Source organism: Cibotium barometz, chromosome 32 (assembly GCF_041138505.1).
Source record: "Cibotium barometz isolate CiBa-2024 chromosome 32, ASM4113850v1, whole genome shotgun sequence".
Classification (NCBI taxonomy): domain Eukaryota; kingdom Viridiplantae; phylum Streptophyta; class Polypodiopsida; order Cyatheales; family Cibotiaceae; genus Cibotium; species Cibotium barometz.
In genome coordinates, this window is record NC_141077.1 from 39,419,651 (window position 1) to 39,491,739 (window position 72,089).

The window sequence follows — 72,089 nt, forward strand, 5'->3', positions numbered from 1 at the left end:
TGTCGAGCACTGGGCTTATTGATCCTACATCAATGCTGTAATGTTAGTACAATCTCACACACACACACACACACACACACACACACACACACACACACACACACACATAAATAAGATCAACATTCTATTTCTCTCTCTCTCTCCCCATGTTTTTGAACATTTAGCATGCTCATTTTCTAGATTTACTATTTTAATTATTGATCTATTATTTTATATGTGAAATGTGGCAATATGATATCATTTTTCAATGCCCCTTACGTATACTCTTTTCTTTCCAATAAACATCTAAAAATTGAGCATGTGCATGTAGAAGATTAGCTATATGGATAATGTGTATATGAGTTCTTAGTCTTTTATCTTAGTCAAAAACCATGAGCTTAGTAAAAATAGACAAAATGATTACGTCTCCTTTTTACCATGGTTCCTCAACTTGGAAGTGTGTTTTTGTCGTCTTACCACATTTGCTTGTCAACATCTCCAACCTTAATTCCATGTTTGCTTTTGTCAACATCTCCAACCTTAACTCCATGTTTACTTTATTTAAGAAGTGTTGTTTGAATGTGTTTATCATGCTTTCAAAGGCTAAGGAAAAAAAGTATGGCTTGAATGTTATTACACTTCCAAAGATAAAGACAAAAGGGTGTTTCTTGAATGTAACTATTATGCTTTCAAAGGTAAAGACAAAGCATGCATCATTTAGTGGTAGAAAAAACTACCATTTAATGCATTTTTCCTATTTGAAAATTCCTATTAAAATTTGAGAAATCCTAGTTAAAATAAATCCTTGTCTCTATTTTTTAGCAAGGATAGTTTTTTACATAATTCAGTTACCATCTCGACATACATTAGCTTTTTCGTTGTTTTTTCATAGTAAAAATTGGAAACTTTTAAGAATACTTGGTTTGCATCACTAAAGAGTGTTTTTTCATCTAAATTTCCTATTTTGCCATTATATCATGTGTGGAGGTGGAATACCTTTTGCTACTAATGAAAATGTGATTTTTTCCTATATCTATCCACCTACCGATGCATAGGTCCAAGCTTCAAACGTAGGAAAGAATGTTCAATGAGGAGCCATTAAAAAAATTTACATGAGGAAAAATAATAAGAGAAGGGTTCCCATAACACATTGAACATTTTAAAATTTGATGTCACAAATAAGAAATTTTTATGGTGAAAAAGAGAGAACTTGTTTGTTTAGCTCCAACTTATAAATAGGTACCCAAACTCTTTATTTTTTGCATTTGATTAAGTAAAAACATTCCATGGGCTCCAAAAAACTATGCTTCATAGCCTTTTTCAAAGCTGCATATTTGTAATTCGAAAGTACTTAAAGAATTTTTGGGAAAGGATAAGAATGAGATTGAAGAGGATAAGAATAAGATAGCACCCATGCCTTTCTAATTTTAAAGTGGGGAAATTTTTTTAAAGAAGGAAGAGCTTAGCTTCTTCCTTGTGGTGCTCAAGCTATGCTCAATGCTCGTTGGACTGCATCAGTGCTCTCTCCCCCAAGTTGCGCCCGCTCGTCTAGACATGGTCCCTCACGCGCACTCAACGGCATATCTCTCTCTCTCTCTCTCTCTCTCTCTCTCTCTCTCTCTCTCTCTCTCTCTCTCTCTCTCTCTCTCTCTCTCTTGTTTACCATGGCTGCCCGTATCCCTCTCGCCCCCTCTCTCTCTCTATCACTCTCTATGTTACAGAAAAAATAAATAAAATCTTTATTTCTCTATCAGCTCTCGCTTTTTACTTTTTTCCTAGTATGCTGAAAATTCATTTTTTAATCATGTAAATGTTTTTATTTTCAATCTGATGAAGTTTTCGAAATGTTTAGTTTGCTGTTACGTTTAAAAATTTCAGTTCGTTGTAAGATTTATAATTCCTCGTTTTGCTGTAAGTATAATAAATTTTTTAAGTTTGCTGTCAATTTTCTCGTGTTTTGGGTTTGGTGCAAATTTTTAAATTTCGAGCGTGCTACAATTTTTAAAATTTTATGTTTCAGGTTTTTTTTGGCTTCAAGTTTGTTATATGTATTTCTGGGTTTTTAGTATGTTCAATTTTTTAAAAAATAAAAGTTTCCTATGTGTATTTTTTTATGTCTTGCTGTTGGTTGTTTTTTTTTTGAGCGAGAAGGATTAAAATTCAAAGTTTTGTTTAGGAGATTTAAGACTAAAAAAAATAAAGTCAATAAAATTTTTTAAAAATAAAGTCAATAAAAAATATTAAACCGACGCTTACACATTAGTGTTAGAGAAAAATTATTTTACTTTAGCGATACACTAAGGTTACAAACCTTGGAAAACCTAAGCTTTGAAAAAATTTAATTAAAACACACCCGAAAAAAATTAATTAATGTTGAAGAGTGAATAGAGGCCTACAATGAGTAAAAAATCAAAATCAATTAATTAATCAATGAGTATTGCTTTGACAATAGGGGCGTCTACCTTTGATAAAATGAAACGTTGTCTAAATGCACATTGGCAAATCGATGGACACGCTTGCAATCTGAATCTCATCGCTCTTCAATCATGCACCGGATTGCAAGAAACATCAAACAAGTGTTTGCTGTGTAAGCATCACACAAGTGTTCATCACACACAAGCGTTGTTTTCTTGCTGCACTACATCGCCTACAAGAGAAGACCCAAGACAATGGCGCAAGTGAAGGCTTCTCGACCCCTTTCTGATAATTCAGTTTTGGTCGGTAGAGGCTCCTCCAGGAAACTCTTCCTTAGGAACTTCTCGTTCCCCTCTTCATGCGCTTACATGGCCCAGTGGTTTATAGACATTGAAGTGAATGCCCTCACGAGACAAGAGCAGTCTTGTTCTGGACGATACGACCAACAAGAAATAAGGAGAGATTTACTAAGGGAAATGGAATTTTGGCTCCACACAAATTTTCTTGGTGAATTTAAAAAATTATTTGTGGAGAAATTTCGCTTGTAAATGCACTGAGTCCAAAGCTCTTATTTTTCTCTCTCGTAGAGGCATTAGGTGATTAATGTTGAAGAGTGAATATTATATTATATACACCCGAAAAAAAATAAAAAAATTGTCAAATTTTGATATTACAAAGGAAAATTCAATATTAGAGGCGAAAATTAAAAGAGGAATATTTCAGTCACGCACACGTATACGACAGATAGACGCACACGTGTGAGGGGCACCTGCGATAGACGCACACGTGTGACGAGTACCTACAGCTGTCAGCGCTGAGGTTGAGATTGGTGGAGAGAGAGAGAGAGAGAGAGAGAGGGAGAGGGAGAGACCTCACGCAAGAACAATAGCCATTTTACAGCTAACTGTTTCATCGATTGTCAAATACATTTATTGTTATAACGTAGTGTGTTGATTAAGGTAGTGCGTTAATCGTGATCAACTTGGCTTCGAATTGCAAAGGAGAACCATCACGTCAATTTGAATTAAAAATGTGAGGGACCCTTTGGATACGTATGGGACTTTAGGACAGAAACCATTCACTATCAATCACCAGTGCACATAAGCGACCTTGATGTCACATGCAAAGAGGTTTTTTTTTTTTTTTTGGGTATGGGTGTGATATATGTTGTTGGTATGACTTTCAATAGCAAAGAGGACTTTTACTCTATTCTTTATTTTTTAACTTGCTAGGTTTGTTTTGGTGAGACATGGGGAGAGAGTTAAGCTTGACCACCGGAGCATAGTTGAGTCGATAAGGTGTTCGAATGCTCTATCCAAGGTATTGGTTCGTAGTTGAGTCGATAAGGTGTTCGAATGCTCTATCCAAGGTATTGGTTCGTAGTTGAGTAGTTGATAAGGTGTTCAAATGCTCTATCCAAGGTATTGGGTTTATACTGTGTCGATAACGTGTTCGAATACTCTATCCAAGGTATTGGGTTCCATACCATTCAGTGCGCTACTATGGAGGTATCACCTTATAAGGCCGTAGGGGGAGGACTTGTGCACATGCGTGAGTGTAGATTAAGAACTGTTTGTAAAGGTTTTCTTTTTATTAATATTATATATATTTAATTCCAGAAAGAAAAAAAGAATTATGGCTCTTAAAAATGAAGGGAATTGTCCATGTTCTTCAATTAATTAGTCATCTTCATTGCTTTGCTACCTTGTGACATGGCTTTCCCATGGCCTAGTTAACTAGGTCGTGTGACTTAACATATGAATGAAAGCTCATCCTTCTCGAGTATTATACATGGGAAGGGATGCATAGTGTAGTCCATGTGAAAGCCTGTTAACGTCAGCCATTGGTATGTCACATGTGATGCCGTAGATGCACTTACCTCAGCTTCAGAAGCACGTTTGAATCAAGACCTTTCAAGAGCACATGAATGTGACAAAAGGTAGAAATTTACGCACGAATTATCTCAGAAGCGGTACTCTGTAAGAACATCTCATCCTGATTGTGTCATAAGCGTAGGACGGTTGAAAGCTTGATGTATGGAAGCATGACAGGTGCATAGCCAAGTCTTACATGACCTATGAAGGTTAGAGAATGTCTCTCTCACAGAGCCGCCAACAGAGCTCTCTCTTATTAATGTCTCTCTCACAGAGATAACTCGAGTGTGTGTGAGAGAGAGAGAGAGAGAGAGGGGGGGGCGTCAACTCCAAAATAATAATACTAGAAGAGGAAAGAGGGGTTCCCTCGGTGTAGCTCCAAAGACAGGCTTCCACTTTACTTAAACAAAAGTCCACCCACACATCAACATTCGACACCAAGTCTGTCCCCCATACCCCACACCCACAAGCCTTCACACCTCCTCCTCCTCCCCACAAATGGACTTCCATACACATCATCTCCAATGTCCACAACTGGACTTCCATACACATCATCTCCAATGTCCACACCTTTTCCATGAGTTCTGCCCCCCCCCCCCACCCCCCCCAAAAAAAAAAGGCCTACATCAACAATGCAATTCAACTCTTGTGTCTATCATACCTACCCTTCTTCTCACCAGAAAAATATTGCAAACACCTACTGTTTCTTTCAACCCAATCCCATGGAAAATTCAGCCTTTGAGCAAAAAAGCTTAACTTTTGTCACATTAATCATATTTTGTGCACAACTTTCCTTATTTACACATTAAGATAAGAAGTTTCTATTGTATGATCCCTCCTGGATGCATGTAGAAACATGTTCTAGACTAGTGCAAACAAAGACACATTAATCGTATTTTGTGCATAACTTTCCTTACTTAAGATAAGAAGTTTCTATTGCATGATCCCTCCTAGATGCATGTAGAAACATGTTCTAGACTAGTCCAAACAAAGACACCAATTTTCACAATGAGCTAGTGTAAAGTGGTGCTACAAACCGATAAAGTAATCTACTTTAAGTTAAAGTTCTCGTTAAATATTTTAACTCAAATTATTTTTAAAAAAAATACCCAAATCTAGAATAATACCAAACCTAAACATGATACTTATCAATTCACACAAGTGCTGATTTATATTAATCATGTCAAATGACATGAATGGTGCTCTAATAATCATAAAATTAAAGTAAAATGACATGAATAGTGCTCTAATTATCATAAAATTAAGTAGATTTTGGGCATTCATCCAATGTTTGGTTTGTGAAAGAAGAAAGACTTCATTTGTACAGAGTGCATATGAAGTTTAGAGGACCAAAATTTGAGAGAGAGAGAGAGAGAGAGAGAGAGAGAGAGAGAGAGAGAGAGAGAGAGAGAGAGAGAGAGAGAGATTTCACCACTAAAGGAAAACCAAGATATGAATCGAGAGAGAGAGAGAGAGAGAGAGAGAGAGAGAGAGAGAGAGAGAGAGAGAGAGAGAGAGAGAGAGAGAGAGAGAGAGTTTCACCACTAAAGGAAAACCAAGATATGAATCATGTTGAAAACCAATGTGCTAGAGGCTGCAACAATTGTATAGCAAGGGGGGAGCATGCACCTTACTCATTTGATAAAGTTGTTTTCCTAGGTTAAAATGGCATGTAAAAAGGTAGCAAGTAAGTGTAAAAAGCCTCTAGATTTTACCAGAAAAACTCACCTACTTCAAGTGGGCAAGAAGGCATCTAAAAAGTTCTGTAATCAACATTGATGACCCCTAAAATCAAACGAGATGGGGGATAGATTCTATGGATATGATTTGGGAGCTAATTAAAAAGATTAAAGATAAGCCATGAGCTTAATCATGTACTCTCACCCTATTTAAAGAGGCCCAAGCTAATGCAATAGTGTGTGCTTTTGATTCATACCCTCATTGTGCCATTTTGTTAATCTTTCACTAGTCTTCATTACGACTTAGATTATGTCAAAACCATGATTTTGGATGTGTTTGATCCACCTTGAGCTTCCAAATCCATGAATTTTATCTCATGGAACCAACATAAGCCTAATAATAAAAAACCTCTTGTTGGTGTCTCCCCCATTTTCTCGCATGCAGTGTCATGTCAGAGGCACTTACTCTAGCATAGCACATATACAAAGTAAGCATAAATGAGTCAAAATCCTAATAAATATCAGTCAACTTCTTACATAAAAGTGCATATGTATTAGTTAAATCACAATAACTTTAATCCTAATAAATATATGCAGACTCTTTACATAAATGTATGTAGACTCTTTTCACAATCATGTTAATCCTAATATGTAGGCTTTTTACACAATCACTTTAATCCTAATAAATATCTTGCCTAATTTTTAAATGCACATACCTTCTCTTATTCTATCCATTTTACATTTTCTATGTTATTATAAGGTCCTCTTATGTACACACCTTCTCTTATTCTATCCGTTTTACATTTTCTATGTTATTATAAGGTCATGTATACACCTTGGTTTTCTTCATATAAAATATTTTGTCCCTTCACATCCCTTTTTGTCATCTTAAAGGTGATGGCTATTTGATAAAGTTACGTTGAACCATCAACCAAGTAGCCCTCAAACTTCTCTTTTCGAAGGCCTTTTTATTCATGCTTTTTATCTTTGATTTTAGCATGCTTATCTTGTGGCTCCACTTACATTTTATTTAACATTGTGCTTTGTTATATTTTTTTAATGAAAGAGAGAGAGAGAGCTTCAATAAAAAAACAAAAAGCCAAAAAATACCATAATCAGAGGGCACTTATTCGCATTAGACATAATCCAAGTAGCATGCTCATAATCCATAATAACCCCCAAGAATTGATAGACATGGAATTCCACATTTCCTAAAAAAACTATGACTTGCATCAATCAGGGACATAAATTTGCAAAGAGAAAAAAGACACCACACACATGTTCCAAATTTTCACAAGGACAAAGCATGGAAAACACAAAGCCAAATGCACATGTAGTTTACCAAAACATCCAAGGATAAGACATGATGTTCACATTGAGGTTATGTAGCGTTGACATTTAAAGAAAGGCTTTACTTCAAAAAAAATGTGTGCAAATGCCTAAGTATGTAAAGTTGTATAGAATCTTTCTCCCTCTTCACCATTGAAGGCATGCCACGAAGTATTAGACTCCACACTTTTTTGAACAAAGTTATTATTATATTTTTTATGGATTAAGAGCCAAGTTTGTTTGTAAAATTTTGTGGGTGAGATGATAAGATATGGTGCTAGAGCCCAAAAAAAAGTGTCTAGTTTGCTAAAGCATGTGGTGTAAAATGCAAATGTTAGATGATCCTAACAACATGAAGCAATGTATGAAATTTTTATAGATGCATATATGAGAGTACTTGTAATATACAATCACTCCCCTTAGAATACTTGTAAGCTCCCTACCCTCTTCTCCTTACTCTCTTTATTGTGTTTTATTAAATATTTGCATAGCTAGATGGAGGCATGCTTGAGTAGTAATGTTTGTAGGATCTCCCTCTCATGAGCATCCCCCCTCTATCCACCTCTTGATCCATAAGGTATAAATCTTCTTCTTGCCTCCATCTAGGTAAATCAAGCTCTTACTCCACATGGCTATGGAGGCAAAGCTTGATTTACGTCCATCTAGGTAAATCCAGCTCTCCCTACACACCTCATGGTTGTGGAGCTCCCTCTTATGAGAATCCCCCTTGCTATCCACCTCTTGGGAGATTGATCCATAAGGTAGGAATCTTCTTCTTACCTCCATCTATGTAAATCAATCTCTTCCTCCACACCCCATGGTTGTGGAGCTCTTTGGTGCAAAACCAAAGTGAGGATCTTGATGATGGGTTAGCACACCCACAGCCAATAGAAGTTTTATTTCATGGCTTTAGGGTAAATCTCCCAATCACATTTTTTAGCAAGGTTAGGTAAGAGTTTAACTTGAATATGAACCCTCAATTATACCTAACACACCCGATATGGTATGGTGCATGATGTGCCACAAAACCACACCAATACAAACTGCCCACAATCAAAACCAAGGCTTCAATCCCTTATTATGTGCTTACTACTAACACTATGGGAACCATGAAACTTTACCCCTTTGGCCAGAGGAACCATGAAAATTCCCCTAGCATTTTAAGCTAGAGGAACCCCTAGTGCTTCTCAGTAGCTAGTGTTAAATTAGGGTTAGCTCTAGATGGCTATCTCCATTGAGATAAACCTTAGCATTAATTACACCCCCCACCATGCCATATCAAACACCTAAAACTATCTAAATGTTCTCAAAACTCATTATCGAGAGAGGCATGTATGAACCTAAAAATATGCCTATACCACCTCTGATGTTGCCATCCAAACCAACTCCACCCGAGATTGCACTAATGTAGTAGCATTTGATGCTATAACCATTAAAGACTTAAACCATAAAGTTTGTGTGCTATGACTCCTATGAGCACCAAGATAAATACAAATATCTAGATTAATGAGAGTCTATACACTATAACTAGCCTTGTTTAAAGTAATGGTCCAACAAAGAGTTCAAGATGTGAACAACTTATTGTGAAGGTTGGCGCTTCAAAAAAACAATTGTAAGAACAGAGTTGATGAATGTCCACATAAACCTCGAGTTAGAGCGCACTAAAGTGCATGTCATATCCAAATATAGTCCCCATGGTGGATCATGGTATTAGTATGAATAGGCCTACAAGGACTTCTACAACAAAGTGACTAAGCAATAGCCAAAGAAGTAGAAAAAGCTTATTGACCTTGAAGCAACCCAAACAAAGACGTGTGTAATACTTGAGTTCAGACACCAAAGGCCTATGAAGCACTTGAGTAAGGTAAAATTATTAGAGCTCAATACCTCCAATAGAAAATAAAAACCTTAAAAAGTGTATGAAAAAGCAGTATGCAACAAGTCTCATAAAAAAGAGATTCGTTTTTTCAAAGGAGAGTCTATTGAGGAAGTCCCCTAAGTTGCTAAGGCCTTGAATAGAGAGTATCCCAACCTAGTGTGGAGAAGCCCCATGAGTGAAACAATCTCAAGAGCTTATCAAGAAAGTCCAAAGATAAATTAGAGCCAATCCTTGAGCAAGTGGTTGAATACAAACCACTGACACCATATCCCAAACCTGAATCCAAAAATAGTCAAGGAAAGTTGAAGCAAAACCAACAAAGTCATGATAGATCCAGTGATTGGAAAATCTAATAAAAGGGTGGATCTCAGAAGTAAAGGCTTAGCCATGCAAACTTGATTGAGGATTACTTGTCTAAGAGATACTTCATTTTGTCCCCCCACTAGAGGCATAACCTCTAAGGGAGAAACCTTAGATACTATTGCAAGTCTCAATATGCTAAGAGTGAACTTGGGTATCATTTAAGGGCTTAAAGAACATCATGAGCCTAATATCCTTTCTATCTTCTTAAGGGGCAAGAATGATAAGTTCTCTATTGTAATAAGCATCACAATTGTGGAGAGACGTGTTTGAGTGGATGAATGAGTCTATTAGAGTTTAGTGAGATGCTACAATCTACATCTTTCAAATAAATTTTTGAGACAATCTTTTGCACTTAGAATAGACTTATAGGTTACCCATTTCAAGATGGGGGCATTTAAATGGAATAAAGTAATAAGAATAAACTCCCCATTCTATATCAAATATCTTGAGGGTTCTCTATAGAAGGTCCTTGAAGGTTGTGCATTCTAGATTGGGGCATTTAAATGGCATAAAATAATAAGCATTAAACACCCATTCTATACCAAATATTGTATTGTGTTGATCAGCTTAATCAATCAATTGTGACTTAATTACAGCTAGAGAAGTCATCTAGGAACCTATAAGCTTTTTTCCTTGCAACTCTCTGCACAACACATGCTCTATGTGTGGTAAAGGAGAGTGATCATAAACTTTAGCAGCATTAGCCTTTTGAGGTTAACACATAAATATGCTCGCCACCCCACTCAGCTTATCCCATCTGGGGGAGTCTCTCATGAAGCAAGTGAGTGGCCACACTATACATTCACTCATGAAGAATAACCATAAGGTAGAGAACAAGCTCCTCTACTTTACAGGGCCATGTTATAGGGTAGTGGCAGCAGACCTTGCAGTAATCACATGTCTAGAGTAGCTGGGGCTTGGAGGATTGCTAACAATGGAGCCATGGGGGTCGGATTTATATAACTCCCTCTATTTCACAGAAACATATGATGCTAACCTGCACACAGGTAAAGTGCTTAACAATGAGGGACTGTAAGATTCCTCCCTCCAGCTTTTGAGATGTAAAGATATAAGAATCTCCCCTTCATCTCTTGTAATCATTCCCCCCTTTTCTTGTTCTTTTGTGGGGAATGATCATAATTGGTGATACCTATTTGGTATGCTCGATTTTGTAAATAATCTCACACATTGATGAACCTTTGAGCTTGTCTTTGATTATTTGACAATACTTGGGATTTATTGACAAATAAGTTCCTTGTCTATCTTTGCATGATAAGGATGGTATTACTAGATATAAATGCTCCACCCTCATATTGTACTGTCTAGGTACCGAGGCTATGTCATTTGTGTATGGCCCCCACTATGAGGAGAAGCCATGGTTACGTATCCCGAGTGCCTATCGTCATCCCCATATTCACACAAGAAGGTGACTTAGGAGGCCAGATGGTTTAGAGATAGCTTGGATTTGATTTGGCACACTGCGCCGAAATAGGCTATATGCTACACTAAACCATTATCTCATAATGGTCCACATATGGAGTAGGTAGACTTTACTCTTGGGCACCATGTCTTAAAATTGAGGGGCTCAAATGGGGCCCAAGGTGATTGTGGGAGGATTCGTGATTGTGTAGCAATTTTAAGCTCATCTTTATGGGCCAATTCTACACCACGGATAGTGGCACCGACTATAAATGCGTACCTATAAAGTTATGTCATGGATGCCCCACATATATAGGCTTATATAGATACACGATCAGTCCCTTCTTCCCATAGTTCATTAGTCATCTATGTGAGTTTACTCCTAGCTTACTAGCATACCCCATTACCATATTTTCAAAATATTGTATACATGTTCCCAAGCAGTAACCCCAACATATTCTAGCATCAAGTGACTAAATGGGAAAAAGAGGAATTTTTAGTATAATTCAATTTATGCAAAAGTGAAAATATGGGTAGAATTGATTTTTGTAAATCCAATGAATTCTTTTATTCAAAAGAGGAATATTGAATATATTTCACAAGAATATGAAAATAGTCGTCTCGAGAAAAAGAACCTTTATCTAGGCCAAGCAATTGGCAGAAATGTAGAAAAAGTCCCATTATCGAAGTAGGAAAAGCTACTAAATGGGAATAAGATGTGAATGGGATGCGATAGAATGTGGATGGAAGTGATAAGATGTAAATGGGATACGATAAGATGTGAATGGGATGCGATAGGATGTAAATGGGATATGATAAGATGTAAATGGGATACGATAAGATGTGAATGGGATGTGATAGGATGTGAATAGATGTAATAAGATGTAAATGGGATGCGATAGGATGTGAATGGATGTGAATAGATGTAATAAGATGTAAATGGGATGCGATAGAATGTGAATGGATGTGAATGGGATGTGATAGGATGTGGTGTGATGAAAATGAATGTGGATGAGATGTGAAGTAAATGGATGTGGATGTGAATGATGAGATGAGAGGATATGTGAAAGGGTGAGATGGGAAGTAAATGGATGTGGATGTGTATGTGAAAGAATGTGATGTAAATGGATGTGGATGTGTATGTGAAAGAATGTAATGTAAAGGGATGTGGATGTGAAAGTGATGTGGGTGTGGATGAGATGTGATGTGTTGAAAAGAGATGTGGATGTGAATGTGATGTGGATGTGGATGAGATGTGATATGATGTAAAGAGATGTGGATGAAATGTGATGTGATGTGAATATATATGGATGTGAACGTATGGATAGATGTGGATAGTCGTGCATGTGAATGATTGGTTGGATGTGGATGAATGAGATGGGATGTGTATGAATGAGATATGATGTGGAGGTGATGTAAAGTAGATGGAATGAATAAGATATAATGTGGATAGATGTGGACGTGATGTAATGTGGATAGAATGTATGTGATGGAATGGGGATACAATGAATGTGATGAATGTGAATGGATGTGATGTGATGTGAGTCGGGATAAGTGTGAATGGGTGAGATGTGATGTGAAATGGATGTGATGTGATATGATGTAAATTGGGATAGATGTGAATGAGTGATATGTGATGTGAATGGATGTTATGTGATGTGAATCGAGATAGATGTGAATGGGTGAGATGTGATGTGAAATGGATGTGATGTGATATGATGTAAATTGGGATAGATGTGAATGGATGATATGTGATGTGAATCGGGATAGATGTGAATGAATGAGATGTGAGGTGAAATGGATATGATATGATGTGATGTGATGTGGATCGGGATAGATATGAATGGATGAGATGTGAATGAATGTGATGTGATGAGATGTGGATATGGGTAGATGCGAGTGGATGAGAGGTGATGAGTATAAATGTGGAAAGATGTGATGAGATGAAAAATGATGTGATTGGATGAGAATGGATGAAGGACTATGGGAATACATATGATTGGACTTGGATTAAGTAATATGGATTGATGTGGAACAATGTGAAAAGACGAGAGTTCGTTATAGAAACTGTATTTATGACCTGTTTTTAAATGACTGTTTTATGTCAAGAATGCTCGAGAAGCATTTTGATCATCTTGTGAATGAGGTCGTGAAGATCTAAGTGATAAAGTTGCAACAGCTGACGGAGAGTCAATGGAGGATGTCTCGCATAAGCACAGTCGACCGAGGTCTTGACCAGCCTTGGTTCGATTTAAATGGTGAGCTTCCGGTATGGTGGATGAGGGACCAAGGAAGTGGCCTATGAGTGAAGCGCTAGGTGACCTGCGAAGGATCCTAGAGGATGCTGACCATACGGTGACCTGCAAAGGATCCTAGAGGGTGCTGACCATACGGTGCTTTGGGCTCTGGGTCGCCGAAGATACCCACGCGTGCGTCGAGGAAGATATTGGAACAAAGAGTCAGAGTTGTTTTCTAAATTCGGGCATGGATCTGGTTGATTGACCTTGCCGGTCCTCAACAGATGAGTCCACAGCTCTTTTATATGGATCTGTTGGTTGATCTTGTTGATCTTCAACGAAGAGTCCATTTGGATTTTTATAAGCGAATATATTTCTGAGTACTATGAGCTAGGAACTATTGAAAAGGCCCCTGAGTGGACAGGTGGTGAGCGTTCTGGTTGCCAATGATGCCATAGGTACACCGATGAAGGAATGATTGGAAATTAGAATTCAACCGGATATTTTGGAGGGTTCTGAAAGACAGGTGAATCTGTGAAAAAGGCAATTTAATATTGGGTGTGTAAGTGGTGTGACTATCTTGAAGTTTGTATGAAGCGCTGGCTAGGGGGTTTGGGAACTCTTTTCCCTGGTACCTGGGACAAAACATAACCAAATTCCTAAATGGATCCTATCAGTACAGTGGTTGCTAACCCATGGGACTGGATGGGGTTAGGCTGGACTCATGGATCCCTAAAATGAGACTCAATTCTGTTATGGTACGATAGATGAAGTAAATCCCGGACAGTCCTTGCTCTATGGAAAAGAATCAACGGCCGTGCCTCTCGATGAGGAAAAAAGCGTTGGTCTCTTTGATCCAAGTGCAAGTCTTTTCCTTGATTTGACCATGTAACTTACAGGTTCGGTCGGATCAGTTTGGTTAGTGATGACCTTGACTACGTTAGAATAAAAATATCCTGGAGGAATCGCCCGTGCTTTTTGGGTGAGGGAAGTTTTTTTGGGTTTGGTTTTGGAAGAACCAAGGGATTAGTCTCTTGTCCGGATATCCGTGGGCAAGGTCCCGAGTGAGAGGCTCTGCCCTACGTAAGAAGTGCTACTTCCGCTACTAGCACCCCCGAATTTGTTACGCGCGGAGGGGGCAAGGATCTTTCAAGTTTTATCATGTATCATAATTTCCTGGCCAATAGGAATTGATGAATGCATGTAATTCTAAATCACCCTCTTTAGCATAGAATAATCCAAGATTATGAGTGCCCTATGTGTATCTAAAGATATGTTTAATTTCCTACCAATGCTTAGTGCCTTGATGTGTAGAAATCTGTTTGTAACTTTTTATATTGAACCTCTTGAGAAGTGCCTTGATGTACTTTGACTGCTTAATGACTATACCGTTATCTTATATAAATTGCATACCCAAATAGTAGTATAAAAGATTGAGATATGACATCTCAAAATTTGAGAGTAAGGTTAGTCTTAAAGGCTATAATGAAATCCTCATTGGTGCTTGTCACTAGCATGACATCTACATACATAGAGAATGACAAAAACCAAATCTTGTTTGTTCTTTTTTACATATAAAGTGCTTTTTTTTTGTAGGACTATTTTGAGATCCATGTCTAGTCAAATAGACATGAATCTTTGGGTACCAAGCTTTGGGAGCTTGTTTCAAACCATATGACTAGGTTGGGCAATCCATCTGATTAAACATATCATGTAAGTCACCATTCAAGAACATTGTTTTGATGTCCAATTGGTTCACTTTCCATTCCATCCACGATGGACTGCTAAAGCAATAATCAATTGTATAATGGTCATACATGAAGTGGGATCAAAATTTTCATCATAATCAATCCATTTGTGTTAGGCAGCATAACCTTTTACATAACAAGTTTGACCTTGAATCTGATCCATCTTCCTTTCTCTTGACTTTAAAAATCGCACGAATTGATGAGCTTGATATCTCGACACTCCCCCTCGAGCTCGACTCCATACCATACACTCTAAGTAAGCTCCTAAACCTATAGAGTTTCTCTATACCCAATGCTTTCTTGTCAAGTGGTAGATCCACTAAATCCCAAGTACTATTTTTTTGAATGGAATAAATTTTATTTTGCATGGATTTCACCCAATTTGTATCTTCTCAAGCCTGAGCCTCTTCAAAAGACTCAAGTTCATCTACATCATGTAGAAAACTAGGAAATGCAAGCTCGGCAATATCTATCGAAGAAGTGGTTTGAGCACTAGATCTGGTTCTACTCTACAAAAAGGAGCATACAATTTTCTATCTTGCAAGGTGCTTCTAACTCATCTATGCAGAACCCTATATTCATTGATTATTGATCTTTCATAATTTATTATATCATCCAGTTAATTTGAAGTTGGTGCATCAATTCCTTGAGCATTCCCCCCTTGTAAAACAAACAACAATCATTACGCATGAGAAGATTCAACAAAAATTGGCATAGGTAATAACTCATCAAACAAAAATTGGCATGTTTATTGAATTCCATCATTGGATAGACAAAATCTTCTACAAAAACAAACATCCCTATTGATAGTAATCTTCTTTGTGAGAGGATTGTGGAGATGATAACCTTTGCTTTTAGCACTATAACCAATAAAAGCGTATCTCAATGCCTTGTCACATCAAGCTTAGTTCCAAAAACATGCATGTGTTCAACCTTAGGCTTTTAATTGAACCAAGCCTCATAAAGGAGTGATAGTCTTCAAAGCTTTAGTGGGGCACTTGTTGTTCAGCACATAGGTAGCACGAAGAACCGCTTTCATCCAAAACTTGTGTGGAAGCTACCGACCTTTTAACCACCATGCATCTACGGATCCAAAAACATGCATGTGTTTAACCTTAGGTTTTTGATTGAACCAAGCCTCATAATAAGGAGTGATAGTCTTTAAAGCTTTAGTGGGGCACTTGTTGTTCAACACATAGGTAGCACAAAGAACTGCTTTTATCCAAAACTTATGTGGAAGCTATCGACTTTTAACCACCACGCATCTATCCATCTCCATTTCATCTCTTAGCAACACCATTTTTTTGTGGTGTACAAGGAGTTAGACACTGATGCTTAATGCCTTTTATGCCAAAAAAATCTTTGAATGCATATATTTCCACCCTCTATCTGAATGGGGAGTTTAAATTTTTAAGCCAATTTCATTTTTAACCATAGAAACAAAGTGTTGAAAATGAGAAAATACCTCTGAGTTTTCCTTCATAGGGTAGGATCAGCCGTACTTGCTATTGGATGAGGGAGAACATGCTCTACACACTCACACAGACACACGCACACACAATGACAGGCAAAATCATAGAGCGAGAGAGATGAATCTTGATGCTGAAAAGTACTCGATGATAATGATGAAGAAATGAGTGAAATACAAGAGTACTAATAGAAGCCCTAGCCCCAGGGCTGATGTGGCTAGCACACAAGAGTGTGTTCACACGGGGAAAAAATCCTTGCTAACATAGGGTAAAAAGTTCCCGTATGTAGGGCTGTTCATACCAGGGACTTCAAAGCTAACCACACGCTAACAAACTGTTGAGATATCGAGCTCGTCTAGTGAGGCGGTGGCCACTGATGACCCGCCTGGGGGATAGGCCCCACACTTACACCACTGGCATGGTTGGTGAGATCATGGGAGATATGCGGCCAGTGGGATGACAGGCTGTGTGACAGCCATTCTAGAGACTGGCATAGTTATAGCGCCAGCTCATTTAGTCGGGTTCACACTATAGAGAACCCGTGTATGTATTTGGTTGAGTACCTTTCATATTGTGAGTACTCTTATTCTTGTATATGGTGTGTTGAGTGTTGAGTAGAGAAGAAGAAGATTTCAGCCTCTCACCTTGTGTGTTCTCTATTAGGGTTTTGTGAGTGTGTGTGTGTGTGTGCTTGCAAGAGCTCAAGCTCTCTTCCCCCCTGCATCTTTTAATGGTATCAGAGCCTGGTTCGTGCTAAGGGCTGAGCTGCAAGCAAGAGAACCACAGGAAGCGGTACGAGGGTAAGAGCTTCAACTACTCTTCCCTATTGTGTTGGTGACTACACCCTTGTCGGGAGCTCTACGGGAGGCACCAGCAAACGGTCTCTGATTGAGGAGCTTTCTTCGCGGGAGTAAAGCTATAGGGCAACTATATAGTCCTATCGGACTGCAATTTTTGGGCCGAAAACGCGTTTCGGGCGCGTCTGGACCTCCGTTTTTCAGCAAGCAGGCGATTTCGAGCACTGCGGGTAAGTCATCGATTCTCTGCAGAACTCTGTTTTAAGAACTGCAGGAAGACAGATTGACTGAGCAGACACTGTGGGTGCTGCAAAGAGGTCTACAGTTGCCATTGGGTGTATGTATGCACATTGAAGTCACTAGTTGTGACATTTGAGAGTCGTACAGTACCGCTGCAGAAAATACAGTAGTTTGTGCAGAAAAACCAGAGTGCTGTTCTAGTAAAATTGTGTGTTTGGCAAGATGTCAAATGATGGGATAACTCAGATTGTGGCTGAGAAGCTTGACAAGAATAACTTCCATGCTTGGAGGTTCAGGTTGACGAATTTCCTGATGGGAAAAGGCTATTGGGACTACATAGAAGGTGAGCATGAAGAGGCACCGGAGATACCGGATATAAATCCGACTGCTGCAGATGTGAAAGAGTTTAAAGACTGGAACCAAGGAGCCAGGAAGGTTATGTATTGGCTCTCCATTAGTATACAGGACACCATGATTGGGCACATTCAGGATGCCAAGTCCCCCAAGGAGGCATGGGACACCTTGGTAAAGCTTTATGAAACAAATACCAAGGCACGCAAGATACAGTTGAAGAATGAACTTCATACTGTGGAGAAAAAGAGCATGTCTGTGAATGACTATGCGCTGAAGATAAAGGGTATTGTGGAATCCCTTGCATCTATTGGTGTGTCAGTAGATGATGATGACAAGGTGGAAGTCTGTCTACGTGGTCTCGGGCCACAATACAAGGCGTTCAAGACGTCCATTCAGACTCGGGAAAACATTCCCAACTTTACAGATTTAGTGTCTATGCTAATTATCGAAGAGAAGAGCTTGGGTGAAGACCAACAGTCTTCACAAAGCAAAAACAGTTCAGAGCAACAGGCCTTCTACACGAGTTCAGGAAGAGGACGAGGTAGAGGAGGCCGTGGACGCGGTCAAGGAGGTGGCCGAACAGGTAATCAGAATTATGGCCAGCAGCAGCAACAACAACAACAATCCCAGAATCAACAACAACAACAACACGCAAGTGGAAGAGGCAAATTCAGAGGCAGGGGGAGTCAAAGAGGCCGTGGAAATTGGCAAAGGCAATATAATGATGCACGTGAATGCTATTATTGTGGTAAGCCTGGACATGTGCAGGCAGAATGTTATAAGAAGCAAGCTGACATGCAAAATGGAAAAGTGCAACAAAACAACTATGCATCCTCCTCAAGCAGAAATAATGAGGATAATGAAAGGTTGTTTGTTATGCAGCATGTCGTGAATGCCATGTCTGAAAATGTTGATGCAGCACAAAAAGATAATGTATGGTATGTGGATTCAGGCGCTTCGAACCACATGACGAGTCATGGGGAGTGGTTCAAGGAGATGAAAAACCCGGAAAGACCAGGTTTTGTGGAAACAGGGGATGACACTGCTCATCCAATTGCCCACGTTGGAGATGTGCCATTGTCTATGCAGGATGGCAAAGTGAAGTACCTTGCAGATGTACTTCATGTACCGAACATAACAAAGAATCTGGTTTCAGTTGGCCAGATGATTGAGCAGGGTTTGCAGGTTCGGTTTAACCCTGATGGTTGTTATGTTGAAGATTTTAAAGACAAGTGCAGATTGGTTGCAAAAGGCAACAGAGTGGGCAGAATGTTTACGTTGAATGTAGACATGCCTGAAATGAGTGCTGCGATGTTTGCAAATGGTTCAGGCATTGTTGCAGACACAGACATTTGGCATAAAAGGATTGGACATGTAAATGTGCAGAGATTGAAGTCTATGCAGACAAAAGGAATTGTGACAGGGCTGCCAAAATTTAAAGTGGAAGGTATGCAGAAAATATGTGAAGCATGCCAATTTGGGAAGCAAACAAATCATGTGTTTCCACGTAACAGATATGTGAGCAGAAATGCACTAGATATTGTGCATTCAGATGTGTGGGGTCCTACGAAGACCATATCTATGGGAGGCTGCAGGTATTATGTGACTTTCATTGATGACCACACAAGGAAAGTGTGGGTATATTTCATGAAGGAGAAGAGTGAGGTGTTCACTCACTTTCAGAATTTCAAAGTTTTGGTTGAAAAGCAAACAGGGAAATATGTAAAGTGCCTAAGGTCAGATGGAGGGGGAGAGTACTTCTCCAATGAGTTCTCTGAATTTTTGAAGAAGAATGGTATTCGGAGACAGTTTACATGCAGATACACTCCGCAGCAAAATGGAGTTGCTGAGCGAAAAAACAGGCACATTGCTGAGATTGTGCGAGCATTGATGGAAGAGAAGAATATGCCGCATTGCTATTGGGCTGAGGCTGTTTCTACAGCAGTATACATCATGAACAGGACTCCAACTGCAGCCATACATGATGTAACTCCAGAGGAGAGGTTTACTGGCAGAAAACCTGATTTGTCTCATCTGAAAGTTTTTGGATGCATTGCATATGTGCATGTGCCAGATGAGCTGAGAACTAAGCTGGATCCAAAAGCTGAAAAATGTGTGTTTATTGGATATTCCCTTGAGCAAAAGGGATACAGATGTTATAACCCTGCTACGTGAGTTGAGGGTAAGCAGGGATGTTGTCTTTGATGAGATCAGTCATATTAAGATTTCTATTGAATGATTGTTTTGAAGACAACCGAATCTGTTATAAATGGCAATTTCATATTGGGTGTGTATGTGGAATGCCTACCTTAATTTTTGCATAAAGCACCGGCTAGGGGGCTTGGGAACTCTTTTCCTCGGTACCCGGGCAAAACATAACCAAATCTTTATAAAGGAATCCCACCAATACAGTGGCTAAACCCATGGGCCGGTTGGCTGGATCGAAGGAATCCTGCGATACCATCATTAAGATAGGATTAGTTGCGTTAGTTAGATTAAGTCCTGAGAAGACTCTTGTTCTGTGGGAGGGAATCAGCGGGTTGTGCCTCGTTAAAGGAGGAAAAAAGTGGTGATTCTATGGACCAAGTGCAAGTCTCTTCTTTGATCTGACCATGTGACTTCAGGTTCAATCAGATTAGTTTGAATAGTTAGGACCTTGACCCGTTAGATTAATTCTTCCATTCGAAGATTTTCCCTGGAGGAATCACCCGTGCCTTCCGGGCGAGGGAAGTTTTTCTGAGCTCGGATATTAGCAAAGTTCTCTTTCTTGGAACTATGACCGTCTAAGGTAGAACTTCTAGAATACTTGTTGGATTCCTTTTCCTTATTTTTAAGTTTAAAACAATTTTCAATTACATGGTCAGGCTTAATGCAATACCGGCAAGTAACCTTCTTTGGTTGTTTGGAATCACCCTTAGGCTCAGAAGTTTTGTATAAATTGGTCTTCTATTGAAATTTCTTGCCCTTAACCTTGGCTACCACTAGAGCTTGATCACTATTAGAACTCTCAGAGACATTCTTTCTAGACTATTCCTCCCCTACACACGGTAAGCTAACAAGCTCCTAATACGTAAGAGGGGCTGCATTGCTTCTCAAAGAAAGCTAGAGGGATGTATTGAAACCTAGATAAGATTTAGGCAAATAATTAAGGGTGATGTTAATCATATCCTATTTAGGAATAACTTCATCAATATTGAGAAGTAATTCTCTCAACAAGTCTTGTAGTTTTGTTAAATGTTCATTCATGGACCCCTTTTCTTGCATATTTTCATTATCAAGTTGCCTTCTAAGATAAGCTATCCTTGCATCATTTTTAGCATGATATATCATTTTTAGAGTGTTCTAAGCAAGCATGAATGTTCTACAAGAGATAATGTGCAAAACAACAGACCTTTTATAACTAACAAGGCAATCATGCCAAAGCTTGAGCATCATGTGAATCCCATGTTTGTAGCTCGTTATTGGATTTGTTGGCCCTGACCCCTTTAAGGAGTAGCAAGAGCAATTATGGTAGGGCGAGGGTCATCACCATTGATATGCCCTCATAAGACCTTTGCAACTAGGAAATTTCTGATAATAAAACTCCATAGGGAGTAATTTGATCCATCCAATTTATCTTCTTTGGTATGAACACCAAACAAGTCATTTGTAGAGTTGTTGGCCATACCTGACTTTGGTGAATTTAAGAAGGGAAAATGAAAAAAATAAGCTTAAATTGACATCAACATAGTTGATGGAAGTTGCTAAAAAATCTCAGTTGGATCACAATCCAGAGTCTTTAATTAGACAACTGGAGCCTTCGACGGGCAAGAAGAATCACTGATTGGAGAAGGAAGATTAGATAATGGGAGAAGAAGAATCATCTATACATGAGGAATCGTCAATTGGAGAAGAATGGTGGACGAGCATAAAAGGACAATCAAGGAGCTATAATTGGACAAAAGTGGAATCGAGTGATCCAAAAAGTTGAATCGGTTTATCCCAAAAAGTAGAATTGGATGGTCCTAGAAGCGGAATCTCTTGAGGTAGGATCATCGAAGAAAGTGGAATTGCTTGAGGTCGGATCACCAAAGACAGTGGAATCACCAGAAAAAGTGGAATCAACTGAAAAATAGAATCACGAAGGAAGTGGAATTGCCAAAGAAGAATTGCTGGAGTAGGATCACTGGAGAACCAGGAATTAAAGCGATTCTAGAAAGTGGAATCATCGATCAAAGAGTAAAATCGATCGATCCAAGAAATCAACAATTCAAGAGTTAAATTAGCCAATTGTTGCAAAACCTATAAATGATTCAAGATAGAAACGATCCAAGAATTGGGTGATTCTATCCAACGTGTCAGCACCTGGTAAAGTGGTGCAAAATTGGGATCATATTGTTTTGACAAATCGATTGTATGCAAAACAAGCTGGCTATGAAAAAATTGAAACTCATACAGTAGTTGTGTTGAATCGATTGGTTGTAGCTCGAATCCCTTGTACAAATCGATTATATGGGAGTTGATTCTATCCAACGTGTCAGCACCTGGTAAAGTGGTGCAAAATTGGGATCATATTGTTTTGACAAATCGATTGTATGCAAAACAAGCTGGCTATGAAAAAATTGAAACTTATACAGTAGTTGTGTTAAATCGATTGGTTGTAGCTCGAATCCCTTGTACAAATCGATTATATGGGAGTTGATTCTTGAAGTAGAAGTGCTAATTCAAGATATAAAGAACCTCCCTTGCTGATTACTGTTAACCACTTGGGTTAACATTACTTTTCAAACGTGACTACGCTCATTGTAACTTATCTTTTGGAACCACGCAAAGCTCTTAATGATAAAAGAGACATGGGATGACCGAGCTTATGACTTGTGTAATTCCAGTCATAGGAAAGAGTTGTACATAGAACTAGGAAGACTAGTTTTGGGCCCCCATAAATGGGTGGCTGGCCATTGTAAACTAAGAGCTCTTGTATATAAGACATTTTATGAAATATGAAATGGGACAATCCCATTAGTCTCATTTGAGTTTTGCATATCACTCTCATGAGCTTGTGGATGCATGCTTGTTGTATTGTTCCTTTGCATGCTTGACTGTTGGTGTGTGTATGCTTGTAGGAATGCTAGTGCTCTAGTTTCTCCTCTCATCTCCCCTCTCTTTCCTCTCTACCAAGGTCACTCTTGCATGCATGTGGCATAGATTGAAGGTTGAGCTTTCCATAGCTGCCTCCTTCTTGCTCTCTACCTAGCTCTTGAATCTCTACTTGGGGGACACAAGTAGAGGTGGAGTGAGATGCTAGCAGCTTAACATCAAGGAGTTAACCCTCATTAGGGTTGGCTAAGTGCATATCTCCAAACTTGACCCTTTCATGTTGTTTCTTGTGTGCAAGGTAGTGTGTTAAAATTCAAGTAAAATTATCTCCCTCTCTCTTGTGTGCAAGGTAGTATGTTAGGGTTAACATCTTTAGCACTGCTACCGGGGAATGCATTTAGCTTAGGATCCTCCACTTATTTCATTTGCTAGAGTCCTCATTTGGTCCGGTTGGAGTGCAAATTCACCAGTTGTTTGCTTGTGTTTGAGCTTACAAGTTTTTGTTTGTTGTTGATGGTGATTCCATGGAGCTATGGAGGTAAACCGGAGCATTGAAGCATTGAGGTCTTCACACCGAGTGCAGGAGAAGCAAGCAAGTGTTCAATATTTTCCCTTGACATTCATGTAAATTTTTGATTTTTTGTTCTTATTTCATTAAGTTGAACCATAGCTTAATTAGCAAATTAATCTTAATTAGTTAGGTTTCTTTAAGCATTGTAGGCATTAATAGAGAGCTTGAGACTAGCTCCAGCCCTCTATTAAATCAAAAATCCAAAAAAACATTTGGAAGATACCTAAAATTGCAAGAATATGAGGAGGAAACAAGGCGGAAATCCCATTCTGCACACTTTTCTAAGAAGCGAACGGACGTTCCTTTCATAGGCCATGGCCGTGATTAATCCTATTGGCCCATAGGAACCTTAATTGGACCATAATCCAAAATTTTTTAAAAATCTAGACCCTTAGGCTAAGGTCCTTTATACATATTTTCAATTAATTCCAATTGCACATTGGAAAGTTCTTTTCGAATTTTTGTTTCAAGGGAAACCATTCTAGACACTAGGAGGATTTTTATATCCAAAAATATCTCAATTTTAGATTACCTTCCTCTAGATATTTTCTCTCTCTAGGCCAAAACAGGATCTTTCTTTTATTTCAGAGAGAGGAATAATTATAAGATCAAAAGGGAGGTTCTTACACCTGTACACCTCAAAAGCTGGAGGGAGGGATCTTACACCGTGCAAGGCTATTATGAGGGCACAACTACCTTGTGGATCCCCAGATGATCCAACTCTCATCCTCATACACCGCCACCCCAAGCTCCTCGTCTCCCTCATAGGCAACCTATTCGACAACCACAAGCCCACATGGTATAGGACAAACACTAGCTCAAACGCTCTCCATAGCCCACCTATCCTCCATCACACCCTAACTCGCCAAAACTAACCTCCAAGTGGATCCCCAAACCTCTACTACAAGCCCAACATTTCTATGAGGGTAATCGCAAACATTTGGGTCCCCAAATTACCACGCCACCAACTCCCTCCTTGTGTCACTCCGCAGTCACCCACCTTTCCGCCACAATGACTGCAAAGGAAAAAGGGAAGAAAAATCTTCACAACGACACTCTAACCCCCATTCTGTGCCGACAGCCCTTCCAGTGATATACCCTCAATGTTGGCAACTCCTCCACCCATTATTCTCAGGTTGCCTTGGAATACTCCTAAGCCACCAATAACCTCTCCAATTTCAGGTACTCCCTCGTCAGTCTCTACATCCTCCCAGGAATCGGACGTCCCATCCTCACCATCACCTAATAGAAACCGACTCCTCACTTTGGTGAATTGGACATGCGGTTAGACAAAATCTGCAATGGGGTGCTGGCAATATATGTAAGATTCTTCCCTCCATCTTTTGAGGTGTACAGGTGTAAGAACCTTCCCTTTTGATATTATAATTATTCCGCTCTCTAAAATAAAAGAAAGATCCTGTTTTAGCCTGGAGAGAGAGAAAATGTCTAGAGAGAGGTAATTCAAAATTGAGATCTTTTTGGATATAAAAATCCTCCTAGTGTCTAAAATGGTTTCCCTTGAAACAGAAATTCAAAAAGAACTTTCCAATGTGTAATTGGAATTATTTGAAAATAAGTATAAAGGACCTTAGCCTAAGGGTCCAGATTTTTAGAAATTTTTAGATTATGGTCCAATTAAGGTTCCTATGGACCAATAAGATTAATCCAAATGTAGGGAGGAGATAAATTGTAGAATAAAAGAAAAACCCTCCCAAAAATGAGTAAATGCTTACATAAGATGAAGAGTGGACTAAGGACCAAAGAAAAGAATTAAAAAACTGAATTTTGACACCTCAGAGTGGGGATCTCCCCTCATGAAGTAGGCACCTTTTTCTCATCATTACCCCCAATTTTTAATCAATAAAATGAGATATTTTCATCTTTCCTCTCTCCTATTTCAAAACTAGATCCAAAAAGTAAGCTGAACTGACCCAAAAATGGTCAAAAATTAACCAAACTGATCTAGAAAATTCTAGAATCAGTTTGCTTGGTTAGAGGCTCACTTTTTCCTATAAATAGAAGCCTCCCCCTTTGTAAAAGCTTAATGGTGTTTATGCACTGTTGTTGGATAGGTGTCATCTCCAGATGGTGTCACGCTAGTGGCACACTCTTTAGCCTCTAGGCATTTTTGGGATTTATAGCATTCATTTCCATTTTTTCCTATTTACACACATTTTTGGGTGGAGGAAAGGGTGGAGGAACTTTCCTATATATATATGAGGCATTGTAGTTCATTTCTAATGAAGTTGGCTAGTGGTTCATTGATGAGTTCTTGAGTACATTGTCTCTCTCATCTCTTCTTTCTCACATGGTATCAGAGCAAGGTGGTGGCGCACATAGAGCCTCCTTATCCTTCTTCCTCTCTACCTCTAGTCCTCTTCAACAACCCCGCTTTCAATTGCATTTTTTCATTCTTGATTATCTGCTAAACGGATGCGTTTTTGAGGATTGTGCTCGCGCAACCTACTGGAATCATCGTGGTCTATAACTTTGCAGAAGAAAGTTTTCGCAAATTCCTCACCGTTTTTGAGTTATTCTTCGTAGACTGCCTGCATGCAGAATTTCTGCTTGCGTTTTTTGTAGAAGCCCTTACTCATCATCCTTGCACTCATTCAATGATGCAAGAGGCTTCAAACCAGCCCCTTACCATCCTCTACAAGTGTGTTTTCAAAGCACTTCAATCCGAGTCCTACAACTCTACTTGCGGTGAAAACATTGCCAACTAGTTTTCCCTACATGCGGTAGCGTTTTTTTGGAGGCTTCTTGTAAAGAGATTTCTTGGCTGCGTTTTCATCATCAACTTCAGCCCTCTTCATAGTGTTTTGAGGTACATATTCATCCTCTTTTCTACACCTTTCTACCGGCTGAAAATTCCACTTTGCTACACACTTTGTGTTTGCGTTTTTGTGGACAATCAACTCCTCCATACTCCTTCTACCTAAGGCTACATTCTCAGCCCTCTTTTGGTGGTTTCTACGGAGTCTATTGGTTCATATATCGGCTGCGTTTTGTGGCTGCGTTTTTGCACTATCTTTGTGCATATTTTGGAGATACTTCCTTGGTAGACAACCCATCTTCTATTGGCTGCGTTTTTTGGAGGTACGACACTTCTTCCCTTGTTTTTTTCTACCCTCCACTCCCTATGGGATCTCGGAAGTCCTCTACTCCAAAAGACAAAGGCAAACTTGAAGATACTATGGATCCTACATCTCCTACGACGGTAGGACCGGCAACTACTATAACGGAAGTTGGTGCAATTCCTTCTTCGGTAGGTGCTTCTACTTTCTCTTTTCCGTCGTATCCATTACCTTCTACGGATCCATACACTCTTTCTTCTTTGTCCTTTATGCCTTCCTATCCACATACTTCTATGCCCTCTATGGTATATCCCCCTACATCATCTATGCCTTTTATGGCAACTTCATCTACTATGATTCCTTCTTCTACTACTTCCACTACTACTCCTCTCCCCACTCAATCATATCAGCCCTTTAACCCATTCACTCAATCTTTGAGCCTTCCAAGTCTTTCCGATTCACAAAAGCTTACCCCAAACAACTACCACACTTGGTCCTTGTTTATGCAACTTCTTTTGGAAAGCGCCGGGGTGTGGTCTATAATCACTTCTCCTCATATGGTGCCTTCTCAATATCAAACCTATATGGATGCACGGGCCAAAGCTTTACTTGTGCATGGCATGTCTACATCGGTTGTGTCTCAATTTCTCTCTACAAGGAGTACGGCTCAACAATTATGGCACGCTATACAAATGCAATATGGAAGACTTTCAACGGTTAAGATGGCTAAGTTGGAAGAAGATTTGGATAAGCTTTCTATCTCCGAATCCGACAACATAGTGGAGAAGCTTGGAGAATTCAATTGAATCAAGCGGCAACTTGAAGAGTTTGGTACATTGGTAAGCAATCCGGTCCACAAGCTACTTGGTAAATTGCCTTCTTCTTTTGAATCGTTCAAAGATAACATCTTTCTTCGAGTTCCTTTCCCTTCCTTTGAAGAGACTATGGGTCTTCTTCATGATAAGTGCCTTAGCAAGCAAAACAAAAAGGACTCGGCTTTTGTAAGCCAAGGCAAGGGCAAAGGCAAAGGCAAGGGGAATGATCAACGCAAAGGCTCTAATTCCAATGCTAAAGATTCTTCAACCAAAGGCGACAGGGACAAATCAAAGGATTCTTCCAAAGAGTGCACTTTCTGTGGTCGTAGTGGCCATACAGAGGATCGTTGTTTTGCTAAGAAGGCGGCATCCAAGAAGGTAAAAGCCGAACTTGAATCCAAATCTAAGAGTTCTTCTACATCAACATCTTCTCACGACAAAAACAAAGACAAGAAGGAAGACGGTAATGCCAAGATTGCATATGTTGCTATGTCTTCTACTTCTTCATGTGACACATCACTTGTGGTAATCAAAGATCTTGATATGCATACTGCGGATGAGTGGATTGCTGATAGTGGTGCTACCTCTCACATGACGAATAGTTCTTCCTTATTGGAAAACCATAAGTCTATTTCTTCATCAGTACACATTGGTGATGCTTCGTCTCTCCCTGTGATTGGTATTGGTGATGTTTCTTTTGGAGATGCTATCTTACATGATGTTTTGCATGTGCCTAAGATGTCTGCCAACTTATTTTCTATCTCTAAGGCTACTTCTAAAGGTCTTGGGGTTTACTTTGATGATGAAGTGATTGAAATCATTGATAGACAGTCACTTTCTTGTGTGGCACATGGTTATCAAAATGCTGGGCTTTATCATATAAGCTCTTTTACAGCACAGTTGCCACCACATGAGTCTCATCTTCATCAATTATTTGCTTCTCCTAAAGCACTTGTTTCTAATGAAGATAGTGATCTATGGCATTTCCGCTTTGGCCATGTTCCTCTTGCTACTTTGCAACATCTTGTCTCACATGACATGGTTACAGGTCTACCAAAGCTTCAGAAACCTCGCCATCATATTTGTTCTTCTTATGCTCAAGGAAAGCAACATCAGGCTTCTTTTCCAGAGGAGGCTACTCATAGGGCCACACGCATACTTGAGCTTATTCATGCTGATCTTGCAGGACCTATAGAAGTACAATCGCTTGGTGGATCCAAGTATTATATACTTCTTGTGGATGACTTCTCTCGCAAATCATGGGTTTATTTCTTACCTAAGTCTGATGCTCTTTCTCAAACTCTGAATCACCTTGGATGTTCATCTACTCTGACACTCATCTACTCAGATTCACAGAGTGCTATTGCTTTAGCCAAAAATCCAGTTATTCAAGGACGATCCAAATACATTGATGTTCAGTTTCATTTTGTTCGTGATTGGATTTCTGAAGGTCGCATTCAGCTTGAGTATTGTCCTACCAAAGATAATGTTGCTGATTTGTTTACTAAGCCTCTTCCTCGACCTACCTTGGATTATCTTCTTCAGCGTGTTGGCATTGGTCCTCCCATCTGGACCTGAAGAGGAGGCCTAGCATCTAATGACACTTGTATTTGTGATTAGATTCACCATTAGTGTTTAATAACACTCTTAGAATTTAAAAACACTTTGGAATAACTCCCTTTTGCTGGATTAGAAGCTTCATTAGTGTTAATCAACACTATTAGTGCTCATAAAAAGCACACTTTGAAAAGCTTTGAGAACTTGAAGGTGATGAGAAAGCTTGATGACGTTTTGAATGAGACTTATGAATGCCTCATGTGGTTGGCCACCGCTTCAAATTCAAGAGAAGGATCAGCAACAAGCTCTCACAATATCACTTGGGTGATTAGAGCAAAGAGGGGAGGGTTAGAGCAAGAAAAAAAGAAATTTTGAAGCTTTAATGGTGAGCTTCATGGAAAAAACTACAGCCGCCTGGTTTTTTGCTTCCCATGGCCAATTCACGCCTCCATTGCATCTGAAAATCAAGCTGTAGACTCATGAGAATGTGGGCTTCAAAAGCCCTAATGCAATGTTGCCTCTAATGGCTTGTAGGCGGCGAAAACATGTACGGCCCGCTGCGCTGCAGAAAAACGGCACCGGGCTGAACCAGACAGAATGCCGCGACGGAGAGGAGAGGAATCCACAAATTGATGGTACGAAATCGAACCCCCGGATGTCCTCCACAACTCCCTAGTTGAAAACTCCTCAAGATATGGCCTCTACGAATGGCTAGAGGTCCTCCACCAGCAGGCGGTTGAGCTCCACACAAGAGAAGATGAGGATTTTGACCTATTCTACACCACAAATGTGACCTACTCAACCAAGGCTCTAGATACCATGTTGAGAATTACCAAAACCTATGATGCCAACCTACACACAGGTGAGGTGCTTGACAATGAGGGGTAGTCAGAGAGTGCACTTGAGTGTGGAGAAGCTCAAACAGTTGCACAAAGGGCCCACCACGACCTCTCTTTATCCAGGCCATCGTAAAGAGACTCCCAACACCGCGCTACTGCAGAAGAGGCCCTTAGAAGAACACAAATCAATTTGTAATGCTATAGGGAAATCTTGGAGGAGACACTCCGTGAGAAGAAGACCGAGCTGGACGCAGCCGAGGCACAAGCAGCACAGCCCCATCGACACCATCTTCCCCCTCCTCCAGTGCCACATAAAGGAAGGTGGATGCTCTCATGGATACATCGAAATTGCCCCTCCTCGCCCTCCCCCCCCACAAAACCCCTTCCAGCTCCTCGAACTCCACTACCGGCGTGTTTGCCTCAACCTGCTCCAAGCACAACATTTTTGGACAAGCCCCTCTCCCACACGACCTATAATTATATCCTCACCAAGATCCCCCTCTCCAAAATTTCCCTCCTACCTATTCTTCTTCCAAGGGCTAAGTACCTATGAGCTCCCTACCCACTTGCTCCAAGCCACCCTCCTCAAAGCTAGTGCCACTAACTCCGGTTTGGCCAGCCAACAGAGCCAGCTGACCCCATTGATCTCTCTGTCATCCCAAATGGCTTGTGTCCATACCCCTACTCCTCACAAATGACAACTGACGCTCTTCAACAACTCCACCATAGGGGTTGGCACATAGTCGATGTTGTCTACACTCCCTTTGTCGCAACGAACTCCCTCTGTACCCTGCAGTGGGCATTCTCATCCTCTACCAAAGGTGCCATGTATAGATGGAGGTAATGGAACCCATGGGCATCATCCAGTTTGATGACTCGCATTTGGCCTTCCTGATGGACTTTACACATGAGGAAGATGCAAAGGCGAAAGCCTTTTTCAGATCGCATGGCCTCGAAGACTTTGAAGATGAAGCTTAGGCAGCAACCACGATGGCCATGATGGCAGGGACAATGACCAAGGAGAACTCCCACCTCCACCCCCACCACCCCCATTTCACCCACATCAACCTCCACCTCCACCCCCATTTCACCCACATCAACCTCCACCCCCAGCCCCTTTCCTCCAAGCACCAACACCCAACCACCACCATCTGGCACCTTAACCCTCCCCCTCTTCCCCTCCCAATCAACTCCACCACTCTATTTTCCAACCTCACCTCCCTCACCAACCCCACCTTCACCTCCATCTGTCTCCTTGCATTTAGGCATGCACATAGCCCTGGCAGATATACCTTCACCATCGAAAAAGCCTCCCCCCATACTTCATGCCAACCTCACCACGGGAGCCTCTTCATCGCCTACCCCTTTACCCTTGTCACCAACTAATCACCCCTCCCCCCCATCCCTGGAAGAAGGTGAAATTCTATCACCGCCACCACTCGAGCATGAGGAAGTCAACTCTTTGCTCAATACACTCAACTGGTAGGACCCTCTTGACAAAACAAAGTTTAGGCCCAGGCCATCCAAATCCTTCTCGATCGACAACTCCATGTGGTGCCGATCACCCGCATCACAGATCGCATGGACATCCATGTCCTACGTTCGTACATAGAGGCCAAGCATTTCACATGGCAATGAGAGCATCCACCCCAACAGAAAGGAGGCTTCCATCGGCCACCCGCCGCTATTCACCCCATCACTTTCAATCTCATGGTGGGCGAGCAACCAGCCTAGAGGTGCCCCTATTTACCGAAGCCCTTCATTTAGGAGACCTAGTGCAAAGCTCTGTGCCCCCTTTGCATCAACCCAAAGTACCTACCGATCCAAAGAAGAAGGGCTTGGAACCTCTTCCATGAGGAGCAACAAAAGAACCCAAAGCTGCAGTTCAATTTTCCATGGTTCGCTCTCTCTGATGCCCCAGCACCCCTGCACAAAAGAGACCATGATCAAGCACTTCCACGAGTTCATCCACAGATATGATAGGTCCCCAACCCAACCGTCATAGCAATGATTAGATTCTTCAACTTGATCATCACGCTGCTGGAGGCATTCCCTGACTGGGACCACTACCACGAAGGCACACAGGGCTTGGCCTTCAATATCAACAAAGGGCCCACACTCAAGCAAATTTTTGGCTACTACGAGCGCATCATGTGGATGCCTGCCTGGCACCTCCAAATGCATGAAGTCATGATGGAGACCACATTTTGGACAAGCTATAAAGTCTTCCATCAAGCACCCCCTACTTCTACCCTGTGCCGCAACTTTATCTACACACCTATTCGATCTACTACTGCTAGATCCAGTCAACTCCAAGGACGAACCTGAATTAGGGAGGGGGTATGTTAACCACTATGGTTAACATTACTTTTCAAGCATGGCTACACTCATTGTAATTTATCTTTTGTAACCACGCAAAGTACTTAATAATAAAAGAGACATGGGATGACTGAGCTTACGGCTTGTGTAATGCTCGTCTCATAGGAAAGAGTTGTACATAGAGCTAGGAAGACTAGTTTTAGGCCCCCAATTGTAAATGGGCAGGTCGGCCATTGTAAACTAAGAGCTCTTGTATATAAGACATTTTATGAAATATGAAAAAAGTTAATCCCATTAGTCTCATTTGAGTTTTGCCTCTCTCTCTCACACACTCTCATGAGCTTGTGGATACATGCTTGCTTTGTTGTTGTGTATGCTTTTAGGGATGGTGATGCTCTAGCTTCTCCTCTCCTCTCCCCTCTCTTTTCTCTCTACCAAGGTCCCTCTTGCATGCATGTGGCATGGAGTGAATGTTGAGCTTTCCATAGCTCCCTCCTTCTTGCTCTCTACCTAGCTCTTGAATCTCTACTTGGGTGACACAAGTAGAGGTGGAGTGAGATCCTGGAGGCTTCACAATCGAGGAGTTAACCCTCATTAGGGTTGGCTAAGTGCACATCTCTGAACTTGACCCTGAGAGATCCCTATGCCCACCGCGCAACAAATTCAGGGGTGCTAGCAGCAGAAGTAGCACTTCTTGCGTGGGGCAGGGTCCCTCGCTCGGGGCCTCGCCCACGGATATCCGAACAACAGACTAATCCATCGATTCTTCCAAAACCAAACCTGGAAAAACTTCCCTTGCCTGGAAAGCACGTGCGATTCCTCCAGGATAATTTTTCTCTAACGTAGTCAAAAGCCTTAACTAGCTAAACTGATCTGACCAAACCCGTAAGTCCCATAGTTAGATCAGGGAAAAGATTGCAGTTGGATCATAGAGACTAACGCTTTTTTCCTCATTAAGAGGCATAGCCGTTGATTCTTTTCCATAGAACAATTTTTGTCCGGCATTTACTTCATCTATTATACCATAACAGAACTGAGTCTCAATTTAGGGATCCATCGGTCCAGCCTAATCCCATCCAGTCCCATGGGTTACAACCATTGTAGTGATGGGATCCAATTAGGAATTTGGTTAGGTTTTGTCCCGGGTACCAGGGAAAGGAGTTCCCAGGCCCCCTAGCCGGATATTCATGCAAACTTAAAACTAGTCACACCACTTACACACCCAATATAAAATTGCCTTTTTCACAAATTCAGTTGTGATATTCATGCAAACTTAAAACTAGTCACACCACTCACACACCCAATATGAAATTGCCTTTTTCATAGATCCACATCTCACATACACATCCACATCCATTCTTCACATACATAACCACATCCATTCTTTCATATACATCCACATCCATTCTTCACATACATAACCATATCCATTTTCATCACATATCATTCATTTATATCCTGATTCACATAACCACATCCATTTTCATCACATATCATTCATTTACATCTTGATTCACATGACATCACATCTCATCCATTCATTTGCATCTATCTGATTCACATCACATCTCATCCATTCATTTGCATCTATCTGATTCACATCACATCTCATCTTACCTATTCACCTCACATCTCATCACCTCTATTCACATCACATCCCTCCATCCATTCATTCACATCACATCCCTCCATCCATTCATTCACACCTATCTGATTCTCATCACATCTCATTACATCTATTCACCTCACATCTATTCATCTCATTACATCTATTCACCTCACATCTCATTACCTCTATTCACGTCACATCCATCCATCCATTCATTCACATCTATCTGATTCACATCACATCTATTCACCTCACATCTCATTAGCTCTATTCACATCACATCTATTCACCTCACATCTCATTACCTCTATTCACATCACATCCATTCATCCATTCATCTCATTACCTCTATTCACATCACATCCATTCATCCATTCATTCACACCTATGTGATTCACATCACATCTATTCACCTCACATCTCATTACCTCTATTCACATCACATCCATCCATCATTTCATTCACACCTATCTGATTCTCATCACATCTCATTATATCTATTCACCTCACATCTCATTACCTCTATTCACATCACATCCATCCATCATTTCATTCACACCTATCTGATTCTCATCACATCTCATCATATATATTCACCTCACATCTCATTACCTCTATTCACATCACATCCATCCATCCATTCATTCATACCTATCTGATTCACATCACATCTATTCACCTCACATCGCATTACCTCTATTCACATCACATCCATCCATCATTTCATTCACACCTATTTAATTCTCATCACATCTCATTACATCTATTCTCATCACATCTCATTACATCTATTCACCTCCTCACATCGCATTACCTCTATTCACATCACATCCATCCATTCATTCACATCTATTTGATAGAATTTAAACATAGAATTTAAGAGAATTCAAATTTTGATATAAAGATTCTTTACGCATCTATTTATGCATAAAAATCAACTTCAGTGGGAATAACTCTTTTATAAAAATCCTTTTATGCATTTATTTATGCATAAAAATCAATTTTAATGAGAATCACACTTTTGAAATAAAAATAAATCCTTTATGCATCTTTCTATGCATAAAATCAATTCTAATGAGAATAACACTTTTGAAATAAAAATAAATCCTTTATGCATCTTTCTATGCATAAAATCAATTTTAATGAGAATAACACTTTTAAAATAAAAAAAATCCTTTATGCATCTTTTAAATTCAATGAAAATAATACTTTTATAATAAAAATTTCTATTATGCACCTTTCTATGCATAGAAATTAAATTCAATGAAAACAACACTTTTATAATAAAATTTTTCATTATGCACCTTTCTATGCATAGAAATTAAATTCAATGAAAACAACACTTTTATAATAAAAATTTCCATTATGCATCTTTCTATGCATAGAAATTGAATTCAATAATTAATATCCGTGATATCCATGCATATTCATAGGTGAATATGTACATGGAGTAAATTAGAATATTTCTTTTAGAATGCACAAACTGTGGGAATTACTCTTTTGGAATAACATAAAAATAAACTTCAGTGGAAATAACACTTTTAAAAAAATCCTTTTATGCATTTATTTATGCATAAAAATTAATTTTATGCATCTTTTAAATTCAGTGAAAATAATAATTTTATGCATCTTTTGAAATAAAAACAAATCCTTTATGCATCTTTTAAATTCAATGAAAATAGCACTTTTATAATAAAAATTTCCATTATGCACCTTTCTATGCATAGAAATTAAATTCAATGAAAACAACACTTTTATAATAAAAATTTCCATTATGCACCTTTCTATGCATAGAAATTAAATTCAATAAAAACAACACTTTTATAATAAAAATTTCCATTATGCACCTTTCTATGCATAGAAATTAAATTCAATGAATACAACACTTTTATAATAAAAATTTCCATTATTCATCTTTCTATGCATAGAAATTAAATTCAATAATTAATATCTGTGATATCCATGCATATTCATAGGTGAATATGTTAGTAAATTAGAATATTTCTTTTAGAATGCACAAATGGTGGGAATTACTCTTTTGGAATAACATAAAAATAAACTTCCTTTTCCATAAAATTCTAGAAAATTTTACCATAACCTCCTTTGTATGGCTGACCATTTCTCATTTTTAACATTCTATTTTCAATTTAAATTAACCCCAATTAGATGTAAAGGACTCTAATCTACACAATTTTTAATTTCCAAGAGAGTAAACAATAAGAAAAGTTTAATTAATCTTTTGTTAAACATTCTAGGATAAAGAAAGGCTGAAATGTAAAGAAGGGTAGGGAATGGCCTTTTCATCAAGGCATAGCATTAGAATTTACTTTAATCAACTAAATAAATTAAAAAACCAAGAAAACCATAGATTTAAAATTAAAAAGTAAGAAAAACTTAGCTTACATGGGATTGTAAGCTTTCCTTTGGCTTGAGGGATTGAGGGTTCTACTCTTGTTTGAAGCAAGAGTGGCCACCAATTACTTTGGAGAGGATTAAGCCAAAAACAATTGAATTATCAAGAAAATTCAGTGTAAATGGCTCTGGGTAGGAGTAGAGTAACAGTGCATAAACACTATTAAGCTTTTACAAAGGGGGAGGCTTCTATTTATAGGAAAAAGTGAGCCTCTAACCAAGCAAACTGATTCTAGAATTTTCCAGATCAGTTTGGTCAATTTTTAAGCATTTTTGGGTTAGTTTAGCTTACTTTTTGGATCTAGTTGAAATAGGAGAGAGGAGAGATGAAAATATCTCATTATTTTTTAGTTTAAAATTTCTCCACACATGTGAAATAGGTGCCTCCTTCATGAGGGGAGATCCCCACACTGAGGTGTCAAAAATGCATCATTTTCTCTAAATATCTCTTCTTTTTTAACTAATAAACCTTGTCCTTAGTCAACTCTTCAACTTATGTGAGCATTTACTCATTTTTGGGGGATTTTCTTTTATTCTTCAATTTATCTCCTCCCTACATTTGGATTAATCTTATTGGTCCATAGGAACCTTAATTGGACCATAATCCAAATTTTTTTTAAAATCTAGACCCTTAGGCTAAGGTCCTTTATACCTATTTTTAATTAATTCCAATTGCACATTGGAAAGTTCTTTTTGAATTTCTGTTTCAAGGGAAACCATTTTGGACACTAGGAGGATTTTAATATTCAAAAATATCTCAATTTTGAATTACCTCCCTCTAGACATTTGCTCTCTCCAGGCCAAAATAGGGTAAAACATGATCTTTCTTTTATTTCACTGAGGGGAATATTTATAAGATGAGAAGGGGAGGTTCTTACACCTGCACACCTCAAAAGCTGGAGAGAGGAATCTTACATCCTACCCCACTTTAAAAAATGTGAGATGTCCTCATCTTGCAAAATTAGAGGACAACTCTTTCCCTTAAGATCCAACTGATTCTGGGGTTCCTTATAGTCTGGTGAAGCCAATAGAATCCTGGAAAAAGATCCCTTATATAGAAGTCATCATCACATCAGATAACAATTCACTCAGATCATATCATTCAATTCCTTATCACAACAATGGTCCATTAGACCAAAATTTCCATCTAAACAATCCTTCATGGGAATTTCAATTATACAGATTTTTAATTTGTCATCCCTTAACTTGATCCACTGGGTCAAGTGTTAATAGTAGCAATTTGTCGGTACAATCCACTAATCTCATAGTGATTTGCTGAAGTTATTATCGTCATTCCAGTTACGAATATCATCACAGGACTAATCCCATTCATCCTCATTGTGGTTTTTCTCAGCTTATCGCTTTTCAACCAAAATTCAGGAATCGTCATTTTTCAATCAGAATCCAAATCAACTCATCAGTTCTCAACCAGAATTTTAAAATCATATCAACCACATTTGAATTCATCATCTAGATAGCATTTTTGCTTATAATTTCAAGATCTTAGATCTACTCGTATATACTGCCCAGTAAAGAGCTACAATTATACCCTCGGTATATACGGGTAGTCACGGTCCTTGGAACTATAAGGTAAATTGAAAGATGCAGGGGAGAAGAGAGCTTGAGCTCTTGCAAGCACACACACACTCACAAAACCCTAAAAGAGAACACACAAGGTGAGAGGTTGAAAATCTTCTTCTTCTTCAGACAACACTCAACACACCATATACAAAGATAAAAGTACACACCATATGAAAAGGTACTCAACCAAATACATACTAGGGTTCTCTATAGTGTGAACCCAACTAAATGAGCTGGCGCTATAACTATTCCAGTCTCTAGAATGGATGTCACATAGCCTGTCATCCCACTGGCCGCATATCACCCATGATCTCACCAACCATGCTAGTGGTGTAAGTGTGGGGCCTATCCCCCAAGCGGGTCATCAGTGTCCACCGCCTCACTAGATGAGCTCGATATCTCAACACTCTCCCTCGAGCTCAACTCCATCTCATGTACACCAAGCGAAGCCGTGAATCTATGGAGCTTCTCTGTACCCAATGCTTTGGTGAAGATATCAGTGACCTGATCCTATGTGCTATATAAACAAGGTCAACGCCTCCTGCCAAAACCTTCTCTCAAAATGGTAGTGGACCTCTATATGCTTCGTGCGAGCATGAAAAACTGGGTTCCTGGCCAACTGTATACTGCTAATGTTGTCACAAAAAATGACAACTTGTCTATCCACTGATAGACCCAAATCTGCAAGTAGCTTTCTCAACCAAGCTACCTCACATGCTACCATAGCAGCACCTCTATACTCGGCCTCTGTGTACTGGATAGAGTAACTGTAGGCTGCTTCTTGTTGCTCCAAGTCACAGCAGCACTCCCCAAAGAAAGCATGAAGCCACTAGTAGATCTTCTATCTGAGATACTACCAGCCCAATCAGCATCTATGTACCCATGTACACATATCTCTGTCCCAATTTCATAAAATAGTCCACAATGCAAAGTAGACCTCACATACCTCAGTATGCATCTCAATGCATCCAAATGAGACTTCCAAGGAACTTGCATAAACTGACTCACCAACCCAATAGCATAGCTCAAATTTGGCCTGGTGATCGTCATGTAGATCAAGCTTCCTACTATGCGCCTATACATAATAGGATCCTCCAAAATCTCTCCTGAATCTGCAGTCAACTTGCCATTCAGATCCAATGGCACTGAGATAGGCTTACAGCTTGTCATACCATACTTGGACAACATGTCCGAACCATACTGTCTCTGCAGTAATCCAATACCATGTGGTGACCTAACACCTCAATGCCTAAGAAATATCTGAGCTCCCCCAGATCCTTCATCTCAAACTTTTGTCTAAGCAAGATCTTTACATCAAAGATCTCTGCATCATGGTCCCCCATAATGATCAGGTCATCTACATAGATGACAACAAACACAACCCCTCTATCACTGTGTCTCACATACAGCAAGAAATCTGCATTGGCTACATGAAAGCCAATAGTGACAAGATATTCAAAAATCTCGTCAGACCATGCTCTTGGTGCTTGTTTTAAGCCATACAAGGCTTTCTTCAACCTCCAAACATGCTCGGGGTGACTCACATCCTCATAACTAGGTGGCTGCAACATATACACCTCTTCCTGCAAATCCCCATGCAAGAATGCATTATTTACATCCATCTGATGTAAATACCATTGCTTTGATGCAGCCACTGCTATCACAACTCTCACAGTATTTACATCCATCTGATGTAAATACCATTGCTTTGATGCAGCCACTGCTATCACAACTCTCACTGTTGCCATCTTGGCAAACACTTGGGCTGAAAGTTTTCCCATAATCAATGCCATATGTCTGCGCATATCCTTTGGCTACCAATCTAGCCTTGTACCTGCTTATGCTTCCATCAGTGTTATGTTTTACTTTGTACACCCACTTGCATCCAATGGCTTTCTTGCCTTCAGGCAATTGCACTAAATCCCAAGTCTCATTTCCATATAGTGCATCCATCTCCTCATCCATAGCTTTCTCCCAACACACATTTCCAATAGCCTCATCAATGCATGTGGGCTCTACAACCTGTACAACTTTTGCCATGTATGCATAGTGATGTGCCACATAACCATCATAGGTAAACCTCTGCATAGGATTCTTCACTCTCCCAGATCTTCGTAGCTTTGCATTCAAGGCTTCCATAGCCTTCTTTACACTAGGTGTTCTCATAGCTGGTATCCCAAGATCCTCATAAAGGCTCATCTCTAAGACTCTCCATCAACATGAGAATGCCCTGCAAAACTGTCAGGCATAGTGAGGGGCTCAACCACTTTCTCTTTGCCTTTATGTGATGTATTAATCACATTTGCAAAACTCGTATTATGACGCAGCCTGCCACTCCATGGTCTACAATTGAACCACTAGATGAGGACTCTCCTGGTCCACTCAAAGACTGTGATTGCTGACTTGCATTCTGCGCAACCACATTTTTACTCACATCAACCCCAACAACAACAGCTTCTTTTTCAGCAGCATACCAGCTGATCATCTCATCAAAAACAATATCCCTGCTTACCCTCAACTCACGTGTAATAGGGTTATAACACCTGTATCCCTTTTCCTCAAGGGAATATCCAATAAACACACATTTTTCAGCTTTTGGATCCAGCTTAGTTCTCAGCTCATCTGGCACATGCACATATGCAATGCATCCAAAGACTTTCAGATGAGACAAATTATGTTTTCTGCCCCAGTAAACCTCTCCTCTGGAGTTACATCATGTATGGCTGCAGTTGGAGTCCTGTTCATGATGTAAATTGCTGTAGAAACAGCCTCAGTCCAATAGCTATGCAGCATATTCTTCTCTCCCATCAATGCTCGCGCAATCTCAGCAATGTGTCTGTTTTTTCGCTCAGTAACTCCATTTTGTTGCGGACCCCATACATCTGAATGCACAACATCTAGTGCATTTCTGCTCACATTTCTGTCACGTGGAAATACATGCTTTGTTTGCTTTCCAAATTGGCATGCTTCACATATTTTCTGCATACCTTCAACTTTAAACTTTGGCAGCCCTTCACAATTCCTTTAGTCTGTATAGACTTCATTCTCTGCACATTCACATGTCCAATTCTTTTATGCCAAATGTCTGTGTCTGCAACAATTCCTGGACCATTTGCAAACATCGCAGCACTCACTTCAGGCATGTTTACATTAAGTGTAAACATTTTGCCCACTATGTTGCCTTTTGCAACCAACCTGCACTTGTCTTTAAAGTCTTCAACATAACAACCATCAGGGTTAAACCGAACCTGCAAACCCTGCTCAATCATCTGGCCAACTGAAACCAGATTCTTTCTTATGTTCGGAACATGAAGTACATCTGCAAGGTACTTCACTTTGCCATCCTGCATAGACAATGGCACATCTCCAACATGGGTGATTGGATGAGCAGTGTCATCCCCTGTTTCCACAAAACCTGGTCTTTCAAGGTTTTTCATCTCCTTGAACCACTCCCCATGACTTGTCATGTGGTTCGAAGCACCTGAATCAATGTACCATACATCATCTTTATGTGTTGCTTCAACATTTTCAAACATGGCATTAACGACATGCTGCATAACAGACAACATTTCATTATTCTCATTGTTTCTGCTCGAGGATGCATAGTTGTTTTGCTGCAATTTTCCATTTTGCATGTCAGCCTACTTCTTATGGACAATCTTCCTGCACATGTCCAGGCTTACCACAATAAAAGCATCCATGTGTATCATTATACTGCCTTTGCCAATTTCCACGACCTCTTTGACTCCCCTTGCCTCTGAATTGGCCTCTTCCACCTGCATGTTGTTGTTGTTGTGAATTCTGGGACTGTTGTTGTTGCTGCTCTGCTGGCCATAATTTTGATTACTTGTTCGGCCACCTCCTTGGCCGCATCCACGGCCTCCTCTACCTTGTCCTCTTCTTGAACTTGTGTAGAAGGCACGGTGTAGAAGGCCTATTGCTCTGAACTGTTTTTGTTTTGTGAAGACTGTTGGTCTTCACCCAAGCTCTTCTCTTCTATAATCAACATAGATACCAAATCTGTGAAATTGGAAATGTTTTCTCGAGTCTAAATAGACGTCTTGAATGCCTTGTATTGTGGCCCGAGACCACGTAGATAGACTTCGACCTTATCATCATCATCTACTGAAAATAGATCCAAGGGATTCCACAATACCCTTGATCTTCAATGCATAGTCATTCACAGATATACTCTTTTTCTCCACAGTATGAAGTTCATTCTTCAACTGTATCTTTCGTGCCTTGATATTCGTTTCATAGAGTTTTACCAAGGTGTCCCATGCCTCCTTGGGAGACTTGACATCCTGTATGTGCCCAATCATGGTGTCCTGTATACTGATAGAGAGCCAATACATAACTTTTCTGGCTCCTTGGTTCCAATCCTTGAACTCTTTCACATCTGCAGAGCAGTCGGATTCGATCTCCGGTATCTCCGATGCCTCTTCATGCTCACCTTCTATGTAGTTCCAATAACCCTTTCCCATTAGGAAATTTGTCAACCTGAACCTCCAAGCATGGAAATTGTTCTTGTCAAGCTTCTCAGCAATAATCTGGTTTATGCCATCATTTATCATCTTGCCAGTCACACAAATTTACCAAAAACAGCACTCTGGTTTGTCCTGCTGCACAAACTGCTGTATTTTCTGTAGCGGTACTATACTACACTCAAATGTCACAACCAGTGACCTCAATGTGCATACATACACCCAATGGCAACTGTTGACCTCCTTGCAGCACACACAATGTTTACACAACCAATTTGTCTTCCTGCAGTTCTTAAAACAGAGTTCTGCATAGAATCGATGACTTACCCGCAGTGCTTGAAATCGCCCGCTTTCTGAAAAACGGAGGTCCTAACGCACCCGAAATGCATTTTTGGCCTGAAAAATGTAGTCCGATAGGACAGTATAGTTGCCCTATAGCTTTACTCCTGCGAAAAAAGCTCCTCAATCAGAGATCGTTTGCCGATGCCTCCCATAGAGCTCCCGACAAGGGTGTAGTCGTCAACATAAATAGGGAAGAGTGGATGAAGCTCTTACCCTCGTACCACCTCATGTGCTTCTCTTGCTTGCAGCTCAGCCCTTAACATGAACCAGGCTCTGATACCATGAAAAGATGCAGGGGAGAAGAGAGCTTGAGCTCTTGCAAGCACACACACACTCACAAGACCCTAAAAGAGAACACACAAGGTGAGAGGCTGAAAATCTTCTTCTTCTTCACACAACAATCAACGCACCATATACAAAGATAAGAGTACATACCATATACAAAGATAAGAGTGCACAACAATCAACACACCATATACAAAGATAAGAGTACACAACAATCAACACACCATATACAAAGATAAGAGTACACGACAATCAACACACCATATACAAAGATAAGAGTACACACCATATGAAAAGGTACTCAACCAAATACATACTAGGGTTCTCTATAGTGTGAACCCAACTGAATGAGTTGGCGCTATAACTATGCCAGTCTCTAGAATGGCTGTCACACAGCCTATCATCCCACTGGTGGCCGCATATCACCCATGATCTCACCAACCATGCCAGTGGTGTAAGTGTGGGGCCTATCCCCCAGGCGGGTCATCAGTGTCCACCGCCTCACTAAATGAGCTCAATATCTCAACATAAATACCATCATGTCTAGGCCTCAAGCAAGTCAGGGATTTCATATAATTGCGGTACTTCCATCTGAAGTCCCAATTACCAATTTATGAATTTCAGTCTGAATAACAAATTGTATGAATTTTATCACACAATTATAACCTTTTACTACTACTTCATAAATTTTTGACATTTTTGGATTCTCGGTTGATCTACATTAGCCAATTTGCTCTGATACCAGTTGAGAGATCCCTGTCCCCACCGGCAATGAATTCAAGGGTGCTAGCAGCGGAAGTAGCACTTCTTGCGCAGGGCAGGGTCCCTCACTCGGGGCCTCGCCCACGGATATCCAGACAAGAGACTAATCCATTGGTTCTTCCAAAACCAAACCCGAAAAAACTTCCCTTCCCCAGAAAGCACGGGCGATTCCTCCAGGATAATTTTTCTCTAACGTATAACAGAATTAAGTCTAAATTAAGGGATCCATCAGTCCAGCCTAACCCCATCCAGTCCCATGGGTTAGCCAACCGCCCAACCACTGTAGTGATGGGATCCAATACATAACCACATCCATTCTTTCACATACATCCACATCCATTCTTCACATATATAATTACATCCATTCTTCACTTATACATTCACATCCATTTTCATCACATATCATTCATTTACATCTTGATTCACATGACATCACATCTCATCCATTCATTCGCGTCTATCTGATTCACATGACTCCTACTACAACATACATGATGCCAGAGGAGAAGTTTACTCGCAAGAAACCTGAATTATCTCACTTAAAAGTTTTTGGATTTATTGCATATGTGCATGTGCCAGATTAGTTGCATACTAATCTGGATCATCTAAAGGTAGAAAAATGTGTGTTTATTGGGTATTCCCTTGAGCAAAAGGGATATAGATACTATAATCCTGCTCTACACGTGAATTGAGGGTAAGCAGGGATGTTGAATTGATAAGATGAGTAGTTGGTATGCTACTGAAAAAGATGATATTGGGGCTGATGTAAGTGGAAACGTGGTTGCACATAATGCAAGTCAGTAATCACAATCATTGAGTGGACCAAGAGATTCCTCATCCAATGGTTTTGTTGATAGATCATAGAGTGGCAGGCTACGTCATAATACCAGTCCTGGAAATGTAGTTGGTACATCACATAAAGGCAAAGAGAGTGGTTGAGCCCCTTGGTATGCTTGATATTTCTGCAGGGCATTCTCTTGTTGATGGAGAGTCTAGTGGCTCAGAGATGAGCCTTGATGAGGAATTTGAGATTCTAGCAATGAGGACACCTAGTGTGAAGAAGGCTATGGAAACCATGAATGCAAAGTTACAAAGATCTGGAAGAGTCAAAAACCGTGTGCTGCAGAGGTTGACTTATGATGGTTATGTGGCACATCATTATGCTTATATGGCAAAAGTTGTTCAAGGTGTAGAACCCACATGTTTTGATGAGGCTATTGGAAATGTGTGTTGGGAGAAATCTATAGATGAGGAGATGGATGCAATTTATGGAAATGAGACTTGGGATTTGGTGCCATTACTTTTAAGGCAAGAAAGCTATTGGTTGTAAGTGGGTGTATAAGGTGAAACATAACATTGATGGTTGGTAGCATAAGCAAGTACAAGGCTAGATTGGTAGCCAAAGGATATGCGCAGACACATGGGATTAATTATGAGCAGACATTTATCCCGGGTGCAAAGATGGCAACTGTGAGAGTTGTGATTACAGTGGTGGCTGCAGCTAAAGGCTGGTTTTTATATCAGATGGATGTAGAAAATGCGTTCTTGCATGGTGACAAGCTCCACGAGCATGGCATAACAAGATTGTTGTGAGTATCTTGTCACTATTGGTTTTCATGTGGTAGATGCAGATCACTTTTGTATGTGCGCGAGAGTGATAAGGGTATTGTGATCATCTCCATATATGTAGATAATCTTATTGTTGGGGGCGACAACTTAGATGAGATTGAGCATGTGAAAAGTCTTCTCAAGAGGAAGTTTTAGATGAAGGATCTCGGAGATCTGTAATACTTTTTGGGGGTTGATTTCATTCGTACACCTGATAGTTTTTGGCTGTCTCACAGAGACAATATGTATTGGACATGTTGTCCAAGTATGGGATGGTTGATTGTAAGTCAATCTTGGTGCCATTAGATCAAATGGGCAAGCTTATGCGGATGCAAGTTATGTGTTGGAGGATCCCACTATGTATCCGAAGATTATGGGGAGTTTGATCTATGTCATGATCAGCAGACCAGATTTGGGTTACATTGCTGGATTAGAGAGCCAGTTTATTCCACGTAAACCACATCTTAACAATGTGGGATGCACACTTTGGTATTTGAGGACCACTGTTGATTATGCATTGTTTTATACACAGCAAGTGTACCATTGGAGCTATATGGATACACAGATGCAGATTGGGCAGATAGCATCTCAGACAGGAGATCTACCAGTGGATTTATGTTTTCATTGGGGAGTGTTGGTGTGACATGGAGTAGCAAGAGGCAGCCCAAAGTTGCCTTGTCGAGTACAAAGGCAGAGTACAGAGGAGATGTGGTGGCAGCGTGTGAGGTAGCTTGGTTACGCAAGCTACGTGCTGATTTGGGGTTGATTGTGGAGAGAAAGGTTGTCATATATTGTGACAATCTTAGCAATATATAGTTGGCCAAGAAACCAGTTTTCCATGCATGGATGAAACACATTGAGGTACTTTACAACTTCTTTAGGGAGAGAGTCTTGGCACGTAACATCGACTTAGCCTATGCCAGCACACAAGATCAGGTCGCTGACATCTTCACGAAGGCCTTGGGAGCTGAGAAGCTTTGCATATTTCGAGATATGCTTGGAGTTCATGAGTTGGAGTTGAGCTTGAGGGGGAGTGTTGAGATGTCAAGCTCAACATGAGCTAACACTCACGAGGCGCCTGCATGACCGTTCGACATTTACATCACAGGCGGGTTAGGTAGCTGGCACCAACATATCTCCGCCAGAGATTCTACAGCTAGACTACACCACTAGTCCACACCTACCCACTCCACTTAGCGTGTTCACATTATGGACTGCTTGTATATACTCTATTATGTGTGTTAGTCACTTTATCTTTTTTGTAGACCTCTTTTGTTGTACCTCTTTTGTTGTGTGAAGAAGAAGAAGAATTTTCTGCATCTCACCTTGTGTGTTCTCTTCTAGGGTTTGTGTGAGTGTGTGTATGCTTGCAATGAAAAGATGCAAGGGGGAAGAGAGCTTGAGCTCTTGCAAGCACACACACTCACAAAACCCTAATAGAGAACACACAAGGTGAGAGGCTGAAAATCTTCTTCTTCTTCACTCAACACTCAACACACCATATACAAAGATAAGAGTACACACAATATGAAAGGTACTCAACCAAATACATACAAGGGTTCTCTATAGTGTGAACCCAACTAAATGAGCTGGCTCTATAACTATGCCAGTCTCTAGAATGGCTGTCACGCAGCCTGCCATCCCACTGGCCGCATATCACCCAAGATCTCACCAACCATGCCAGTGGTGTAAGTGTGGGGCCTATCCCCCAGGCGGGTCATCAGTGTCCACCGCCTCACTAGACGAGCTCGATATCTCAACACTCCCCCTCAAGTCAACTCCATCTCATGTACACCAAGTGAAGCTCTGAATCTGCGGAGCTTCTCTGTACCCAATGCTTTGGTGAAGATGTCAGCTACCTGATCCTATGTGCTAACATAAACAAGGTCAAGGTCTCCTGCCAAGACCTTCTCTCTGACAAAATGGTAGTGGACCTCGTGCGAGCATGAAAAACTGGGTTCCTGGCCAACTGTATACTGCTAATGTTGTCACAGAAAATGACAACTTGTCTATCCACTGATAGACCCAAATCTGCAAGTAGCTTTCTCAACCTAGCTACCTCACATGCTGCCATAGCAGCTCCTCTGTACTCGGCCTCTGTACTGGATAGAGCAACCGTAGGCTGCTTCTTGCTGCTCCAAGTCACAGCAGCACTCCCCAAATCTGCAAGTAGCTTTCTCAACCTAGCTACCTCACATGCTGCCATAGCAGCTCCTCTGTACTCGGCCTCTGTACTGGATAGAGCAACCGTAGGCTGCTTCTTGCTGCTCCAAGTCACAGCAGCACTCCCCAAAGAAAACATGAAGCCACTAGTAGATCTTCTATCTGAGATACTACCAGCCCAATCAGCATCTGTGTACCCATAAACACATGTACACATATCTCTGTCCCAGTCTCATAAAATAGTCCACAATGCAAAGTAGACCTCACATACCTCAGTATGCATCTCAATGCATCCAAATGCGGCTTCCGTGGAACCTGCATAAACTGACTCACCAACCCAACAGCATCGCTCAAATCTGGTCTGGTGATCGTCATGTAGATCAAGCTTCCTACTATGCACCTATACATAGTAGGATCCTCCAAGATCTCTCCTGAATCTGCACCACTCAACTTGCCATTCTGATCCAATGGCACGAAAATAGGCTTACAGCCTGTCATACCATACTTGGACAACATGTCCAAGCCATACTGTCTCTGCAGTAATCTAATACCATGTGGTGACCTAATCACCTCAATGCCCAAGAAATATCTGAGCTCCCCTAGATCCTTCATCTCGAACTTCTGTCTACGCAAGATCTTTACATCAAAGATCTCTGCATCATGGTCCCCCGTAATGATCAAGTCATCTACATAGATGACAACAAGCACAACCCCTCTATCACCATGTCTCACATACAGCGAGAAATCTGCATTGGCTACATGAAAGCCAATAGTGACAAAATATTCAAAAATCTTGTCAGACCATGCTCTTGGTGCTTGTTTTAAGCCATACAAGGCTTTCTTGAACCTGCAAACATGCTCGGGGTGACTCACATCCTCATAACCAGGTGGCTGCAACATATACACATCTTCTTGCAAATCCCCATGCAAGAATGCATTCTTTACATCCATCTGATGTAAAAACCATTGCTTTGACGCAGCCACTGCTATCACAACTCTCACTGTTGCCATCTTGGCAACTGGGCTGAAAGTTTCCTCATAATCAATGCCATATGTCTGCGCATACCCTTTGGCTACCAATCTAGCCTTATACCTGTTTATGCTTCCATCACTGTTATGTTTTACTTTGTACACCCACTTGCATCCAATGGCTTTCTTGCCTTCAGAGGCAATTGCACTAAATCCCAAGTTTCATTTCCATATAGTGCATCCATCTCCTCATCCATAGCTTTCTCCCAACACACATTTCCAACAGCCTCATCAATGCATGTGGGCTCTTCAACCTGCACAACCTTTGCCATATATGCATAGTGATGTGCCACATAACCATCATAGGTAAACCTCTACATAGGGTTTTTCACTCTCCCAGATCTTTGCAGCTTTTCATTCATGGCTTCCATAGCCTTCTTTACACCAGGTGTTCTCATAGCTGGGATCCCAAGCTCCTCATCAAGGCTCATGTCTGAGCCACTAGACTCTCCATCAACATCATGAGAATGCCCTGCAAAAATGTCAGGCATACTAAGGGGCTCAACCGCTTTCTCTTTTCCTTTACGTGATGCACTAAACACATTTGCAGGACTGGTATTATGACGCAGCCTGCCACTTCATGGTCTATCAACAGACCCACTAGATGAGGACTCTCCTGGTCCACTCAAAGACTGTGATTGCTGACCTGCATTCTGTGCAACCACACTTCCACTCACATCAGTCCCAACAGCTTTTTTTTTAGGAGCATACCAGCTGCTCATCTCATCAAAGACAACATCCCTGCTTACCCTCAACTCACGTGTAGCAGGGTTATAACACCTGTATCCCTTTTGCTCAAGGGAATATCCAATAAACACACATTTTTCAGCTTTTGCCAGTAAACCTCTCCTCTGGAGTTACATCATGTATGGCTGCAGTTGGAGTCCTGTTCATGATGTATACTGCTGTAGAAATAGCCTCAGCCCAATATCTATGCGGCATATTCTTCTCTTCCATCAATGCTCGTGCAATCTCAGCAATGTGCCTGTTTTTTCGCTCAGCAACTCCATTTTGCTACGGAGTGTATCTGCATGTAAGCTGTCTCCGAATACCATTCTTCTTCAAAAATTCAGAGAACTTATTGGAGAAGTACTCTCCCCCTCCATCTGACCTTAGGCACTTTATATATTTTCCTGTTTGCTTTTCAAACCAAAACTCTGAAATTCTAAAAGTGAGTGAACACCTCACTCTTCTCCTTCATGAAATATACCCACACTTTCCTTGTGTGGTCATCAATGAATGTCACATAATACCTGTAGCCTCCAATAGACATGGTCTTCGTACGACCCCATACATCTGAATGCACAACATCTAGTGCATTTCTGCTCACATATCTGTTACGTGGAAATACATGCTTTGTTTGCTTTCCAAATTGGCATGCTTCACATATTCTCTGCATACCTTCCAATTTAAATTTTGGCAGCCCTGTCACAATTCCTTTAGTCTACATAGACTTCATTCTTTGCACATTCACATGTCCAATTCTTTTATGCCAAATGTCTATGTCTGCAACAATTCCTGAACCATTTACAAACATCGCAGCACTCACTTCAGACATGTCTACATTCAACGTAAACATTCTGCCCACTCTGTTGCCTTTTGCAACCAACCTGCACTTGTCTTTAAAGTCTTCAACATAACAACCATCAGGGTTAAATCGAACCTGCAAACCCTGCTCAATCATCTGGCCAACTAAAACCAGATTCTTTGTTATGTTCGGAATGTGAAGTACATCTGCAAGGTACTTCACTTTGCCATCCTGCATAGACAATGGCACATCTCCAACATGGGCAATTGGATGAGCAGTGTCATCCCCTGTTTCCACAAAACCTGGTCTTTCAAGGTTTTTCATCTCCTTGAACCACTCCCCATGACTTGTCATGTGGTTCGAAGCACCTGAATCCACATACCATACATCATCTTTTTGTGCTGCTTCAACATTTTCAGACATGGCATTTACGACATGCTGCATAACAAACAACCTTTCATTATCCTCATTGTTTCTGCTTGAGGATGCATAGTTGTTCTGTTGCACTTTTCCATTTTGCATGTCAGTCTGCTTCTTATAACATTCTGCCTGCACATGTCTAGGCTTACCATAATAAAAACATGCACGTGCATCATTATATTTCCTTTGCCAATTTCCACGTCCTCTTTGACTCCCCCTTCCTCTGAATTTGCCTCTTCCACCTGTGTGTTGTTGATGTTGTTGTTGTGTATTCTGGAACTGTTGTTGTTGCTGCTGCTGACCATAATTCTGATTACCTGTTTAGCCACCTCCTTGACCGCGTCCACGGCCTCCTCTACCTCGTCCTCTTCCTGAACTTGTGTAGAAGGCCTGTTGCTCTGAAATATTTTTGTTTTGTGAAGACTGTTGGTCTTCACCCAAGCTCTTCTCTTCTATAATCAGCATAGACACCAAATCTGTAAAGTTGGGAATGTTTTCTCGAGTCTGAATAGACGTTTTGAACGCTTTGTATTGTGGCCCGAGACCACGTAGACAGACTTCCACCTTATCATCATCATCTACTGACACACCAATAGATGCAAGGGATTCCACAATACCCTTTATCTTCAATGCATAGTCATTCACAGACATGCTCTTTTTCTCCACAGTATGAAGTTCATTCTTCAACTGTATCTTGCGTGCCTTGGTATTTGTTTCATAGAGTTTTACCAAGGTGTCCCATGCCTCCTTGGCATCCTGAATGTGCCCAATCATGGTGTCCTGTGTATACTAATGGAGAGCCAATACATAACTTTCCTGGCTCCTTGGTTCCAGTCTTTAAACTCTTTCACATCTGCAGCAGTCGGATTTATGTCCGGTATCTCTGGTGCCTCTTCACGCTCACCTTCTATGTAGTCCCAATAGCCCTTTCCCATCAGGAAATTCGTCAGCCTGAACCTCCAAGCACGGAAGTTATTCTTATCAAGCTTCTCAGCCACAATCTGTGTTATGCCATCATTTGACATCTTGCCAGACACACAATTTTACCAGAAACAGCACTCTGGTTTGTCCTGCATAAACTGCTATATTTTTGCAACGGTACTGTAGTACTCTCAAATGTCACAATCAGTGACCTCAATGTGCATACATACACCCACTGGCAACTATTGACCTCTTTGCAGCACCCACAATGTCTGCACAGCCAATCTGTCTTCCTGCAGTTCTTAAATAGAGTTCTGCAACAACAGAGAATCAATGACTTACCCGCAGTGCTTGAAATCGCCTGCTTTCTGAAAACGAAGGTCCAAACGCGCCCGAAACGCATTTTCGGCTAAAAAAATTTAGGCCGATAGGACGATATAGTTTCCCTATAGCTTTACTCCTGCAAAGAAAGCTCTTCAATCAGAGATCGTTTGCCGGTGCCTCCCGTAGAGCTCCCGACAAGGGTGTAGTCACCAACACAAATAGGGAAGAGTAGTTGAAGCTCTTACCCTCATACCGCTTCCTGTTGTTCTCTTGCTTGCAGCTCAGCCCTTAGCATGAACTTGGCTCTGATACCATGAAAAGATGCAGGGGGGAAGAGAGCTTGAGCAATGGCCTTCTGAATTGCTTCCACCTTGTGTGTATCAATTGACATACCATCTTGAGAAATAACTTGGCCTAATAATACTCTTGATTTCACAGCAAAGACATATTTAAAAGGATTCAAACTCATGCCAAACATCCTACACCTCATAAAACACAACTGAAGATGCTTTAAATGATCCATCCTCCTCCCAAAATACTAAAATCATCGAGGAAAACTCTTATGAAATCTGTCAAATATGGTTCAAAAGTCATGTGTGGCATATCTTTTAAAAAGAATAAGGACCATTCTTTAAGCCAAAGTTCATTCCTGTGCTCACAAAAGCTCCCCATTCAGTGATGAAGGCAGTCTTGTCCATGTCCATGTCCTCTTCCACCATATGAATCTGATTATAGCCTGAAAACCCATCTAAGAAACTGTACATCTCATGACCAGCTACATCATCTAATAGAGTATCAGTAAAAGGTAAAGACAATGGGTTTAAAATGGTTGCTACATTTAACTTCCTATAATCAACACATACCCTAATTTTACCATTTTTCTTTGGTACTACCTTAATTGGTGATAACCAAGTCACTTTATCAACAGTTTTGATGAACCCAACCCTCACCAACTTATCAATTTCCTCTTTTAGCAGCTTGACATAATTCGGATTCATCCTGTACCTATGCTGAATCACAGGTACTGTTGCATCCTTCTTAAGATTAATTCTTTGTTGGTATATAGCAGGATCTATTCCTTTCATATCTGAATACTCCCAAGCAAAAATATCTTTAAACTCCATCAACACAAATTAAACAAATCATCCAGGAACTGACCTTCGACAAAGACACTTACTTTCATAGGTTTTGGTTGTTCTTCTTTAGAGCCCAAATTCAGCTCTTGCAATTCATCTGCACCAACACGAGAAGAATTTCGCATGTAGTGTTCAACTCTCTGCTCAGCCTCTCTAATAGCCTTCTGATCATTTTGTTCCAACTTATCAACTGAATCATCCAGTATTGAATCAAAACTTGGACTCGGATCTTCTAGAACTATTTGGGAGCTCTGACCAAGGTCTATAGGTTTTGTTGGAATAGTTTGAGAAAACCCCCCATATTCTTGCATAATCTTCTCAGCATCTGTCTCAAAAATCGGCACTACTATTGGATTAGCAGCCAGATACACATCCTCCTCCTCATCCTCTACCTCATTTGCAAAATTGATAGTGTGAGCTACCAGTGGCCTATGGCATCTCTTCAAAAGAACCTTATGTGCCAAATAAAGTTGAATTTCCTTTTCCCCAAATCTAATCACAGGGTATCAACACCCCAATCATGGTTAAGCTAAGCCGATCTAAACCAGGTCTACCCAACAACATGTCATAAGAATTCTCTCCACTATCCATCTTAAGAACCACAAAATTTACTCTAAATTTCACACCTGCCACTCTTATGTCCTGATTCCTCAAAATTCCAAGCGGCTGCAGTCTCCTCTGATTTGCCATTTTAACCTGAAATGGAGCTGGCTACAACACCCCCAACTTGTTATGCCTATAAACTACTTCTGGTAATATATTGAGCCCCGAACCCCATATCTAAGAAAACTTCCTTCAATATTTTGCCTTTCAATTTGATGAAAAACAAGTAGAGGGAGAGGAGACACACACATAGGAGCAAACCCTAATGTATTAGTCAAACCCTAACCATAGAGAGAAGCCATGTCCCAACTCACACAATGCATAAAGCCATAATCCATAAGCTACAACACACTACTTGTGTTGTGTCCACACACAACTAACCCTAGCTACTGTCCACACACTATGACTAGCTGGACGCGGTCATTTATGTCTCACACATGTTACTATCTAACATGCCAGCACATAGTGCAACTGGCACAAGCTGACATCGAGCTTGAATCTCAACATCCCCTCTCAAGCTCATGATGTACTGCCATAGATGAAGATGTAGATGAGCTTGGGATATCAAAGCTCTCAACACAATTCAGCCTAGATAGTTGGTACTTTATAATCCACCACATCAGTCTCTACCTAGTTTAGCAAAGTTGTCGGATCCTCCAGACTGTGCTGAATAGTTTCTTGCTTAACCGGCTCTGGCTCATCCGAGGTTAGATCCGAGGTCAAAAGCTTTGTCACCAATGGCTCCCAGAAACTATGAAATTCAATACTTCTGAAAAGTTAGATGAATCAAAGACTTCAACAAAGCTTCAAAAAAGTTCTGACAAACCACCCCTACCTTCCTTTATGTGGGTTGACTCCTACTTAAAACTTGATGAAACACTATTTCCCCCAAGAACATCTCGAAACATAGGGGTGTGGTGAGGAGGTACTACCTTTCTTTGGATCTTATTGATCTCCTTCAGAACCCCTTGCCGAACCTCATCTTGTTCCAACCAATCCAGGGGTCCCTTAACCTTCGCTTTAGCTCGAGTTATTGTGCAAAAGCTAGTGCTTCCTCCAGACACTCTTCAATCTAGATACATGCTGAACAATTGTGATTGTTCAGCATGTATCTAGATTGAAGAGTGTCTGGAGGAAGCACTAGCTTTGTGATTGTTCAGCATGTATCTAGATTGAAGAGTGTCTGGAGGAAGCACTAGCTTTTGCACAATAACTCAAGCTAAAGCGAAGGTTAAGGGACCCCTGGATTGGTTGGAACAAGATGAGGTTTGGCAAGGGGTTCTGAAGGAGATCAATAAGATCCAAAGAAAGGTAGTACCTTCGCTTTAGCTCGAGTTATTGTGCAAAAGCTAGTGCTTCCTCCAGACACTCTTCAATCTAGATACATGCTGAACAATCACAATTGTAATGAGCTCCAGAAGTTATTTTAAGAGGACCCCCTACCAGTTCCCTCATTTCCCCCAACACCAAAGGGCTAATTGCCCCACTAGGTACAGGAGAATTAGACAGTCCTAAACTTTCCAGAGACTCACCTTCTGAATGCATTTCCAACAACACCGCATTTGCTAAAGTTGGTGGTTGTTGTTGTTGAGGCGCCAGACTAGCTGGTCTAAAGCCAGAGCCAGCCTAATTTCTGACCACTAACATCCCTATGCCTAACCCACAGCTCACATATAATGGCCCAACCCTATGACCTCTAAGACCACAATAATCACTCGTTTGCACCCCTGGTGGACCCTCTTGCTACCCTTGTGGTCTCGGCCAATTAGGTCTGTTCTGGAACCTCCGAGATGGTCGATCAAATTTTTTACCTTGATGAACAGGCATGACTTGATTTGCTGTCAGGAATCTAATTTGCTCCCACTAAGGTTGTATCTGAGCTGAAATCCTTCCTCTAAAGCTAGGATTATACCAGCATCCTACTGTTTCATGACCTGGCTTTTGGCATATGTCACAAAAATTCTCCTTCACACCTGATAAACTAAAGCCCAACGTCTTCAAACTCTATTTTCTTTTCTTTTCCAAAGCAGTTCCCTCCACTTTTGTGGGGGACCTCTTCCTCTTGGTCTTTTTAGACTTCCTGGGAGAATGCAGCCTTTTCTTCTTTTTCTTATTATTTTCCTCATCCGATTCATCCAAACTGAGATCAGTGTCTGCTTCTTCCAAACCTGAACTTTCACCCTCTAAATCCTCATTTGAATTAGACTCCAAATCTGAATTGAAGTGATGCTTCTTCTTCTTTTCTTTTAACTTTCCTGTTCCCAACCTCTTCTCTACTCTGGTGGGCTGCCCTAACTAATTCATCTAGACCACCAGCAATATCCACATTTGCTACAGCCCCTTTGATATCCTTTTTCAATCCTTTGAGAAAATACATGGCCAACATCTCAACTGAAGGTCTATCAGCTGCATTCAATCTCCTGAACAGGTTCCTAAACTTTTGAGCATAATCTTCCAGCAGCATACTTTTTTGCTCCATCTTCTTCAATTTCCTAAGGATATCATTGGCAATTTTCTCCTTCCTAAACCTTCCCAAAAAATCTGTGTTCAACACATCATAAGTGTTGAAATGGGCTAACCCATATTGGCTAAACCAATTCATCGCCCCTCCTTCCAAAGTAGTAGCAAATTGTTGTTTCTTCACCTCATCCCCATACAAGGCATCAAAGCCACTCGCTTCTTGCCATCGTGTCTCAAATTGGACTACGTGGCAATCGGGGTCTTTTTTGGACTTTCCCAAAAATTTGGAGGCTCTGACCTTAGGGTTCAGTGGTGGAGGTACAAGTTGTGCCATAACTGGTTGAGGTGGTATTCTACCTCTTGGATTTCCCAGATTAGTCCTTGATGGAAGTGGATTAAAAATTAATTGCCTTCTTGGAACTACCCCAAGATGGTGCAACCCCGCCTAACCATCTCTGAATTTGAACACGATTTACCTCTTCTGGAGATGGTTCTTTTGGGACCGCCATATCTACAGCCGGTGTGACGCCTGGATCATCCAAGTTTCAAAGTTCTTGATTTGCGCCTTCATGAATGACCCTTTGATGTCGACGCCCTTCCACACCAAACCAATCCCAAAAAATGTCTTCTACCCACTCACCATTTTCTTGTATGAAAAACCTAATCCTGGATCAGACAAACCTATAGCCCCCTAGCATGCCTTCTTGACCTAGTAACATACGGGTGAGACATACAATGAGAGTAATGACCAGACATTCACCCAACAATTACAAAAACAACACTCAAACATAAAACTCACAGCCATACTTATCAAACACCTAGTCCCAAGAATATTGCTCCAACGGTCAAGACCCTAAGTCACAAATGAGTCAGATCGCCAATGTGTACTCTGGTCAAAGCCTAGTACATAAAACCTAATGAGAATAGAAGTATCATAGAAACAGTTATAGCCTAAATCATCAAACCCTAACCTGGATTATCCAACAATACACCTTGATCATCCAGACATGACACAAAAGACATCACAAACACTATGAAAATAGTAGAATACAAAGAAAATGCACTTTTTTTGCAAAAGATTAGTTCTCTCTTCAAGATTCACGTGCCCTTCATATATTCAGGTTGCATGCCAAACCGCTAGTAACTATTTACTAGGTTTGGTTCACACATATAATGCCAACATACTATTATTAATGACTAATGGTACTTTATGGATTTAACAGACATACAAGAGCATGAGACCTCATATTAGACCAAAATTCAATGACACTTGAAAGATCTACTCAATCCCGTCATCGCCACTTAGGGGGGGGATTTACTCACCCCATATACAATACCAACGAGAGATCTACTCACCCCCTATCAATACCAATGAGAGATCTACTCACCCTATCAATACCAACGAGGGATTTGTTAAACTGGTCCAAATCTTGTCCAAATTCAGTCAAACTAAAGCTGAAAAATTCTAGAACTTAGTTGGACTCAGTTAGTGGCCTCCCTCACCTATAAATAGACCTCATTCTTTTGTATTCTCATCTATGAACTATACCATGCCAGTATTACATTAAAATACTCATATTTTCTATTATCCCTTAAAAATCCTCTACTTCTGGAGAGATTGGAGCTTCTCTCTCTCTTCAACAATCCTTGGAGTTTTCTTCTCAACATACTAAACCAATTGATTGATTGGGGGCTTCCTTCTAAGGTAAAGAAGCAAGCCAAATCTAGAGGTAAGAAGTAATTTCTTGGTTTTCATTTATATTCCCAAAAGATTTCACTTCTCAATCCCTCTCAAGCTTGAGAAGTTTCAAATTAATTGTTTTCAATGCAAATCAAGTTTTCTATAAGAATTCTTATGATTAATCACAAAAAAGTTAATCTTTATGCTTAATTATTAGGATGCTTTTTATGTATATCTCTCTCTCCCAAAAGAATAGTCATTCTTATGACTAATTCTTTATTCAAATGGATGCTTCTCATTTATAAATTCTCAATTCAAAAATCAAACTCTATGCTAGTTAAGCTAGAGATTAAGAAAATGGCTTTTTTATGCTTTTATGGTGATAAAATTATGGTAAACCTATGATTTAATTCCGTAAATTGGATTTAAATCTAAAGATAGTTATTCTATCATAGTCGTATTACAAAGTCTTATTCTTTCTAGAAATATTAAAAATTATCAGTAATAGCAGAGAAGCTATGGCAAAAATTTTAGAAATTAATACATAACTCATTTTAATGCATAATGTGAAAAGAGGACTTCCTACCATATTCTAGGATTGGTCATCCTATGCTAAAAGAATGATTTTCATCACATTCATGGAAAATTAATTTTTAGTATTTATGCGTAAATAATTAATTAGAGAAAAGATCAATTTTTGGTATTTTTATTTTTATGCAAAAAGAGGAATTTCCATGATAATGGAGATCCATGTAATTAAATGGAAAAAGATAAAATTTGATATATTAAAATAATGAATATTTTTATTTAAATTTAAAGATAAATTTATTTTATGCATGAGAAAATTTAAATGATAAAAGAGGAATTCCCATGAAATTTGGGATTCAATCATTTAAATGGTAAAAGTGGAATTCTTGGTATAATTGAAATAATTAATATTTTTATTTAATTTAAAGAGGAATTTTAGATAAATTTATTTTATGATAAAAGAGAAATTCCCATGACAATTGGAATCCAATCATTAAATGAGAAAAAGAGAATTTTAAGCTTATTCAAAAAAATGGATATTGGTATTTAGTTAAAAGAAGATTTTTTATGGTATTTAAGTAGAGAAAGATTTGAATTAATTTTTGGTAACAAAAGAGGAATTTTCACCAAAATTCCACCTAGAGAATTAGAGTTGATAAATTAAAGTGGTAGAAAGAATATCTTTAGATATTTATGTGAATAATTCACCAAATTGATATTTCCCAAAATTAGATTAAATGGAAGAAGAGTATTTTCATAATAATCCGATATTCTCATATAAAACGATTTCTTAATCTATTATGGTTAAGAAGGAATGAAATTCATAAAGTTGAAATTTTCTTACGGTTAGAAGTTCAATAGATGTTTATCTAAAGAAAATCCTTGTTAGAACTAAACCGAATGATTTTGGTTAGACCACGACTATGAGAAGGACGGTCAGTAAACTACTTGTCCATCTCTCGATCTGAATCAAGCAAAAACTACTTGTCCCTCTCTCGATCTGAATCAAACTACTTGTCCATCTCTGGATCTGAATCAAGCAAAAACTTCGTGACCAATTCCAGTTCTTAATACAAAGAATAGACTACCGTTGAATGAACCTAGTTTTTCCTTGATCGAAATCACCAAGAATCTAGTTGGACAGTCAGTCAAATGATGGGTAGATTACCCTGATGAGAGATTAATGATTCTCATTATCAAAATATGGATCAAGGAAAAAGGGTTTTGTGGAACCAATCTCAAACTGGGTTTTCTTTTAAAGGACTGTTTTACGCCAGAATGCTGGAGAAAGCATTTGGTATGTGTTTAAACTAAGACGAGGCTCGTTGCAACAGCTGTGGTGGCGGGGAGTCGTCGAGGGACGTCGCTCGCAGCGGCAAAGCATGCCGAGGTCTTTACCAGCCTCGATACGGTTAAAATGGTGCGCTTCCGGTACGATGGGCAAGGATCGACGAAGCGGTCTCTGAGTGAAGTGCTAGGACACCTAAGTAGGATCCTAGAGGATTCTGACCAGGTGATGTACGGGCTCGCGGTTGCGGACACCCATGCGTGCGTCGAGGAAGATTTGAATGGACTAAAAAGAATGACTTTTGTGAATCAAATTTTGATATTGGATCTCGTTGGTTGGCCAGCTGGTCTTCAACGGAGAGTCCAGATGACATATTTTGTAATACAATGGACTAAATATTTTGGAGGATTATGATTAGTAATACTATGATTTTCAATGAAGGATTGTTTTAAAGACAGCTGACTCTGTTATAATGGCAATTTCATATTGGGTGTGTACGTGGTATGCCTACCTTAAATTTTGCATGAAACGCTGTCTAGGGGACCTGGGAACTCTTTTCCTCAGTACCCAGGCAAATCATAACCAAATTTTTATAAAGGAATCCCACCAATACAGTGGTCGGGTGGTTGGCTAACCCATGGGCCGGTTGGGCTAGATCGAGGGATTCCTACGATACAAATAAGTTACGATTAGTTACGTTAGTTAGATTAAGTCCTAGGAAGACCCTTGTTCTGTGGGAGGGAATCAACGGCTGTGCCTCGTTATTAAAGGAGAAAAAAAGCGGTTATTCTATGGACCAAGTTCAAGTCTCTTCCTTGATCTGACCATGTGACTTCAGGTTCGGTTGGATCAGTTTGAATAGATAAGACTTTGACTCGTTAGATTAATTCTCCCATTAGATGATTTTTCCTGGCGGAATCACCCGTGCCTTCCGAGCGAGGGACGTTTTTTCGGGTTTGGTTTCGGAGGAACCGCCGGACTAGTCTCTTGTCCGAATATCCATGGGGCAAGGCCCCGAGTGTGGATCCATGCCCTGCATGAGAGGCTGACGCTGCTTCCGCCCCGCCAACGCCCTCGAAGGGGGCACCGCAGAGGGGGCGGGGGTCTCACAATGCTGGTTTCTCTACAGATTTACTACTTCGCGGAGATTCTGAGTGGGAGGCCTCTTTGTGCATGACCTTCTTTTCCATCTTTTTCAGGGACTCACTGGAGCAATATGCCTGATTCACAAGTCGTCATCTTGTGTAGTGGCTATCAAAATATCCCCCTTTTGCATTTTGTCAATATACTCTTCTGCAAATTTAGCCCATGCAAACTTCATTGATTTGCCCTTCCTAATGGCCTCCAAACTTGAAAGATCCATGCCCCCTCCGCACAAGGAATTCGGGGGTGCTAGCAATGGAAGTAGCACTTCTTGCGCAAGGCAAAGCCTCTCACTCGGGGCCTCGTCCCACGGATATCCGGACAAGAGACTAATCCCTCGGTTTGTTCCAAAACCGAACCCGAAAAAACTTCCCTCACCTAGAAAGCACGGGCGATTCCTCCAGGATATTTTTATTCTAACATAGTCAAGAGCCTTAACTATAACCAAACTAATCCGACCGAACCAGTAAGTCACATGGTCAGATCAAGGAAGAGACTTGCACTTGGATCATAGAGACCAACGCTTTTTTCCTCATCGAGAGGCACAGCCGTTGATTCATTTCCATAGAACAAGACTATCCGAGATTTACTTCATCTATCGTACCATAACAGAATTGAGTATCATTTTAGGGATCCATCAGTCCAACCTAACCCCATCCAGTCCCATGGGTTAGCCAACCACCCAACCACTGTAGTGATAGGATAAATTTAGGAATTTGGTTATGTTTTGTCCCAGGTACCAGGGAAAAGAGTTCCCAGGCCCCCTAGCCGGCGCTTCATGCAAACTTCAAGATAGTCACACCACTTACACACCCAATATGAAATTGCCTTTTTCACAGATTCAACTGTGAAAAAGATTCACACCACTTACACACCCAATATGAAATTGCCTTTTTCACAGATTCAACTGTCTTTAAAATAATCTTTTAATGAAACCATAGTATTACTGATCATAATCCTCCAACATATCTGGTTAAATTCTAATTTCCAGTCATTCTTTCATCGGTGTACCTATGGCATCATTGGCAACTAGAACGCTCACCACCTGTCCACTCAGGGGCCTTTTCAATAGTTCCTAGTTCATAGTATCCAGAAATATATTCACTTATAAAAATCCAGATGGACTCTCCGTTGAAGATTAGCAAGATTAGCCAACGAATCCATATAAAAGAGCCATGGACTCATCCGTTGAGGACCAGCAAGGTCAATCAACCAGATCCATTCCCGAGTTCAAAAAACAACTCTAACACCTTGTTCCATTTTCTTCCTCGACGCATGCATGGGTATCTTCGGCGACCCAGAGCCTGAGCACCGTATGGTCAGCACCTTCTTGGATCCTTCGCAGGTCACCTAGCGCTTCACTCATAGGCCGCTTCCTTGGTCCCTCATCCACCGTATCGGAAGCTCACCATTTAAATCGATCTGAGGCTGGTCAAGACCTCAGCCGACCTTGCTATGCGAGACGTCCTCCGTTGACTCTCCGTCAGCTGTTGCAAATTTATCACTTAGGTCCACGACCTTATTCACAAGATGGTCAAAATGCTTTCCCAGCATTCTTGACATAAAACAGTCATTTAAAAACAAGTCATAAATACAGTTTCTAATGAACTCTCATCTTTTCACATCGTTCCACATCATTTCCCGTTATTCCACCATTCTTCTAAATCAATTCACTTCGCTTAATCCACATCCAAATCATATGTGTTCCCAGCGTCCTTCATCTATTCTCATCCAATCACATTATATTACATCCCATCACATCTATCCTCATCACATCTCACCCATTCTCATCTACCCATATCCCCATTCTCATCTACCCATATCCACATCACATCTCATCCATTCACATCTATCCCAATTCACATCACATCCATTCACATCACATCTCATCCTTCACATCTATCCTGACTCACATCACATCACATCCATTCACATCACATCTCATCCATTCACATCTATCCTGACTCACATCACATCACATCTCATCCATTCACATCTATCCTGATTCACATCACATCACATCCATTCACATCTATTTCGATTCACATCACATCACATCACATCCATTCTCATCACATCTCATCCATTCACATCTATCCTGATTCACATCACATCTCATTCATTCACATCTATCCCAATTCACATCACATCACATCACATTCACATCTCATTCATTCACATCTATCTCGATTCACATCACATCACATTCACATCTCATTCATTCACATCTATCCTGATTCACATCACGTCACATCCATTCACATCTCATTCATTCACATCTATCCCGATTCACATCACATCACATCACATTCACATCTCATTCATTCACATCTATCCCAATTCACATCACATCCATCTCGCATCACATCTCATCCTTTCACATATCCTCACATCTCATTCTCATCTCTTCATTCACATCCACATCCATTTACATCACCTCACATTCCATCCACATTCATTTACATCACACCACATCTTTATCACATCCACTCACATCTTATCACATCACATTCACATCTTATTCACATCGCATTCACATCTTATTCACATTCAGTAACATTTTTTATTTTTGATACCGATGGGACTTTTCTAAATTTTTGCCAATTGCTTTACCTAGGCCAATTGCTTGGCCTAGGTAAAGGTTCTCTTTCTTAACGGATATTTTCATATTCTTTCTCAATTTTCTCAAGTGAAATATATTCAATATTCTTCTTTTGAGTAAAAGATTCATGGGATTTACAAAAATCAATCTACCCATATTCCCCAATAATGCTCAAAATTTCACTTTTGATAAATACTCATAATTTGAATTATGCTAAAATTTTCTCTTTTTCTATTTAATTTCTTGGATCTCAAATATCATGGGAATTTCTCTTTTTGCATTTAATTGATTGAATTCCAAATGTCATGGGAATTCCTCCTTTATCATAAAATAAATTTATCTAAAATTTCTCTTTTATTTAATAAAAATATCCATTATTCTAAATATGCCAAGAATTTCACTTTTACCAATTAAATGATTGAATTCCACTTTTACCATTTAAATGATTGAATTCCAAATGTCATGGGAATTCCTCTTTTATCATTTAAATTTTTTCATACATAAAATAAATTTATCTAAAATTTCTCTTTAAATAAAAATATTCATTATTTTAATATACCAAAATTTCTCTTTTTCCATTTAATTACATGGATCTCCATTATCATGGAAATTTCTCTTTTCTCATAAAACAAAATTACCATTTCTCTTTTCTTAATTTAATTATTTATGCATAAATACTAAAAATTAGTTTTCCAAGAATGTGATGAGAATCATTCTTTTAGCATAGGATAACCAATCCTAGAATATGGTAGGAAGTCCTCTTTTCACATTATGCATAAAAATGAGTTATGTATTAATTTCTAAAAATTTTGCCATAGCTCCGCTGCTATTACTGATAATTTTTAATATTTTTAAAAAGAATAAGACTTTATAATACTATTATGATAGAATAACTATCATTCAGGCCTAAATCCAATTTATGGAATTAAATCATAAGTTTATCATAATTCTATTAGTATATAAGCATTAAAAAGTCATTTTAACCTCTAGCTTAACTAGCATAGAGTTTGATTTTTGAATTGAGAAGCATCATTTGAATAGAGAATTGGTCATAGGAATGACCATTCTTTTGGGGAGAGAGAGATATACATAAAAACATCCTAAATTAAGCATAAAGATAAACTTTTTGTGATTAATCATTGGAATTCATTAGAAATCTTAATTTGCATTGAAAAACAATCCATTTGATACTTCTCAAGCTTGAGAGGGGTTGAGAAGTGCAAACATTGAGAATATTAGAGAAAAACCATGAAGTTATATCTTACCTCTTGATTTTGCTTGCTTCTTTCTCTTAGAAGGAAGCCCCCAACCAATCAATTGGTTAGTGTGTTGAGAGGAAAGCTCCAAGGATGGTTGAAGAGAGAGAGAAGCTCCACTCTCTCCAAAAGTAGAGGATTTTTAAGAGATAATAGAAAATATGCTTATTTTAATGTAATACTGGCATGGTCTAGTTTACAGATAAAAATACAAAATAATAAGGGTCTATTTATAAGTGAGAGAGGCCACTAAGTGAGTCCAACTAAGTTCTAGAATTTTCTAGCTTCAGTTTGGCTGAATTTAGACAAGATTTGGACCAATTTAGCTCCCATTTTGATCCAATTTGATGAGAGATAAAAATATCATAATTTTTTTGATTTAAAAACTCATCCACATGTGTGAAATAGGCGCCTACCTTAAAGTCTCCCCCCTCCTTTTACCAAGGTGTCAAAAATGTATCATTATTCCAAAATATCTCATTTTTTTAGTAATATCTCATAGTTTTTAACTAATAAACCTTGTACTCAGTCAACTCTTCATCTTATGTGAGCATTTACTCATTTTTGGGTATTTTCTTTTATTCTTTGGATTTATCTCATCCCAACACTTGGATTAATCTTATTGGCCCATAGGAACCTTAATTGGACCATAATTCAAAATTTTTAGAAAATCTTGACCCTTAGGCTAAGGTCTTTTAAATCATTTTTAATTGATTCCTAATGCACTTTGGAGATTTTATTTTGAACTTCTGTTTCAAGGGAACCATTTCAAACACTAGGAGGATTTTTATATCCAAAGATATCTCAATTTTGGATTATCTCTCTCTAGATATTTTCTCTCTCTAGGCTAAAACAGGGTAAAACAAGATCTTTCTTTTATTTCAGAGAGGGGAATAATTACAAGAAGATAAGGGGAGGTTCTTACACCTTTACACCTCAAAAGCTGGAGGGAGGAATCTTACAAAACTAAACTCGAGTACGCATCCCTTAGCAAATGTGGCGCTGACCTCCTAGTTTTTTGGTTTCTTTTGGTATACCTTCCAATGAAAGAGTGCAAGATCTGAATACATCTCTGGGAAGATACCACTGCACTTAATGTGGTACTCCAAGGGATCCTTGGGATGGTTGAACAAAGATAGCCACTCCTCCTCCGCCACATCAGAGTCCTTAAGCACCTTTGGGTCTGTGCTTTCAATAGCAAGCCCCCTTTGTGCATTGGACTGCTTGGCTATCATGCAAAACACTTCTTGGTGCACATAATTCACCTCAGGGGCCCTCCATCACACATGAATATAAAGCAAGGTTTATCAATTTCATGTTAATTATACATTGCAAAAGCTAATTTCTACATTGCATATTGCGGTCTCTATCAACAAAAGCACACGAGAGAGAGAGAGAGAGAGAGAGAGAGAGAGAGAGAGAGAGAGAGAGAGAGAGAGAGAGAGAGAGAGAGAGAGGAGGGGAGGGAGGGAGGGAGGGAGACAAGCACCAAAAACATATAGGGAAAACATGGAAAACATTAGAGTAAGTAATTTTGGGCAAAAGCTAGATAAATCAGCATGCGAACCTCCATTGCATTGTCCGTCAACAAAAACACCCAAATGAATACACACAGACATGCTCCCATGCATACACAGGAAGGAGCAAGAGAGAGAGAGAGAGAGAGAGAGGGGGGGGGGAGGGAGGAGGGAGACAAAGGGACAAAGGGACAAAGTGAAGTCTGTGAATGGGATACCCTTTTAAAGTTTCTAGAAGATGCCATTTTTGAAGTTCTTTCCTGATGGTGGCCTTGCAAGCGGTGGGCTAGTAGAAGGTCTTCCTTTCTACATATGAGTTGGAGATGGAGATGGGGGCTTTGCACTTTCTGTAGCAGCTCCTAGTCGATGGATCTTCCATGGAGGTGGTGCTTGTGAACGATCAGCTCCTGCGTGGGGGAGAGGAAGACTCAAACTGCACTCTCTTCCATCAAGTCCCCCTCCCTACGGGATAGCCCCACCAGCATGTTGCCTTAACTTCTTCATCATGACCCCGCTACAGTCTGTTTGCCAATGTCCCACAACAGGCCTCAATTTTGATCTTCCCTCTTCATGTAACTACCACACTCAAGGAAGAATAATCTTTTACCACTTGGCCTTGCCTTGTTACTCATTACTAAGATACTCGAGGAATCTTCACGCATGCATGAAGTATTTTCAAGCATACTTATGTGAAAATAAGGAGAATCATTTGGAAAAACTTTTAGTTTTGAAAGACATGTAATTATTTCAATTTGGAATGCTATAAAAACACTATGCTTGCATATGCTTACAAGCACAAAAAGCGTAGCGCGTTAACGTGGTTTCACCCATATGTGTGTGTTGCATGGCTCTATTTATTGACCATCTATTTTGAGTGCTTCATACCACAATTTTTATTATTCTGAACTATGGCCATGTGTCCAATATTCTGTATACATGTGCCAGCATTGTACATTTGAGCTAGCCATTATTATTGGGTTCACACATTATTGTACTACTTGCACTAAGGTTTGTGTAGTCCATTTATTTTTTGTAAACAAGACCACTTTTGAAAAAGGTATGCTATTAATGTCTCCTTAGGCTATTATTACCAATACATTATTAAAATATCATATAAGGAAGGAGGAGCCACTTACACAAAGGGGGATATTCAACCCAACACTTGTCAATGGAGACATCTACTTTGATTTTTACTTTTTACTTTGTTTACAGTTTAAGGTTTAGTTCTATTCATACATTTTTTTTAGAGATTAATTCTTCAAGCTGTACAAAGATCCTGATAGGGATGTTAGCTACACACTTCTACAGTCGATCAAGGATGCTTGTGATAGCATTGTACTACCTACAGTAAGTGGGTGGCCCTACACATGGGTAATGTCCACATATTCCACATAGATAGTATATGCATGATTGTATTGACTTGTATTTTTGGGCTTAACTATTTGCATTTGTAGTAGGATTATTTGCGTGTATGCAACTAACATTATTGCTTATTGTGAGTAGGTGTATGAGGAGCTGCAATGCTAGTTTTCATGATCGAAGTGTGTCTCCTATGGATGATGATCTATGTGCAGTCGAGTTAGTCTCTCAACATTTGTGGTATATGCGTGTGTTGCATGGCTCTATTTATTGAGCATCTATTTTGAGTGGTTCATACCACAATTTTGATTACTCTAGACTATGGCCGTGTGCCCAATATTTTGTATACATGTACTAGCATTGTACATATGAGCTAGCCATTATTTTTGGGTTCACACATTATTTTACTAGTTGCACTAACGTTTGTGGTTAGTTCATCTATTTTTGTAAACAAGTCCACTTTTGGAAAGGTACACTATTAATGGCTCCTTGTGCTATTTTTGCCAATACATTATTAAAATACTCTTGTAAGGAAGGAGGAGCCACTTACGCAGAGAGGGATATTCAACCCAACACTTGTTGTCGATGGTGATGTCTACTTTCATTTCTATTTTTATGCTATGCTTGATCTTGTCAATTTGTTTAAATTTAAGGTTTAGTTCTATTGATACGTTTGTTGTTTGTGAGAGATTAATTCTTCAAGTTGTACAAAGGTCCTAACATGGATGTTAGCTACACGCCTCTATGGTAGATTGACGATTCTTGTGACACCATTGTACTACCTAAGGTACTTAGGTGACCACACGTTGGTAATTTCCACATATTCTACATGGATAGTATATGCATGATTAATACTGACTTTGTATTTTGGGGCCTAACTATTTATGTTTTTCATAGGATTATTTATATTTGTTGTCTTGTAGTATTATTTGCGTGTGATGCAACTAACATTATTACTTATTGTGAGTAGATGTATGAGCGACAAGTATTCGCATGGATTTTGTATACATGTGCTAGAATTGTACATATGAGCTAGCCATTATTTTTGGGTTCGCACATTATTTTACTAGTTGCACTAAGGTTTGTGGTTAGTCCATCTATTTTTGTAAAAATCCCACTTTTGGAAAAGGTATGCTATTAATGGCTCCATGGGCTATTTTTGCCAATAAGTTATTAAAATACTCTTGTAAGGAAGGAGGAGCCACTTCCGCAGAGAGGGGGAGATTCAACCCAACACTTGTCTCGTCGATATGGTGATGTCTACTTTGCTTTCTTTTTCTATGCTATGCTTGATCTTGTCAAATTGTTTAAAGTTTAAGGTTTAGTTCTATTAATACGCTTGTTGTTGTGAGATTAATTCTTCAAGTTGTACAAAGATCTTGATTGTGGTATCAGAGCATGGATACAAGTACTTAAAGAAGCTCACAAAAATCCAAAGGGTAAGAAAGGCAAGCACATGAAGACCTTTGGACAAAGGATGGATTCTTTGGGTGAATTATCTACACCCCCACAATTATCTACACCCCCACAATATTGAAACTTTGATCAACGGTAAGAAATTGATGCCATCTTTTCGACAAAACCACCTCTATTCATGGAAATACCATGCCTCGTGCTAGAAAACTACCTTTCTATTGGTTGCCTCTCCTTCAGATCAGAAGCTACATGTGTACTCCTCATGCCTTGAAACCCTGGACTCTACTATAAAATAGCAAGTTTATGTGGAATTTCTTCTTCCTCCTAAATTGGTGGCCTGTTTTCTTTCTTCTTCTTTGTGTTGAATTTCGTGCATCGTCGTTTACTCTCATGCTTTTAGTTAAGCTTAGATTAGCTAAGCTAAGACTATGAGGCTTTAAGCCTTTGACCATAATCCTTTATAAAAATTCAAAAATCACACTTTAAGCCTTTATAAAAATTCAAAAACCACACTCTAAGCCTTTTGACATCTTCAAAAAGGAGAAAAATTAAGAGTATCTTATGGACTATAAACAACAAATAAATTTCACAAAATTGGGATTAACTAACCTCACTTTTTTGAAGACTTCAAAGGCACAATATCTCGTATTCATCATGGCAAGTTTGTACCCACTTTGATACTACTCAACGGACTCTTTTGTCACTTGCGAATTATTCTTCTTGCCGCACACTTGAACAAACCGATGACTTTTTGCAAATTGCGGGTGAGAGTGATAAGAATTACCATCATTTGAGCTATTTTCAATTCCTTTTATTTGCATATAAAGTTTGCACTTTTTCTTTAAAATCTATCTACATATTTTCCATCATGGCCACAAATCCTCAACCTCCTTCAATTCAAGAACAACTCATGGCACTTTAATCCTAAATAACTATAGAAAGTGAGAAGAGAAGAAAATTAGAAAACCACTTAAACCATAGAAAGAGCAATAGAATTCAAGATTCTGTAGAGTCTGAGGATGATCAAATTCAAAGAACCATGGCGGCTACCTTTAAAGTTCAAACTTCTAGAAAGGAATTCTGTATTAGCCAAAACTCTTTCCAATTTCAAAATTTTGATGGAAAAAAGGATGCATGCACTATATTGTCTTGGATAAGCAAACTTGATGATTATTTCTTTGGAGAGAAATTTTTTGAGAAAGACAAAATAAAAAGTCCATGCAATCATTTAATTGATAAATGATGCATTATGGTGGAATGCTACTAAGAAGTGACATCGTAGACCCAAAAGTTGGAAATCATTTCAAAAGCTCATTAAAAAGAATTTCTTACCACCCCAGAATAAGGCTAGGGCTAGGCAACAATGGGATAATCTTCGACAATTAGAGAAGGCGACAGTTCATATGTAGTTAGATCAATTTTGGTAAACCCTTATCCAATTACAAGCCATAGAAAAGGTGTCGAAAAAGAACCAAATGAGGATGCCTATAGCATGACTCAAGACTACCCTTCGAGCCAAAGTGAACATGTTCCATCCCCACTCTCTAACTTCTACTATTTCCTTAGCTTTGAGTTGTGAGAAGAAGAATGGAATCCTTAAGGAGGATTCTAACTATCAAAGGAATGGTTCTTTTTCTAAAAGACTTTAACAAGCCGTAAGGACACAATCATTTCAATAAAGTTCCTAATAGAAACAACAAAAATTAGGATGGTAATAAGCACAATCAAGCCTCAACTCTGACTAACAAAGATAGTGCTAGACCTATTCATTGCTATATACGTGCAACCAAAGAGGGCATATTGCTCCCAATTTCTTGGAGAAGAACAAGCCTTCCACTGCCAAGGTGAACATGATCAAAGATGAAGAATTTGACGATGATGACTATCTTCCCGAGCAAGAGGGTAACTTTGAAGATAATCTCTCTGACTCAGAAGGTAAATTGAAATTTTATACTCTTTTGAAGATGCATGGTAAAGTAAAAGGAAAGGAAGTTCTTGTACTTCAAGATGATGGTAGCACACATGATTTTATTTCTAAAAAGTTAGTAAGAACACTTAATTTGAATGTCACACTATCACAATATAAAGTTAATGCTACTTTCACTAACACAAAGTATAACTCCACTAAGGAAGTACAAGGCCTTTGCTTATTTATTGCATCTTCTCAAGAAAAGAGAAACTTTTTGGTAGCACCATTGCAAGGAGTTGATGTTATCTTGGGCATGCCATGGAGAAACTAGTTTAATCCTCAAATTTATTATAACTCTCACTCATTGCATATCGTTCATGAAGGAAAACAACTATGTCTTAAGGGATTGATCAAAGGAGAGAGTACTCCACTACTTAGCCATACACAAGCTAAGCGGGCTTTGAGGAAGAGGGAAAAGACTTAGTCTTGGTCAATAAGCTTATAGATTCAATACCTGCTTCTTCCAATGAACCCTCTCATCAATCTTTTCTTTCACAATTCTCAAATTGTTTCTTGAATGACCTTCCTCTACTATACCTAGTTCTAGACCCGAGGATCTTAAAATTGATCTTATTCCTGATAGTATGCAGATCTCCTTATGAATAAAATTGAGCAAAGAGATAATCAAGCTCAAATAGAGGATCTTTTAGTTGTAAAACTCATCAGACTACTAAGTAGCTCACCATACGGAGATCCTGTACTTTTAGTCTCAAACACAAAAAGAAGAATGGCACCTATCGTATGTGTGTAGACTACGACCCCTTTAATAAGATGACTATGGAAAATAGATATCCAATTCCTCGAGTTGATGACTTGTTAGGCTAAGAGAGGTGCTAAGGTTTGTAGTAAAATTGACCTTTGACCTCAAATATAGCTACCGCCAAGTGAGAATGGTGGAAGAGTATGTATACAAAACTACTTTCCGTGCATAGACAAGACATTATGGGTTTTTAGTGATACCAACGGGAATTTAGTCATATGATTAATCATACCTTCCTTAAACATCAAAACTTTATGGTTGTCTTCTTTGATGACATTTTAGTTTTCAACAAAGACATAGAAGAACATAAGAAACACCTCGAGATGGTATTCAATCTTTTAAAGAAAAATGAGCTCTATCTCAATCGTGAGAAGAGTAGTTTTATCCAATTAGAGATTGAGTACCTTGGCCACATAGTTTCAGCTGAGAATCCATGTTGACCCAAAGAAGATAGAAAACATATTTTTGGACTACACTTTTTAGTAACCTAGGCACTAAGTTGGACTTCACATCCTGAATCTAATGGTCAAACAAAAGTCACAAATAGTTCATAACATCTATTTCGAAAATATTTGTAGTGAATTTTCTAAATTTAACTTGGTATGGGTAAAGTTGTCATCACAAAATTGATTTATGAATTTGAGATGGCAATTTATGAATTGGCTTAGAATTCCACATATTCCTCTAAAATTAGCTGAGTTTGATATTCTTCTAAAGTTCATTCATATTCATGAATTGAATAGCAAAAAGAAATGTGACACAATCTTGTAGATCCTAAGAAATCATATATTTTCATGAAATAAATATTGACCAAAATGATCCATTATTTTTCTACTAGGTATGGATAAAACTCTTGGAATTAAGGGT